The sequence below is a fragment of the Folsomia candida genome, unplaced genomic scaffold (genome assembly GCF_002217175.1).
Source record: "Folsomia candida strain VU population unplaced genomic scaffold, ASM221717v1 Fcan01_Sc001, whole genome shotgun sequence".
NCBI lineage: Eukaryota > Metazoa > Arthropoda > Collembola > Entomobryomorpha > Isotomidae > Folsomia > Folsomia candida.
In genome coordinates this window covers 5,255,406-5,307,858 of record NW_019091193.1, presented here as the reverse complement: position 1 = coordinate 5,307,858, position 52,453 = coordinate 5,255,406, and the positions used below count along the sequence as shown (strand labels likewise).

The window sequence follows — 52,453 nt, the reverse complement described above, 5'->3', positions numbered from 1 at the left end:
GGAAATTTTGATTAAACATTCTTACCCGTTATTTTTCTGCAGTAAAAAATGTTTATCAAAGAACTTCGTACCCGACTAGGTATATGGTATCAAAAAAAATTTTTCATTTAGAAAATTTAAGGACTTTTATCTATTTTTTAAACAAACAGTCGTATTTACTTATGAAATTGCATTGCATTTTCACATATTTACCGGAAGGTCGTTGGCGCACCCACATCCGGCGGCCTGACCAAATAGCTGACCAACTCACCGCGATACATTTCCGATATAATCAAGGAGTAAAACAACCATGGGGATAAGGCGTAACGGAAAAATTCCTCGTTTAATGGCAGGCGTTCCAGACACTGGTCTAACAAGGGTCGAATCACTAGTTCCACCGAGGTGTAGAAAGATATCAGTTTACCGCAAGTTCTCATTTGTACTGCAGCTTGTACAATTTGGTAGAGAAATATTGTGAGTCCGATTGCAAAGGATAACGTCCAAATCAAAACCTTGACCCCGATGGGGCCCAGAATACCGCGAAAGTCCAATCCCTGTCTGTCTACCGGGATGAGAAAACCTATCTCTTTTGTGTTACCGGTCGGAAATAGGTCCGAGGGGGTGAAAGTTTTCGACAACTCGTCAAAATTAAAGGAGGATGTTTTGTACGAGGAGAAAATATAACCTGACAGATTTAATCGATTTATAAATTCACAGACAAGGAGAACATCGGTCCGAATTTTCCACGGGGTTAGATATTTGCTATCTTGGCAAAGAGGTTTCTTATCGCTACTAATAGGCAAATGAACGCCACGCAGAGATAAACATGATCGGGCAAAGTTTTTCATGCGTTTGTCAATGTTCAAGTCAAAATTCGTAACGTCAAACTTGGCCCATTTCAATTTAATGCCAGTTGGCATGTTTTTCTTAGCGTCGACGAGGGTCACGGATTTGTACGGGAGTAACACGTGCAATAAATTGGTTTTAATGTTGAGTAAGAATGCGAATCTGGGTATGAAATTTGGCATTTCTGCGTTAAACGGATGTGAGAAATTTATGTCACTGTGCGATAAAATTAAGACGATGTCTTGGGAAATGTGTAGCTCATTAGTTGACAAGTATTGCAGAAAATAATTCTTGAAAGTTGGGGATATTAGTATCAGTTTTGTGTGTATGTTAAACAACTTCTGTACGTGTCTCCGTCTCAGGGGGGATTCGTTGTTGGTGTCGCTGTTCCTTGTAGTTAATTTGACGCAAGGAGTATAGTCGTACTTCCAGTTTACAATATCGTTGATATTAAACTCATCATGTAAGAGGGTAAAATTTAATACAACTTCAATGGTGCTAATGGGTGGCAGCACTTTTTGTAATTGTCCCAAGTTTCTGCTTAGTGTGGCCTCGTGTGTCCACTTAAATTTCAAACTTAAGCAGATACAAATTAGTGGGGTAATTTTCAACATTGCGCAATTGTTTTAGGCAGCAGATGCACAGGGTGAAGAACGGTAACAAAATTTCTTAATCCACTTGTGACCGTACACACTTCCGTAAAATTCTGTTACATATTTACTATGTACTACAGTCAATTGTACCTACTTCAAGGACCTCATTCGTTTAAGATGGTTGTAATTTCGAGTATACACGCGTAGACGGAAAGTACAATCAATTTGTGCATATGTTGGATAATCTTCGGCATTTATAAAACCACCCCCACCCCCACCCAAATCCACCCCCACCCCCACCCCCACCCCCAGATAGAACCTAGGTAGCTAGGGTAGCTAGATAGAACCTAGGTAGCTAGGCTAGATAGAACCTAGGTAGCTAGGGTAGCTAACCTAGGTAGCTAGGCTAGATAGAACCTAGGTAGCTAGGCTAGATAGAACCTAGGTAGCTAGGCTAGATAGAACCTAGGTAGCTAGGCTAGATAGAACCTAGGTAGCTAGGCTAGATAGAACCTAGGTAGAAATTCTAGCTAGCTAACCTAGGTAGCTCTGCTAGCTAGCAAGGCTACCTAGGTTAGCTAGCTAGAAGTGCTACCTAGGTTCTATCTAGCCTAGCTAGCTAGGTTAGCTACCCTAGCTACCTAGGTTCTATCTAGCCTAGCTACCTAGGTTCTATCTAGCTACCCTAGCTACCTAGGTTCTATCTAGCCTAGCTAGCTAGATTTGCTAGCTCAGCCTTCCAGGCTTTTCGCGTACCTAGTTGATCTAACCTAATCTGCTCGCTTCGCTCGCTAATTACGAACGATATCCGAATATGAAATAGAATCTCACTTTGCCCCAAGGTATCTCACGTTGCCCCATAAAAATTGTGGGGGTGGATGGGGGTGGGGGTGGGGGTGGATGAGGGTGGCGGTGGATGGGGGTGGGGGTGGGGGTGGATTTGGGTGGGGGTGGGGGTGGTTTTATAAATGCCGATAATCTTTTGAATTGACGAGACAGATTATTGGGTCCAAAGTAGAACTAGATTATATGTATGTACTTGAAGCAGGGCATTGTCCGTGAAGGACGTCTTACATGTTATCGCTCACAAAATTGTCCATTGTTCAATTACGGAATACATAACTTGTGTACATGGAATTGCACAAGTTCATTCTTTAATACAAAATGCCATGTATGAATATGTAAAGTAATATTTCCGTGTTGAATAACTTTTAGGATACAAAGAAAGCCCAGTAAGTAATTGATTGTTCTGAATTTTGCAAATTAATTCAAAATTTATATAATGACAACACGCACATGATATTTTTAGAAAGTAGATTATTGCATTATTGCATATAAATAATTATATGTATTTTAATATGTATTTTACTGTGAATGTATATTACAAAGTGAGAAATGGCACATGGTGTAAATGCAAATAATGAATGTCAAAATTTAGTAATTGCATGCACAAGGAAAACTTACCACCGGTTTAAGGAATGAAATAAATTTGTTATCACGGACTCATGAGTTGCAATTTTTAGGTGTACATACCTACGTATGCAAGTAAATTGCCCACATAAATTGTCAATTTTTTTTTAAATTTTGTATTTTGATTGTCGATGGGCGTAAGCACGACAACAATGGCGTAGCTCCTCTGTTCCTCAAGTTGAACATGTCAATATAGGTCTAAATTGCAACGCTATGCTAAATTTGAGACAAGTATAGAATGTTTTTCGTCCACAAATAGATTAGATTTTCGTCCACAAATATAACCAGCAAATGGGCATGATCATATTTAGCAAAATTATTTGACAAACTGCTTTCTAAATGCAAGAGGATGCAAGACGAATATTCTAATATTTCTTTAGTTTTTCCGTGAAGTATCTGGTTTCTCTTATGCCTAATTTGGATGAGAGAGACCTTATTAACGTGCAAAATGACAAATACATATGTGAAACTTTCTTGGTGATCTTGAGGTCATTATCAAATTACATAGCGTCGTTGAATATGCATTTAGGCACATCTCCACATATATGTCCGAATGCAATTTTGATTTGTACTCTGTCTGTATCATAAAAGCTTTCATATATAATCAGTATATACTGATTTGATTCGTATGTACCAATTATATTTGGTATAAATATATATTTATACATACGAATCAAACTGAACACACAAACAAGTATAATGCTCAAAGACATTGATTACAAATTTTGTTTGAGTAATTTGAGCAAATATTTCGTACTGCTACATTCATCATGATCCTGAAATAAAATAAATTTCCAGCAGACTTTCCCTCCTTCTTTTTAACAAAGTAATGATGATATATTTTTGTCAAGCAAACAACCGGCAGTTGTAAGCTTTGTATACATAAGGCACAAAGCCAGCCTGATGGTAGATTTCTGCAAGAAGTTTGTCTGGATGAGATTAACCTTTGATCGATTCAATTCCAAGGAACGGAGATTACACTTTGTATTATTATTTCGCTTCCTTTGTGCAATTTGTCTGATCCCATAAATTTCGACAGATCTTCTTGCCCTTTGAAAAACAAGGTCGCGTTCACTCCGCTAAGCTCACACATTTCGACCATTTCATAACAATAATCTTTATTCAAGTGACAAAGTGATTGTGTTCCTATGTATTTCTACCACGAAATGATACACTACACACAGTATGCATAAATCAGGTAAGAGTTCGTAACATACGTATTCATGTATCATTCAGCATGTCGGAGCAAATTTAATTCACTTTTATTTGCAAAAAATGTTGGCTGGTTTAACTTTTCTAAATCTGAATCTAATCTCTACATTATTCTGAAAATGTCATTACACTCTAGATTCCTGACATTTGCGGTGGATGCTTTTACTTTTGTTATCTCAAGTGAGTGGATAAATATGCATGTACATTTTTGTATAATCTTATTTCAAATATAATGTAATGGAATTTAAGATGGAAATTGTATGTGTTCTGGCGAAATGTAAAGCGCATTTTGGCCCACACAAACACACATATGTCGAAGTATGTGTGTTCGTAGTGCACAATAATGTCGAGACCACTCATCGGCTTGGAGAAAGATTAACCCACGGATGAACGGGCTTGATGAGCAGGGTGGGCTGAAAATGTATGTGGGACGATGAGATGCTGCCTCCGGAAAGGACGTGCAGATCTGGCAAACAGAAATTCATTCACTTTCTCCGACTTTCTCCGTCTTTGTCTCAGTTTCCCTTCAACACTGGTTGAGAGAAGATGCAGGAAAAGTGTTCCCGTCAATAAACGCATTCATCCATTCTTATTTCAAAATACTATCAGTCAAGAAAGTTGAAAGTTTGAAAGTTAATTTCTAAATTGAAACTAAAATCTTGTAAAGTTAAAGTAAAGTTATAAAAGGATATACCGCTTCAATTAAAATAAGTCTTTTAAAAAGATTATTACCAAAGAAGAATAAGCACTAGGGGAAAGCATTGGTACAAAAAAAAGACATTGACGTTGGTCAAAATCTTTAATCGAAATCTGGTTTGCTTTTCCATATAAAATCGTAGCCGTTACATGTACAGTTTAAAGTCAAAAGTGTATACTCGTTGAAAATTTTTGTTACCAACATATTTCGTGACTTATGTTCTTTTTTTAAATTTTGGCCACATTAAGAACAGGATTGTTTGTACAGACATGTTCCAGTTCGCGTAATCTAAGACACGAGGGAATTCTAGACAGTTTGGAAAATCGAATAAATTTTAAGGATGTACAAACACTATGTTTGCGGATTGTTAATGCTTTGAAGATTGACAAAAAATGGTTGATTCTGCAACCCTTCCATTGAAATCTGATGATGTGCCTCAACCTCCCGTTTTTCGACATCTCCACACAGATTATATTTCCGAGAGGTTTCAGCAAAGTGGGCACATTTCACAGGATAATTGGTTTAGTGACTATATGAGAACCACACTGCACCACAATTTCAACGACAGTGAGGATTATTTGAACTTTCTCGAGGCATTCTTGACTCTGAAGAATGCCACGAATTCTGAAGGGATCGGGATTGAATACCCGGATTTTACGCAGGTAAAGTTTTTAATGAACAAATTCCTCTAAAAGTTTATGTAGGCTGATACCTCCTTCAATCTTGGATTGAGAGACTGTAGACTATTTTCTAAGTATATACGCATATCCACTTTGAAATCACAGACAGAACTACACAACTTTTGAATACTGTTTAAGCACAATGAGACAAGTAAAATATAAAGTTATTCGGTCTTTCCGTTTGTGAAAAATTTGGCCAAATTCCAAATGAATGAACCGTCTTTTACAGTCTAATGCGATATGAAAGATTCATGACATATTTCTTTTAACAAATGACATGTGTATCATCCCATTTTTTCTCGGGAAGTTCATATCGCTCTGCAATACGAAAAATTTCCTGGGATACGATTCAAATAACTAAAAGATGAGCAATCCAATGTACGCGAAAAGGTTCCTCGCTTTTGAAGTGGATCATTCCTTTGTTGTAGATTCACGCTGTGCGGGCAACTTTCATCATTTCGTTCGCCGCCGTTTGCCTTATCGCCATCATAGGAAACCTGTTCGTCTGTCTCACTGTCTACAAGAACAAGGCGATGCACACTCCAGTCAACTACTACATTGTCAATTTGAGCGTGTGCGATTTTCTGGTGGGTGCGGTCGTCCTGCCGGTGAAGGCAAGTGAAAGCTTTCTCCATATGTACGAATTTTGAGGGCTTTTTATATTTTACGTGACATTGACGTACATTGGTGCATATTGCATAGTAGCGTATAAGCCCGTCTCCCGCCGGGCGAGATTGGATTTAGGTTTTAAAATTCCACCCAATTAAATGTTTTGTACACTATTATTAGCTGAAACTCCATGCCGACGGAAGTGAAACGAATTTGTTACGAATGGACAGTGGAAAGTTGACGAAAGAAAAAATAATAATCTCAATTAACAATTCTCATGCCTTAATTGCTATTTGTCACATTCAGTTTGGCGACCCACTTGTCTCACTCATTTCTGCCAGTCCAAACTGCTACTGGCACATCGCCATTGGCATTGTTTTGAAACTGGCACCCACCTGGCTAAATTGATCTGAAATCCAAGCTGCCTCCGGCATTTCTATTTATGATTGGCAGTGAATTGTGAATTGGCAGGTCTGCCATACTATTTAGTACCTGCATTGACACAGCCTCACTTGCTTCATCAGACGACGTCGATCATTTTTTAGATGGAGCATGTACCATGGACAAATTTATTGGAAGCTATGAGGCAGAGTACCAAACTTTTTGCCAGTGGCAATGGTAGTGCCCCTGGCAATCTTTGCTGGCAGACCCAGGTCGACTGCCACAGTTTTTGCCAGTGGCAATGGCAGTGCCCCTGGCAATCTTTGTTGGCAGATCACACAGGTCGACTGCCACAGTTTTTGCCAGTGGCAATGGCAGTGCCAGTGGCAATGCAATCTTTACTGGCAGACCCAGGTCTCCTGCCACACTTTTTGCCAGTGGCAATGGCAGTGCCAGTGGCAATCTTTACTGGCAGACCCAGGTCTCCTGCCACACTTTTTGCCAGTGGCAATGGCAGTCCCAATGGCAATCTTTACTGGCAGACCCAGGTCTCCTGCCACACTTTTTGCCAGTGGCAATGGCAGTCCCAATGGCAATCTTTACTGGCAGACCCAGGTCGACTGCCACACTTTGTGACAGTGGCAATAATAAAGTCTAAGCTGGTCTGCAGAAGCAGAATGGAGTTAGATACTATTAGGCCTCCACACCCGATAAGCTCTAACATTCAGCCAAGTCTCGGTAACCACCATCAGGCAGCAAACCCTCGATAACCATTATCGGATAGCAAAGCTTCGATAACCACCATCAGGCAGCAAAGCCTCGATAACCACTATTAGGCCTCCACACACCGATAACCACCATCAGGCAGCAAAGTATTGATAACCATCAGGCAGCAAAGTATTGATAACCATCAGGCAGCAAAGTATTGATAACCATCAGGCAGCAAAGTATTGATAACCATCAGGCAGCAAAGTATTGATAACCATCAGGCAGCAAAGTATTGATAACCATCAGGCAGCAAAGTATTGATAACCATCAGGCAGCAAAGTATTGATAACCATCAGGCAGCAAAGTATTGATAACCATCAGGCTGGAAAGCCTCAATAACCACCATCAGGCCGCCACACGCCGATAACCACCATCAGGCCGCCGTCCCCCGATAACCACCATCAGGCAGCAAAGTCTTGGTAACCATCAGGCTGCAAAGCCTCGATAACCACCATCACGCAGCAAAGCCATCAAAGCCTCGATAACCCCCATCTGGCCGCCACACCCCGATAACCACCATCAGGCAGCAAAGCTCCGATAACCCCCCACCAGGCAATAACCACCCGATAACCCCACTTTCTCTGCTTTCACTTCCGTTGCGAACAAATTCCTTTCACTTCCGTTGCCAACAGACATTCTCGCTTATAATATAGATTGCATATTTTTTTGCGGGTTTCTCATAATTTGCATAAAATATGGTAACCATATCTGCTTCAAATCTACAGTTATTCGAACTGACGGCGGATGCAGAGCTCAACGTGATGTCGGATTCGTTATGCACAATCATCCGCTTCTTGGAATCAATCGTAGTTTTCGCGTGTGTTTTTACCCTGGTGGGAATCTGCTTTGAAAGGTGAGTTACACAAAGTTTTTATGCTATGCGGAAATTCATGGAGAAATATGCAAGTCTAATTAACAAATTGGAAGAATCCGGGTATGAAATGTAGTAAGTAACTATTTATAAATTCCTAAACTTTTCTCCGACACCTAAAAGTTTTAACTATGTGTGTACAGCTATGTACATATGTGAGAGGGAAACTGGGAATAGTTTCACCTACTTACTAATAACAGGAAGCGGAGAAAGTTTCGTTATGGAATTCATGTAAAATGTCATCGAGTTTTTCAGCTGACAAGCATTTGAATAATTTCCAAATTGGAAATTTGAATTTAAAAGCCACCACGTCATTGTCCATATTACATATTCTCCTGCGTCTTATGAAATGATAAAATTAATTCTCTCAGAATTCTGACAGTCAAGTATCTAAATTGTGAACGACTAATCCATTTCAGATACAATGCCATCGTGAACCCAGTTCAGTCAAGGATTAACATGACAAATTGCAGAATCCGTCGTGTTTTGACACTTGTGTGGATAGTTTCGATTCTACTTTCGTCGCCAAATTTGTACCCTGCCACCGCCGTGTTTCACTCCCTTTACTCGGATTTCGGAGAATTCACCCGTGTCACTTGCTTCGACGGGTAGGGTAATTCTTGTTCATTTATTTAATCTCGTGGTTATGGATGCGGGGAGGAATTGTCATAGAATATTTGCTTACATATTTACTTATTTTAGTTAGCATTGTGAGGATTTAGATGCAGGCAGACATACATATTACTTTCCACTACATATTTGTTATGTTGCTCTCCTTTACACAATTGAAGTCTCATGCGTGATCTGAGAAAGAAAGGAGAGATAATATATATGTACGTATATACATATGCACTAAAATATATGTAGATACGTATGCAGGTCGTACTTCACATTTGATTTGCTCGAATCTTATGATTAGATCGAGACTACTTAATTTTCGCAATTTCGTCAAGGTCTCCTCTTTTATGCTCCCTTTGATGTTGCATTTGCCAATTACGTGAGACATGTCACATCGCTTTGATGATATCTTATTCAAAGTTAATGCAAGGTATATGGGGGCAGGTTCCTCTCCCTGTGATTATGAACAAGTGAGGAAGTGCTGACTGATGTGACATACTTTATTGGAGATGAAGTGCAAGACTCTGCCCTTCATCTTAGGTATATATCAGTGAAGGGGATGGACCATAAATGTTGCAGTGTCGGTGAAATCTCCAATTTAAAAGGATTAAAGGGGTGCACAAATTTGGCTGTCGTCTACAATTTTGGTTTGAAACTTGGCACGTAGTAAGTTTGGAGGGGAGTTCGGTTATTAAGTAGCTTCAGCTACTTTATGTGAAGACTTTGTCTGTCTGTCTGTCTGTCTGTCTGTCCGCCTGTCTGTCAGCAGGATAACGGGAGAACGGATAAAGATAATCGAAATCGGTTTTCGCCATCATACATAATACCCCAGGGGGAGGATCCTATCAACTTTTGGGTGCAACCGGACCACACCCCCGGTCGCCAGGGGGTGTGGTCGGGGCAAAATGAGATTTTTAGTGCAATTGAATCTATGGATGAAATGGAGTGAAATTTTGAGTTCCCCCGTTGTGCCACACCCCCCGGGCGCCAGGGGGTGTGGTCGGGGCAAAATGAGATTTTTGAAAAAATTGAATGCATAGATGAAATACAGTAGAATAAAGTGCTCCAGAGTTGTGCCACACCCCCTCGTCACTAGGGGGTGTGGTCGGGGCAAAATGAGATTTTTGAAAAAATTGAATGTATAGATGAAATACAGTAAAATCAAGTGTTCCCGCGATGTCGTGGGAGTGCTTGGAGTGAAGTAGTCTGAAGCTACTTCCGTATGCGCGTTTGCGACGGTTTATTTTGTTTTGGGGTTTTAATTAAACCCGAAGTTGATACGTATTGACCAGATGGAGAAAGTAATTTCGTACGTGTGTAATCTGTACTACTGAAATGTCACGAGCTTATTTGTTACGTACGTAGTTTGGTTTTTAAAGTCGCATTATATAACAGGATTACATAAGTAAATAGATGTGCGTAGCACTGTAGCAGTTATATGTTTTCCACAATTTTAGCGATTTTTGCTTCAACATTGTAAGATTTTAATAACGCATCTGCAATACTTCTTGCCTAATATGTAGAATTGACATTTTTCTAAATTGTCAGATTTTAAGCTCTTTGAGACTAATTTTGTCTGCTGCATGTGATGTGACATCAAAATTTTACAAATCTTTAAAGGAAGTGTTCCAGCATTGCCTTTTGCCGTTGTACAGATAAGTATTAAATAATATAGTTTGTCAATACACGGTAATTTGCTCTAATTTAAATTTGCAAACAACAGCCTCATAGTTTTGCAGTAAAACGTAACACGCTATGTTTAGCAGACACTTTCAGTAGTCTAATTTTCATCACGTCTGGGTCTGATTAGAAGACAGAGTCCTTCACTGTTACTTCCACCCAACGAGGCGACAAAGTTCAGACGAGTTCAAAATCTTATGTAAATACAAGAAACATTTGCAACAATGCAACCTGATGGCGTTCGTTAAGACAGGCACCTTCAGAGAAACACGTAACGAGTTGCTGGCAAAGAGACAAGATGTTTAATTAAGTTTGAGATGAAAAGCAGTGTCATACATACGTGCAGCAACTTCCTTGCAACCGTTTTTCCGCCTGTCACATCATTCATTTCTTTGTAAACAATAATTATGAATATCAGCTATGTAAATGCACGTATTTAAACACGCCTCGTGAACGCTTAGTTTGTCGCAACAGTCGTGGAACACAATTTCTTGTAGTCAGTGGCGGCGGAAGTTGGGGGACATATGTATGGGAACATTAGCATTGTGGGATTGGACGAGGAGGGACTTATTAAATTAACATGGCAAGATGCGATTTTTCTAAATGTCTGGGGGGGCAATATCCCCCTGCTTCCGCCCCCAATGCGCGCAGTGTATTACAAAATGATTGAAAATGCAAGGTTCAACTGGACAATATGATGGGGAAACTTTAGTGAAAATCTACATGCCCAACAACCCTGGACGACTTTCACTTTTCAAGTGTTAAACAAACCAAACACCATTCCACTCCATACTTTCCCCTACTTACCACTTTCACATTTATTGTGAAATACATACATGCATAAGTCAGGCTTCTGAAGAGATTCTATGTCTATTTACTTATGTTCAGCCACTCACTTGTACACTTTGGTATATCTTTTATAAACTTGCGTAACGTTATTTGCATACATACTTACATAATCCACTCTTCTATGCACATGCATTTTGACATCCAAAAATAAAATGAATAAGTATCTATGTACCACATTCGATACAAAATAAAAACGATTTTAATTCTATGATATTAAATCTGGAAACTTATTTCAGATTTTCTGATACATTTCGGTTCGTGTATTTCCTGACCCTCTTCCTCCTCGTGTTTTTTCTTCCCTTGGGATTCATCACAACGACGTGCTTCTCCATCGCGAGAGAATTGTTTAAAGAGATTCCTGCCCAGCAAAGTCGAGATTCGAGATCAATCCATTTGGAACAAGGGCGGAGAAAGGTAAGCAAATTCAAATTAAAGTTATTAACTAATTTGACCAATTATTATTTAGCGTGTATCGATTCTTAAAATTAGCAAACATTTTAACTTTAAAGGTTGCCAAAATGGTGCTTGTCATCGTACTTTCTTTTCTCCTATGTTGGTCGCCTTATTTCTCCGTGACCCTGGTGACCCAACTGCAGTCGGAGAACTTTCTCCACGGTGGGCAATACTTTTTCACCATGCTGCTCATCAACCTTTTCGCCTTTGCCAACTCCTGCATCAACCCGTTCATCTACTTCGCCATGAGTACGAGATTCCGACGGGTAATTCTTTAAAATAACTTAATTATGCTAATTCAGCCTTTTCAAAGTAAATTTTACAAATACTGCTGAATTTCGAATCGATACGTTCACTTTGTCCAATTAAATGAGAAACTTAATTAATTTTAGGGTTTCCTGAGCATCATGTGTTCTTCCTGCAGGACTACAACTAGTCAGCAGAGGTTGGGAAGCCATGCCATGCCATCATCCAACCAGACAACTAATGGCGTGATGACTCGTCAGACTACTTTCTCCCTTCGCATCCTAAGCACACAGAGGGAAAGCATGCGACGTGAAAATGTTTCGAGAAGAGAAAGTCGGGCAGGAGTTGGGGTCGGGAAAACAATAATCATTTCACAGCCTGCTTGTGCTGAGTGAGATACTTGGATCATGATGGTCATACTAATGTGCCCGACTGACCGGAATGTGGGCACAAGTAGGGAGAAAGTTTGTCTTTTTTGGTGACTTGTGTCGACAAATTGTGGTGCCGGGAGTGGAGTGAAGGCATTGTCTGGAAAATGCTAAAGGGGCTTTGTGGAGGACATGTGGGTCTCATTATCCGTGTGGACACTGGACGTGACTCTCAACTTTTCTTGCCATATGTGAGATGAAATGTATATCATTTGTAAAGCCGAGTCTGATAAGGTGCATGACTAGAAAGCAAAGTAAAATATGTTTTGTAGATACAAAATTGAGCTCAAGGTATTGCGAATCTATGGCGTTTATTGAAATAAAGTTGTGCTTCACACACGTCATTCAATGTAATGGAGAAAGTTTGAAAATAAGTTATCTTTCGCGTGCATCTCATAATTATTATGTGAGAGAGAAAACAACCAATTTTGTACACACGTCGTGTACATGAAAACAAATTGATGTACAAATCTAGGTATTTGAATAAACCTAGCATCAAAGTTAATTAAGATCCTGATTTGTCGTTTGTCCAAGCCTATGTATTTATGTGTATGCTCTTGAATAAAAGTACTTACCAAACCATGAGTTTATTTTGTTCATTTCAGCTTTGTATATATTTATGTAGGATAATGTCAGTAATGATCACATTGCGAATAAATTCCGTGCATTCTGCCTTAAAATATTTAGGAACCAAGTAATTAGAAAAACGTGCCAGTTTACACAATTAAGAAATGATCCATCTAAAACATTTGATTTATTAAGTGCATCTAAAACACTTCATGACATCGACAAAAAATATGTTAATAATGTTTCAATATGTGCATGACCCCCCCTTTAGTACAGACACCACGAGTAATCTCCTGGACGACACCTTAAATTTAACCACTAATTATTTTTAAATTTAATTAATATCCATATTAAAGACAATAAATACATACCACCCATTTGTGCGATATCCTTTGTCTCGACAGCATTCTCGGACAGCCTCGTTGAACCGGTTGTTGGGATCCTTACACGATTTGTCGCATGCTTGAAGATAAACCCCTGCAAAATTTGATGGCTTTTAAATATCTAGTTACTATTGATGAAATGAAACCAATATTTGAGTTTTAGTGCAAAAACTTACCATGGGCAACAGCAAGGACTCCCATGACGATTAGAAAAGTCAATATTATTTTCATTCTTAGTTTACCTTGTTTCGTTTGTTGTTGGAAAAGTAAAATTTATTCAGCAATGTTTTTCACACCTTAAATGAACTTGTTGCTTTTAAGAAGATTATGGAGCAACTGTGCACAGGGCATGGTTTTCAGTGATGTTACAGATGTAAATACATATAAAAGTAGCTTGTGTAAACTACCTAGTTGAGGGAACCATAACAGTTGTAAACCTTATAGGAAATCATATCCGTGAAGTAAAGAAAAACTTTTATGAGAGAATCGTGAGAAAATGACGAGTAAGATAAAAGGCGGACGACTCCAGTGTTTTTTGTTTGCGTTTCCTCTCGTAATTAACGATGCATGGTGAGGAAATTTGTAGCGTGAAGTTGTGTACTTAAGTATTTGTACTTACGATGTTATGTATGTATGTATGAACAAGAGAGGAAATTTCCAGTCGAGTGCGTCTCACCCTATGAATCTTGCTTAAAAAATCAAATGTTTAGAGGTGATCATCATCGCTTTTTGGGAACTTTGAGTTATATCAAATTACTAATTGAGTAACATTTCGTGTTTAATAATACTCTATCCAAAGGTTGAATAACACGAATGTCTGAACTTTGGCGTAGGGTTGCCGGTGAGATACGTACAGATATTTACTCAAATTTGGGTTGCGTACAACTCATCTTCCAAGTTGATGAGATGAGAAGCTCATCTCATCTCATATTTTCTAATTTGAGAAAATCTTGAGCGAAGAGTAATCTTGCCTTACTATGAACTAAATTGGTTAAAAATTGGAGTAATTCTCATGGAACTCAAGATATAGTGGGCTCAAAATATATCTAATTCCAGGCTTAGGCATGAATGAATACGTACCTAAAGAAGTATACATACCTATACAGCATATTTATAGTTAGTACATCGCTGGACCAAATTGAGTATGTAAACAAATAACCTTACCTAGCCAGAATATGTATATGCATATTTATGTACCTACTATTATACTCGCATTAAATGTTTTTTCACTACCTTTTGTTGAGATTGAACGAGTATGTTGATTATGCCTCTGCACATAAATATGTACATTTTTACATACATATTTATGTATGTACATTCGCTAACTCTGGATTGTTTGCAAAAATATTTACTAGAATGAAAATGTATCACGCTTAATTTAAAAAAATTGATTAGTTTTCAATAAATCGTAGAGTTTTAATTTCGATACGACAATTTATACAACAAAATGAGAGCTATTGTTTGCATCGGGGCCAAGATTATATGAATAATGTGTTGTCATGTCTTTGTCCTGTTCATAAATTCATTTTTTGAGACATGTCATAATAGTCATGAGATAATCAGGGGATTCTTCCATAAGCTGTATCCATAGTCTGTGATTTGTTCATGATTTCGTCATGATTTGATGGTTTATCGCATCCACACTCCATAACTTTCCAAAAATTATTTATTTCCGATTTTCTGATTGGTCGATATTTTAATTTGGTGATTAACATGCTGAAATTATGACCCGGTGAAAGCATCACCAAATCATGAACAAATCACGGACTATGGATGCAGCTATAATATGGAGGAGAATGTCATAAGAAAAGTGTTGTCAATGCTTCCCTTATTGCTGCAATCTCCTTTATATTATGAACGAATCCATGTAAGTACGTATATTTATATGTATAGATATGTGTAGATATGTGCAACTATTGTCGTATAAGATGCAAATTGAGGCAAATGAGAAGCATGGTATCAGACGGGAACATCGAGAGTAGATATTAGAAAGTAGATATTATTATAGGAAGGGAAAGTGAATTTTTGCACTTCGCCGTTGGATCTCTCCTTGCAAAAGAATCATTTGAACTTATATATGCATCCGAACATAAATCCAAGACTTATTAATATTGTAATCTAATACTTGAGCATTTTATTCGGACATAAATATCTCCAGTGCTCAAGGTTTGGAGATGTATGCGAATGCATATTCAGCAACGATAAATCAAGGGTGGTCATTCATACAAATGAGTGTGGTCAAAAGCGGGTTTTGAAATAATGCATACGAGTCGTTGTTCACTTACTAATTATTACTTAATTTTTATGCTTCTTGAATAATGTTGTGACCCTTAAAGGAGGTGTTTGGGATTTAAGCCTACGGGCAACGCCACAAATGTCAAACACTGAATTTTTCATACACCGTACTGCCATTAAATTTAAGATGGATAAATGATGAAGTCATCGTTGTCACAATTATGATTTATTAACTGAGATAAGCCGCAAAATATTCTCAACGGTTGCAATCAAACAAATTGAGTGTTATATTTGCATAATATGTAAATCAAATAGACATTGTTTTTAGACAAACAAGAGCATTCCTCTCTCTGACGTGAGCATGTTCCCAGAAATTTGATTGATTTGTCCATTCAACAAGTTAATGATTACTCAGCCAAAATTTCACTATTCAAAATTATTATATCCAAGTTTACAATTGCAAATTAATCATGGAATTTAGCTGTGCTTAATTACCAATTAATATTTAGGGTGTCGTAATGTTAGAGACATTATTAATCTATACTATGGAGAGAGAAAGAGACATCATGCAGGTTCATAGGCCTTTACCCTGCCTAAAAACTGCAATCACAGTTCACACCTACTTTTTCAGTAATCCCAAAACCGAGAATTTGTTTGACTCACTTTTTCTAATACTATTAAAATAATTGTGCCATTTAATGAAAAAAATCTCATCACGCATTCGTAGAGATCGATTTTCTATTTTTATTTATTATATACATTAAATACAAATAAATCAGTCAACATTTTTACTTAATCGCTTATGGCCTCGTCCCACAATCCACATTATTCCTATAATCGCACATATCCCCCGGAATACTATAGTACAACGGAATTGGGCACTGATTCCGGTACGCGATGCCTCCCACGCACGTGAAAAAGGCCGTGCAATCATCTGGATCTGCATGATTACCGTCCGGCGCATCAACCGGGCACTCGAAACCTCCTGGTCTTCGGGTCGTCGTCGTCGTTGTCGACACACTCGGTCCAGTATGAAAGGTCGGTTCCACTTCCGGCGTGGTTGGTCCGGTATATTCAGTCGTCGTTCTCACCGTGGTCGTCTGTGTGGGGCGTGTCGTCGGGTTGGACCCACTCCCATCGGGCCTTTCCCTGTGGTCACAGTCTGTCATCTCGGGGAAATTGCAGCCATTGTATCTTCTATCGAAAAGGTAGTCTCCTTGACAGTGAATCAGTTGAACGTCGCCCGCATAGCAGTTCCAGTAGTATTCGCAACGTTCTTCATGTGCAAAGACGCCATCGCCCTCGGGACACGTGTAGTCAATTGGTGGTGCAGGTGTTGTACTCGTGGTGACGTTGGACGTCGTCGTGGGGACCGTGGTGGCGGGAGGATTTTGCGTGGAGGGCACATCCGTAGGTCTTGGCCTCTCGTAACAGTGGGTGTACTGAGCATAGTTGCATCCGTAGTATTCTAAATCGAAAAGCATTCTCTCCGTGCAGGTCCACAGGGTGGCTTCGCCTGCCCAACATTCGATGAATTGGCGACAATCATCGGGGTCAGGGAAGGCGCCTTCACAAGGACCGTCCCAGTCGGGCAGGGGTCCAATCGGTTCCTGGCCCAGTTGGCGGACCTATTTAAGAGAAAGTATGAAATTTTAGACCAATCTTTACAGAAATTTATACGATTTTTGTGCGAGTTGTTACCTGTCTTCTCAAATTTCCTGCATCGCATAACAAAGGACTGACTAATAGTACCACGGCAAGTAACGATTTCGAAATCATGGCGACTGTTTATTCGCTATTCTGTTGACCAAGTAATAATTTGAGTATGAATCTTCTCCAGTCAACTTATCACTCGTCAATGAGATTCGACATTGAGCTGCGACCTATTATAGTGCTCCGATATCACCCCCCATTTGATTGATTTAGCATTGTTGTCAATATCGGTGACATGTCATGCCTACGTGGTGGCGGTGTGTGGACAAATCAATCAAATTTGTGGGAACATGCTTACGTCATGTTTTGTTTGTTTAAAAACAACGTCAAATTGATTTCCATATTATGTGGAAAACTCGATATGCACATATGTATTTGTTATAACTCTTGGGAATATTTTGGGCTTATCTCCAGTTAATTAATCATAATCCTGACAACAATCCGTTCTATTTAGGTTGAATCTCAGTTATGTATCTCCTTGTGTACGTATGAAGCTTGGGAATTCAACATTCATTTTCGCGGAGTGCTGATAGCGCACAATTGCTGTATTGGCGTGACATAATTCATTCCACTTGAAACGATGTATCCAATTTTTTTTTGGTGTCATTGTCGTCATGCAAGGTCGATTTTAATTGAAAATCAACTGATCATTGACGTCCGTGGCAGCTAATTTTTGAAATCATATTACATTCTGCATCCATATGTATGTACATACACAAGATCGATTTCTATTCACTGCACAATTTTGCAGCCTTATCATTGTATTATTATTGGTCCTTCTTATCAAAATGCGTCAATGAAAATGCATCCAGATTATGCTTGTTTCTAATTTTAACCAATTTCAAGTGCACACGGACATGCAAGATATGTATTCCTACGTATTTGCACGTTCGGGTGACGCAAGACGTGAAGTTTCCAGCTTTCCAGTAAAGTCCCCAGTTTCTCTAGCTTCTTTTCTGCACTATTTATTATGAGTTACTGCATGACGCCATAATTAAAATGAAAGTAAAACACAAACTTTTTAGTTCAAAACTCGCCATTTCTTCGTTTTCTCACGAATTAGGCAATGCTACAATGTTTTGCTTGAATTTGGGCAAGAATAAATAAATGTTCCCTTGTCATATAAATAAATACTTAAGGAGAAAAGAGGTCATAAATCTCTCCATTCACACCCACACTACTCACACACATTTTCTTGACTCCTCAATCTACATACGTGATCTTGTCACCTGGTCTCCCTACTTATTGCGCTGTAGCGTCCTCCTTCCATAAATCCCTCGTCCACACCCATCTCACACTCTGAAACTGTCACCGTGATGCTAATTTCTTTCAGGTGACACCACCACCACGACTACTTTATCCTCCCTCTTATGGAAAGCTAAGCATTGCAAAAGTTAAGTCTTGTAATAATGAACATGACCAACACAACACGACGGAATTTTGCAAACTAGCCCAATAAATCATACACATCTTGTTCTTCTGCCTGATTAGACGCAGTGGCACCATGCGAGACGAGACCACCTGGCCTGGCACCACCTCCTGTATTTACTACCGTTCAAAACCTTTATTGCAATTTACCACATGAACTGAGGGAGCTGCGAGATACAAATTTGTACTTGGTCAACCAACCAGACACCCACCGGTGGCAAGTTTGCGGGATAATTTACTACTACAGGTGATGAGTTGACCATGACAATACTTTACTTATGCATCAGATTACGAAGACGACGACGACGAAGAAGGAGCAGCACTTGATGGTATTGGAGGGCTCGTAACTAATCGTTTCGCCATGTGAAGCTAACTTAAGGTGTGGATGGAATGAATGAATGAATGAGATTATGTTGTGATTGAGCAAATTAAATAAATCTCGAGAAAACCCAAACTAACTCCGCGATGTAGCCATATTGTAATCTAATAAGCTAATGAACTACTTAAATCTTCTTCTTCTTATTACTCATCGCAACTTTTGGAATGTGTGGATTGTAAGTCCATTCCCAATTTCAGTATAAAAGCAGGAGACACAATTTGGAGACGGATACATAAAAGTAAAGTTTAACGCCATACATGGAACTATTTTTAACGACTTGGTTGCGAATATCTGGAGTAAATATGAGAATCTACGTAAAATTTGTGATGGTGGGGATTCTGCTGAAAGTTGCGTTGTTGGAGAAAGTGGATTGTTCGCAGCATAATATTCCGTTTGCTGGTGAGTAGTTTTCGAATGGGTTTGGTAAAAAAAAAGAATCTGAAATAATATTTCCCTGTAGATGAGAGTTTTAGGAGGCTGCAATCTGGAGAGAATTCGGAGGAAGTGGTGAATCAGTGTTGTAAAAGAGAACCACATTTTGTTACGGTCGGATATGGTAGGAAATTGAGATGGATTTCTGTAAAGGTGTGTTTTTCTAATGGTGATAAATTGGCTTAGGCGGAGATGGAACCCAGCTTCGAGTTGATGTCGGAACTTGTCGACAAGTTTGCGACAAGACGCCACCACGACCGTTGAAAAGGGACCAGTTTGATAGATATTTGAAGAAATATCCGAATATGGATCCGGTTCAGGTGGGTACAAGTCAGTTTGTCGCATATTGCCTCAAAGTTAAGTCGGGTTTTTGGCAGTCTCAAACTGCCTCAAAAATTATCTTTATGTAAAAATGTCGATTTGGTAATTAATGTGTATTGCGTGTGGAGTGCTATTAATTATTCTGGCAATAATAATCAGTCACGATGTAGACCGACTACCGGTTTTTGGTCAAAGTATGCGAACCAAGATAAGTATGGCATTAATGTCATCGTGGGAACAACAAGTCTTGGCTATGGATCCTGCTTCAGGTTGAGAGTTGGCTGAATCTGTGAAATGTGAAGGATAAAGTTTTTTGAGTGAAATGGATTGGCATTGCTTAATCGGACCACCAAAAGTCCGTAACTTTGTGGGCTGACTTTTTTTCTTGTTAACAACTTAATCAACAAACAGCATTGGCAATTATTTTCCCAATTTGGTTTGCATTGAATTAAGTAAATAAATCTGGACAGTTTGTTGGAGTGAAGAGAAGATCCGGGTTCACTTTTACGGGACACGACCAATCAAATCAACTCTTTTGGTTGGAATTTGTGACAAATAAACAAAATAACAAAGCATAAAAATCCATTACTATCTGGGAAAATGTTGTAGAAAATCGTCAATACTAATACAAAATCCTTGATTCTATGGATCCGGTTCGTTTCTATTAGCGAATTTTTTTGCAAAGAATGCAAAAATGGAATAATATGGAGAATGAGGGAAAACTGAGATTTTGTAATATTTCTACACAAAATTTCTAAATATTTGCATTGTAGGCTCAAATATATCAAATGTATGAATATGTTCTTGAAAATGAGGGGAATGGGGAAGTTGAGACTTTGCATTAATTTTCCAACTTTTGCACGTCATTTTCTACCATTAGCCTGATTGATTTATCGTGCATGATGCAGATTATTTTAGTAGAATGAGACAAAACTTAAACATTTATCAATTTCATCCGACTTTATCCAAGCTTTTAAAAAAATGAAAAACTTCCCACACGCATATTGCAGATATTTCTCGCCCTCCAGTCTCGCATTGCCTCCACCAACTCAACTTCTATCTCGTCGCCCGAGGAGAATCATGACGACGTGGATGTCGACTCTGACGAAATTATTCTTCCAACTCCAACCTTATCCAGATTGTCCAGCGCCACAACTTCGACCGCATCTTGCCTTTCTGACGCCACCGTGTGCCGCCCCACCTTGACCCGTCGAGAACGGCACTTCGGTTTGGGTGGGGTCTACCATGAAGTGGAAGTTATTGAGACATGCGACTGTGTCCCGCTCTCTGGAGGGGACGGCTGCGAAAAACTGTCGCGACCAATTCGTCTCCATAGCGACACACCGTTCGAGACTGTTGTCGACATGGGAGAATGTGTGGGACGTTGCGACCAGGGAAGTGGGTCACCATCGTCATGCCGTCCTGTGAGGAATAAAACTAAGAGTGTCGAGGGTCCAAATGGCGTTGAATGCATGCAGGTACATAAATATTCGTAGGAATTTTATAAGGTTAACAATTAATCTTAACTTTATCGACAAGTTAACAATTAATCTTAACCTTATCGACAGGTTATCGAGGAGTGTGCCTGCACCGGTGGGTGCTACCGAGTCAAAGAGTTTTTCAAAGTTTTTGATTATTCTCACATCCATTCGCTTCGAAACAGTAGTGGAACATCGTCCCCGGCATCGTTATTAGATGAAGACAATCTAATTCCCAGTCTTAGCTCGAACTCGGTCACAACGTCACCACCCCCACTTTCCTCTACGAGAGGAGGAGGAGGAGAACCATTGACAAAGGTGGGTCGGTTTTCTACGCAGTTTTTGTAAATAAAAATTTTCTTTAAAAACTTAAATTTCTCTCGTAACGTTTCCACAGTTGATTGATATTGGGCGTTGCGAGGGCAGCTGTTTTATCGGGAAACAGGGTCAGGTCGCCGTGACCTCGAAATGTCTGCTTTGGTAAAAATGCAATTATTAAATGTCATACCTTGGTTTGGTTTACTTAACGGTGGCCCATTTATTTTATGTTCATTTTTAACTCACAGGTCGTCCAGTGGGAGCCGGTGTTTGTCCTCGTTGTACGGGGGCCAGTCTTCCTGTGCCCCCACGAAACTGCACACGCACTCCTACACGGACAAAAAGGGGCATAACCACTCCCTCTATGCCGTCTTGTCGTGTGGGTGTCAGTGAAAAAAACTGTCATGTAATAAAAATCCATTTCAAAAAAACTGCATAATTTTTAATAAAAAACATTTTCAAAAAATCAAAGAAAACTTTGAGATATGAATTTAGCCATGACGCATCTCTGGATTATGCGAAATGTTAGCGTCGACAGGAATAAATTGGGCAGTAAATTTGACTGTTATGCTGGCTGATAGTCGTGCTAGTTGTCACAACCCAATTAATGGGGCATGATGCAGAATGAGATAAGCAGATGAGGCAATTCGCATGCTAATGTGTGTCGTGATTAATGATGTTTAGGGGAAGCAAGCATTCAATACATCACAACACCCACCGGTGGTCCACGGGTAACGTTTCAAATACATGAACATGTTTCTCACCTCTACTGTTATCACTTATCCGGGATGGACTCCTGCCAACCAACCGTAGGAAGATTGGTTAATTCGCAGAGTTTTCGTTTTTCTAAGGCGAGGTAAAAAATTTATCAGTATCATAACGAAATGAAAGATTTTATGAATATTTATTATTGTATGAATATTTTAAACAACAGAACCAAAAATAAGATCGATTTATCCCAAAATGAGGGACTTTTTAGATACATCAAAATTCTTATATCAAGTTTCAACACCAATTTCCAAGAATGAAAATGTGCACTCTACACCAAACCTTAGATCTTTTATTTTTCGAATTATTAACTTGTTGCACACATATTCCCCTCACTTGGTTATACATACGCTATACAAACAAGTACCTACATGGATATACGTACAAAAGTACGTGCATGCTTGAATAGCACATCATCACATCGTAAAGTATGTTAAAAAATTGAATTCTACTAAAAATGTATCAAACTCTGTCCACCTAATCCAATGAAATGGAACACTTACCGCGTGTGTGTATATGTACATATACACATATTTGTGTCTACGCTGACCGTGTGTAGGCTTAATAATAAATATTATAGCATGCACGCTAGCCATGATGTGAGATATGCATTTCAGTATGAATTTGTGTTACGTAATAAATATTCCAAGCATCCTGGTTGATCAACGAAACGGTTTTTAATCCACGAGCAAAGAAGCATTTCGGTCCAATTGTGTCCTGTCTGTTCTCTGAGATTGTTGAAATTCCGTATATTTTAGTGAGAAATGTTATCTCCAAAACTGTACTGCATTTTCGCCTTGCTTTTAATACCAATTTTCTTGGGAAAGCCTTCTTCCGCAGATTTTACTAGTACATCTCAAAATAATACGGAAAGTTATGGGGAAGAAAGCAATGAAAGGAATAGTAGCAAATTAAACAATTTCATAGAGAAAAGTGATAATGATACGATACCGGAAGTGCTGGTGAGTCCGTTGGATGACGAGGAAAGTGCACGTGCTGAAGAGGAAGAGCTCGAGGATGAAATTGCTCATGCAGAAGAGGAAATGAGGGAAATTCTGAGGGCAGAAAATGCAATTGACGAAGAAAAAGTTATCCTGGAAACGCCGACTCAACGTAATGCAAAAGTGAAGGCGGCTGCTGTGCAAAATCTAATGCAGGTAACAAATTGCATGGAAAAATACTCGAAAGAATTTGCACAGATCCTTAATTATTGTAAACTTTAAAAATTTGCATTTGGAAATGTGGCTTATTTTTTTATTTTTTCGTGTAGATATTTGGCCTAACAGAATCCCAAGTTCGATCTGAATCTCACGGACCACCTCCAGAATTCATGATCGAGCTGTACAACACAATAACAGACTCGAGTGGGGTTACCCGCGCCAAGAATCCATATGGGGCTCATGTAGTGCGGTCATTTTTAGAGAAGGACGCCTCACTAAACGACTACTTTTTCTTCAACATGTCCTCGACCGCGTTGGAGGCGACGGAAAGCGTTTTGGAGGCCGAGCTGCATCTTTTCCGGATGGACACACCCCGTGCCCAACTTCACCCCTCGCTCTATTTGAACCCATTTTATGTCCTGTCCCTCTACCAGGTCACGGATCTGAGCAAGCTGCACATCCCAGACTTGCACAAATTGTTGGCGGTTCAATATGTCCCTGCGTTGGGGTCTGGGTGGCAAGTGTTTAATGTGAAAAAGGTGAGTTAACGTAGATACTTAAATTTTAAGAGGAATGTGAAACTTTAGAGATTAGATAAGATTTTCTAAATGTGCGAGAATGGCAGCCAGCCTCTTAATTCATTGTAGGATTTAGATATTGTTGTTGTTTTGTGTTGCAAAAAAAGTACGTGGAACCGAATTTTATTAAAGTAATGATAGACGCAATCCACATAAACGCTCTAAAATTTAGAACATAAACTTGGTAACCTTGTCTAAGAAACATAGGAATAAGTCTGTTAAGTTTATTTCTAATTCAAAGGAAAAATACTAAGCAAAAATGAGATTATAAAGGCTGGCGAGTTTACCTTGTAAAGTTAACGTGAATATCGGAACATACATATTTATACAAGTATTAAGTCAACCTGTAATTCTGGTATTAATTTGCCATCAATATATTATCCAGCCCGTGGTGGAATGGTTATCTTCGCACTCCGAGAACTACGGCCTGCTCGTGTCCGCTGAAAGTGTTCAGGGTGACCGTGTCCCGATCCGATTTGCTCGAAGGGGAGAAACCGTGGAGAGCAAGCAACCCCTCCTTGTCCTCTTCAACCATGACACGCACATGGCCACCCTCGACCCCCCACCAACCCAACAGACGGCACGGAAACGAGTCCCGAAGCCAAAAATTTCCAACGGACTCAACTCAAACAATCTGGACGATAAGGAGAATGAACAAGGCATGGATACCACGTATGAGACAACGACACCACTCTCGAGTAAGTACCTATACAGAAGAATGTATCTACATAAATATGTTAACTGCATGAAAAATGGAATTCGCACAAAGTTTAGAAACTATATTTACATAAATATGTCAATTCTGCACAACTATGTAGGTTCATAAGTTGAGAATAATGTAGATAAGAACGTACATATTTCAGTAAAGGATTTCTGAGTCATTTAAAAGTTTGAAGGCGAAGTAGATTAACATATGTAGTTTACAAATATTTGCACGAAATGAGCATATTCATTTTAGGATATTGGGATTTTTTTAAATTTTGCACAATAATTTCAAAAAAATTCAAAAGTGTGATTGTGCAAAATTGGCGTGATTATCTCTAATGACTTTGTGACTTCTTGCTTACCTATTATTAGCATTAAAATTATTCCACTATTTGTCAGGTTTAGAAAATCCGCGCTTCCACCACTCTCTCCTTTTCCAGGACTCAATCCGCCATCCCAACTCCGTGAGTCGATTTCGATCCAGACGGTCACGAAATGACACTGATTCCACCTCCAACGGAACAGCACATCTTCTTTCCTCGAGCAATCTAACCGAATGCGGGCGGCACGATTTGTTCGTGTCATTCGAGTCTATTGGGTGGTCGTCATGGATAATTTCGCCGAAAGGGTACAACGCCCACTATTGTGCTGGACCTTGTGTCTTCCCCCTCGGGTCGGACGCCTCGCCCACGAACCACGCCACGGTGCAAAGCATAATTAACGAGCTAAATCTCCATCCCGGGCTGGCAAGGCCGTGCTGCGTCCCCACGACTCTCCTCCCAATCTCACTCCTCTACTATGACGACAATGATAACGTCGTGCTGAAACAGTATGTCGACATGGTGGCGGAAAATTGTGGCTGTCACTGAAATATGTACGTATATAAACGGACTTTGTTAATAAATAAGTGAAAACATTTAAACCTCTGTAATTTTTTCCAAGCTTGTGGCATCAACTGATGAGACGTGCGTAAAGTTTGAATTTGAAGTTATGCAAAGTATGAATTTTAAGACATAAAATTCTGATTTTACATAGGTACTTATGCATTCAAAAATAATGTGATCACTCAACTTCATAAAATAAGTAAAAAATCAGGTTAACCATTCACCATTTAATAAAATTTGTAGTATTAATCTTGTAAGAACCTCTACTTCCTCATATATCGACTTCGAATAAGGGTCAAGGTCATGGTCTTATTTAAGCAGAAGCTTTGCATTACCAGAGGGGTCCTCCGATCTACGAAATTTGACCCAAATTGAATCTTTAATGGACTCAAGGCGCACATCTCTCTCTTCAGCAGGGGACTCTTCCCCAACACCATTACTCTCTCGGACAGAGATTCCATCAACTTTTCGGACTTGGTACGGACCAGGGCAGCCACGCTAAAGGCCAAAATGTTGGCCACTGTAGCATCCAAGGCGATTAAAGGGAACACAAGAAATCCAGGCATGGCGATGTCACTGTGCAAATTTACTGTGACGAATGTTGCCACGATTTCGATGCCCGGAATGCCTAAAACGAGGACGAGGAAAAGTCGGTTCATCGCGTTGCATGATTTTTCCAAGATTTGTATAGAGTGGAAGAAATTGATGCATTTCTGGATATCGGAGCTGTTCCCAATTTTTCTAATCTCACTAAAATAAGTCAATGATAGTTATTGCATTAAAGTGAAAATGCTTAACTCTAAGATATTTCTAATGTGTACATGTTTATAATCTATTTGTATTTTCTCTATACGAGTACTTACGGGATACAAATATATACTTACCTCGCCAATACCTGAATATAACTCAGAATGCAAGTCACAAACACAAAACCTATGTATATGACCCATGTAGCACCCGATACGAGTGTATTGAATCCCACCCAAGTTTCAAACACATGGATAACCAATTGTACGCCTTGAATTTGCCATGAAGCATTCGTCTGAAGGATTGCACATGTCGATGTCATTGATAAAATGAAGGGTGGCATGCATGGTGCAAATGCTAATAAAATAAATTCCAGCATTGGGACGCAGATGATGGAGAATTCAGAAAGAATGACGACAATTTTGAATGCTTTGGCCAGCAAAGAAATCCCTCGAGATGGTAAATCTGCAACAGACAATTAAGAAGTTTTACAATAAACTTATGTTTAATCGGCTGTCTAAAGTGTGAACTTTGTACTGTAGTTTGTACACCCAGATTCACAGTCAGTTAAGATTCTTAACTTAAGAATTGCAATAATTTCAAATGAAATGTAGGGAGATAAAAAATACTGCACCTTTGATCACTTTTTCTTCAAAATGGAGGAAGGAATTGATAATTTGAGCTGGAATTATGTCCAGTCGGTAATTCCACCCTGACACTGCGGCGATTGTATAAATAAGGGAAAACGTTAATCCTTGAAACCTCCCGATTAACGTCAGTGGCCCCACGAAGACATTTATGAATATTGCCGCAGCGTAAAGCGCTGAGATTACGCACTGGAACTTGAACATATATAAGTCTTTCGATGACCTACTTTTTATTAATTTCTGGGACTTTATGTCATACACAAATGGTAAGCATTTAAAAAACTGGTAGACTTTAATGTGCATTTTGAACAATGGGAGGAATTGTATTCGGAACATTTCTTGGGAATATTTTACGGAATTTTGCTTAATATAATAATATGATACGTCATTGCCACAAGGAAAATAACTCATAAGTCACATTAATAATGCTTCCTTGGGATTAAAAGATAATTATCGTGGCTAAAGTATGAATATTTTATTGTGTCATGGAATGAACGTATCATTACTCCGAATCTAAATAAGTTATGAGTTAAGGTCCACCAATTTCGAATATGAAATTAAATCAACATTGTTGATGTTACATGCTTATCAAATCATTCCCACTTGGCGTTTGGCGTGTGCGACTAAATCTTCCAATACAAATCATGGTACATAAATGAAGTTATCAAACTTGTACCTATTACTTGTACCATACTTGTATGTAATTTCGTGAATGCGTATAAAACGGGAATTTTCAATGCAGTAGGGTCGTATCAATTTCGGATGTTCGTGAGGACATTACAATAAACTTAATATTGTTTATAAACTATAAAATGTCAAGATTTATAATATTAAGTATTTTTATTTATATAAGTTTGAAATTTGCAGATTTGCATACATAAGTACTTAGAATGCTAGAAAGAAGGTGATTGCTTCCGCATGTGTCGACTTCGGATAAGCGTCAGGGTCATAGTTCTGTTTAAGCAGAAGCTCTGCATTACCAATGGAGTACTCCGATCCACGAAATTCGACCCGAATTGAATCTTCAAGGGCTGCAAGGCTCTCATTTCTCTCTTCACCAGCGACCTATTCCCCAACCACATTACTCTCTCGGAAAGAGATTTCATCAACTTTTCAGACTTGGTATGAACTAGCGCAGCCACGCTAAAGCCCAAAATGTTGACCGTTGTAGCATCCAATGCAGCTAAAGGAAATACAAGAAATCCAGGCATAACGATGTCATTATGCAAATTTATTGTAACGAACAGTGCCACAATTTCGATGCCTGGAGTGCCCAAAACCATGACGAGGAAAAGTCGGTTCATCGCGTTGCATGATTTTTCCAGGATCTTAATAGACTGAAAGAGGTGGATGCACTTCCGGATGTCAGGTACGTTCCCAATTTTTGTGATCTCTCTAAAATATTTAACTCAATAATAGTAATTGTGTTAAAGGTAAGAAATTTCACCGTAAAATGTCTATATCATATCTATCATGTTATATCATATTATGTTATATCTATCTCAAATGTAAATGTCAAATCAGCTAGCAATCAGAGGTCAACGCCGCCGCACGTCGGTAGCATTTTAAGCACAGCCTCCGCCGAAAAATCTGATTTTCTATTCCTAAATATTGAAGGGCCGTCGAAAAACCATTCAAAATTGGGGCTGCCTCCACCGCCGCCGCCAAATTTGTCGGCGTTGTCCTCTGCTACCAATATTCCGTGAGATTTGTTCATAAAGGTGCAATGTACTTACGACAAATTTAGATATTCCATTTAAAGGTAGGCTTACCTCTCCAGCACTTGGATATAACTCAAAATACAAGTTACACAAACAAAACCGATGTATATGATCCATGCACAGCCCGAAGCGAGGACAAGCAACCCCACCCACGCTTCAAACAAATGGATAACCAATTGTACGCCTTGAATCTGCAATGATGCATTCGTCTGAAGGGTTGTACAGGTCGACATCATTGACAAAATGAAGGGTGGCATGCATGGAGCCAATGCCAGCAGCATAAATTTGAGAATGGGGATGATGATTACGGACAGGTCACAAAGAGCGACGACAATTTTCATTACTTTAGTTAGCAGGGAAGTCAAATCTGGAAAAAACAATTAAGAAGTTTTAAAGTGGAGCAGAATTGTGGTACATTATTGCTTATTTATGTACGCCGTCAATTAAGACACACCATTTAATAGTGTCTCAAATAGCATTACAAAAAAGTACTGCACCTTTCATCACTTTTTCTTCAAAATGGAGGAAGGAATTGATAATTTGTGCAGGCAATATGTCAACATCGTAATTCCAACCAGACGATGAGGCGATCGCATAAGTAAAGAAAAACGTTAGGCCTTGAAATCTTCCGGTTAACGTCAATGGCCCCACGCAGACATTTATGAATATTGCCGCAGCGTAAAGAACGGAGATGATGCACTGGAATTTGAAAATCTGCAAGTGCTTTGATGATCTACTTTTGATTAATTTCCAGGACTTTGTGTCATACTCAAACGGTATACATTTAAAAAATTGGCAGGCTTTAATGTACACTTTAAGCGATGGGAGGAATTGTGTTTGGAACATTTTTTGCAGAGTGTTATTAGTATGCCAACGAAATTTTGCGAAGTAGACTCGTCAATGTTGGGAAGAAAACAACTCCAGAGTCACATTATCCACGCTTCCTTTAGATTTCAAGATAATTATCTAGGCTAAAGTATGAATAGTTTATTGTTTTATTTAAGAAAATTATCACGGTCCGAATCTAAATGAGTTACGAGCTGAGGTCTACCAATTTCGAATAGGATTTTGATTCTATTGCTTATAAAGTAATTTCCAGTGGGAGTTGGGCATGTGCGACTGTATATTGCAATGCAAATCATAATACACAAATCAATCTAGGCAACCTTTGTGAATGCGTATTAAGCGTGAGTTGAAGTGAATGTGGGGTGGTATCAAACTCGGATGCATGCACCTTTCGTGAGTGCATTATAATAAACGTCAATTGTTGCTAATCTGTCAAAATTTATAATCCTGCGTATTATGTAAGTACGTAACGTGTCCTTAGAGTTGCATATGTAAGTCTAATGCTACAGATAAGTAGCTACTTTCGTATATGCCGACGTCGGATAAGAGTCAGTGTCATAGCTCTGTTTAAGCAGAAGCTCTGCATTACTAATGGAGTCCTCCATTAGAGTCCTTGATCAATTTTGTGAATGCGTATAAAATGTGCGTTTAAGTGCATTGGGCTGGGGTCGTATCAAGTACCCTTCGTGAATAAATAAAACACTCAAAACTCTTGTTAAACTTTCAATATCAAAGTTCATATATATTTGTAATATTGAGTATTTTAATGTTGAAATTGTCCTCAGAGTTATATATTTGCATACATAATTATAATGCTACCGTTAAGTTACTACTTTCGCACATGTCGACTTCGGATAAGCGTCAGGGTCATAGTTCTATTTAAACAGAAGCTCTGCATTACTAATGGAGTCCCCCGATCCACGAAATTCGACCCAAAATGAATCTTCAAGGGCTGCAAGGCCCTCAGCTCTCTCTTCAACAGCGATCTCTTCTCCAACCACATCACTTTCTCGGAAATGCGTTCAATTAAATTTTCAGACCTAGTGTGGACCAAGCCAGCCACGCCGAAGGACAAAATATTCACCAATACAGCATCAAAAGCGAGTAAAGGGAACACAAGAAATCCAGGCATAATGAATAATAATGATCTCGTTATGCAAATTTACTGCAACGAACAGTGTCACGATTTCGATGCCCGGAATGCCCAAAACGAGGCCGAGGAAAAGCAGGCTCATCGCGTTGCATGATTTCTCCAAGATTTTGATAGAATGGAAGAAGTGGACGCATTTCCGGATATCGGCGCTGTTCCCAATTTTCGTAATCTCACTAAAATAATTTAATAGTTATAAAATACATAGTTGATATTTGTAATTAAGTGTGCATACATATGTATATTTATATATCATCGATTTTCTCTGTTGGACAAGTACGTTATTGATCCAAATACTTACCTATCTAATACCCGAATATAACTCAGAATGCAAGTCACACACACAATACCGATGTATATGATCCAGGTACAACCTGAAGCGAGGGCCCTCGAGGGTAAGTAACCCTACCCACGCTTCAAACAGATGGATAACCAATTGCATTCCTTGAATCTGCCATGATGCATTCGTCTGAAGGGTTGTACAGTTCGACATCATTGATAACATGAAGGGTGGTATGCATGGTGCAAATGATAACAAAATAAATTCAAGGATTGGGACCGTTACGACGGAGAATTCACAAAGAACGACGACAATTTTCAATGCTTTGGTTAGAAAGGAAATCCCTTGCGACGGTAATTCTGTAACATACAATTAAAAAGTTTAATGCTAAAATTATATTTAATTGGCTATCTAAAGTATGAACTGTACCCACGGTTAATTAAGAAATGAGAAAAAATACTGCACCTTTTATCACTTTTTCTTCAAACTGGAGGAAGAAGTTGATAACTTGAGCTGGAATTATGTCCATTCGGTAGTTCCACCCTGACACTGCGGCGATTGCATAAATAAGGGAAAACGTTAGACCTTGAAATCTTCCGGTTAACGTCAGTGGTCCCACGAAGACGTTTACAAACATTGTCACAGCGTAAAGCGCTGAGATTATGGATTGGAACTTGAAAAATTGCAGTTGCTCTGCTGACTCACTCTTTAATAATTTTCCAGACGTATCATAATACTCAAACGGAATGCATTTCAAAAACTGACCAACTTTGATGTGCATTTTAAAAATTTGGAGTACTTGTGCCTGGAACATTTCCTGCGAATTATGTTATGTTTACGGAATTCTGTTCAGTATTATGTATGCCACGTCATTGTTGCAAATAAAACAACTCAGAAGTCAAATTAATAACGCTTCCGTTGGATATAAAGATAATTATGGTGGCTAAAGTATGAATATTTTAGTGTTTTATGCAAGAAAGGTATCACGGCTCTTAATATTATTAGTTGAACTTCTACCAATTTTGAACATGTCGATGTTAATACTTATCAACAGTTTTCCAGTGGGCGTTGGGTATACGTATTAATATGCATATGCATGTTCGTGTAACTGTATTTACAAATATTTTCTAATGGTTTGATCACACTAGTCATGCTTGGAAATTTGTTAATTATTTGTATGTATTAGATGAACGGGTTAAAATGCTATCGAGTCATATTGTGTCAATTTCGGATGTGTTTCCTATGGAAATTCTTTTAATTATTATTTAAGATTTTGGTAAACTTTCAAATGTCAAAATTATTTTTCTGTTAAATAAAAAAATCATAGGTCTATGGAAGTATACTTGTATATATATATATGTATGTATATATGTATTAAGTAAATTTGGGTTCGTATTTGGCTAACACATGTGCAATTTAATTAAAAATTCATTAAAGAATTAAGCAATCACCTCCATTCATCGATTGAATATTGTCTTTAATAATGAATGAAATTCCCAGTGGGCGTTGACTTTGTGGGTTAACATAATTTTAATCCACAATTCATTCATGTGGAACTGTCAACTGTGTAACTCAATATAAGTAAGCACATAAATACGTAAACTTATCAGAGTTAGATAGATATTTCCAAGGAATATTGGTAAAAGAGAGAAATCAGTTTCTGAGTTTCGCACAAATATACGTACCAAAATTTCATTGTGAAGAAGGTTAAGTAAATTAGTGAATATTCAATTTTTAATAGGGTAAACGACTTAATAATCTTAAAAGTTCGTAACAATCTTGTGATTAGAAACACGTCTTGGCAGATTATGTACATATTCCAAGTTCATTTCTTACCCAGCAAAATCAATGTCAATATCAAACAATTTACAACGAAATTACCACTTATGCAATTGATTGCTCCAGGTCACTTTCCCACGTCTGGAAACTACAATTAAAGTCGAATGTCCGTAAATAAGAAATATAATTGCTTAGGATGTTGTTATATTGTTATCAATCGCAATGGCTGGTTATTCTTTGAATGGAGTTTGATACAGGAGAATGAAGCATGGAATTCTTCGCTCTATTAATTCTTCATGAAAACCCAGCATCGTTCAGATTACCGGATGAAGCCAAAGCCTTATTAGTTTCAAGTTACGGAACGAAGGAGAACCATTGTCTGTCTAAATATATATCTTAATTGGTCCTTAGAAAATCAGCGAGCTGTTCAGATTCCCAGTGTTCAGCTTTCACGCAGCATCTAACAGAAATCTATGTCGTTTGAAGAGGGTACTAATTTGCCTGATGCTTTCTCAATAGGTATGCACTTTCAGAAATATTTGGATTTTGAAAACGCGTGTACCCCGTTGTTTTAAAATGTTCATTTTGGTTTGCACATTTACTCAGGATCAGATTCTCAATGACCTTTCAAATGTATTTACTGATATTTTACACATTGCCACATAAAGAGAATTCTGTCTGGTTTTCTGCTGTCTCATTTTGATCATTCATTTGCGTTAGGAATCTTTAGTTGAATGCACAAAATAGAAGACTTAACACGTAGAGTAAAGAACATTTCCAATAAAGATTTGTTAAAATTAAATACTTTAACCAGCTCGATCCTTTTCGATTGGTTCGATTTTGTCCAAATTTATTGTCAACTGTCACCGGAGAGCAATTATTTTGTCTACATCGATAATTCACACCGCCTCTGACCCAAATTAGTATGGTCAACGTGTTACTGGTGATTTGTCACATTAACACGTCTGCCACTAAAGGATTACCAAGCATTCGCTCCATCACGAACCCCAGACTTATGTACTTTCTGCTCTACAAATATTTGTAACCCAGCACATCCACAACTTTGCCTTGTGAATGTACTCTTTAGAGGGAAGCATGTCTCACGGAGATAATTGTTTCCGTTTGCGAAACATTACTCTTTGTCCCGTTTTATCGGCGACTGCACAAGGGAAATAATACTGAGGAACTTCTGTCGCCATCCGACTAAATATACGTAATGTAAGAATGTCTCAAGTTGAGACTTTTAACTCCTGCGAACGATGCCTAATAATTCTTGCAATTATCAAAGTTTCAAATTACTGTAAATGCAATTTTAGATGGCAAATAGTCTCTGTCAAGTTTCTTGGTTTTAGGGGCTCGTCTTGGTTGAGAACATATATATGTGTATGTATATATGCACATATCTATGTATGTGAATCGAACAATGTGCGAACACATGAAATAAAAATATTGTCGGCATTTAAGACTTGAATGACGTAGATGCCAACTATGTACATAATTTAATATGTAATTAACAAAATCCCTTCTTGAAGCTTTATATCATCAAACGGTGTATGGTCTAAATTTAGCATCGTGATAGAATGAGGAATTGTAGGGGAAAGTGATGTGAAAACACTGCGGTTTGTTAGTTTGTTTAGCTCGTGAAAAGTGAAAGAGGAGGCATTAATCACTCTCGCAGATTCTTCCACCGCTGCACCAACCACTTGTTCAGATCTAGAAATTCCAAGTCGACATTTGTGGTATAAGTCTGACACGTGTGTACATAGTTCCCGAATAATATTTGCTTGAACGTCCCTGCAAAAAAGCCCATGTCATGGATAAAAATTAAATAAATAACTTCATAAATTGTGTTATCTGCTTCCAGCAACTCTTCGCATCCTAAAATTAGCACATTCCTTAATGTCTGTTTTATTACATACTTATAGGTATGCATGTACATATGTACATTCGTTTCATACTATTTTTACGCACAGACACACTAAAAATCTCAAAATAAGTAGGATCGAGGAGTAAAGTGCACAGTAAAATAAACCACATTTCGGAACTTTAAAATTAATTTTGATTTCCTCAGTTTGGTCTTACGATGTCAAAACTTCTACTTCATCAATTGTCTGAGAAAACTAATCTTTCATGGCTAACACTTTAATGAATATTAACGACGTGTCAGGCCTTAACTTGTTTATTTTCCAACATTTCAAAAGGGCTGCGAGTGTCTAGTCTTAAATAGTATTTTGGACCCCTGCCTGACATACAAAATTTATTTATTACTCTATCTTTCCTAGTATGTATAAATTATAAATATCCAATCATCAAATATATTTTTTCACTAAAACTTTCGTAGCAACGTTTTCATATTTAGCAGCATTGCTGCTAAATAAACTCTTTGGGACCAATTTCTATTTTAGGTACTTACATATTTACTTGCATAAATGTTTGTGACAAACGTCAGTACACATGCATTTCAAATTTCCTGAAAAATTTCATAACAAAAATAACTGCACCGGGAGGTACTGTTTATTGTTGCTTCAATAAGTTCAAAAATATGAGTTACAAAATAGGCTACAGCACTAGAGTCTAGAAAATTGTGTAAATGTTGAAACAAAGTTTCTTGTTGACAAAAGTCCCCTCACGGCGACAATTTCATCAACTCCAATTTGATTACTTGGGTACACAACAATATTAAAGCTTGTTATTTCGCAGTGTTTTCAAAGACATCACAAGAAGCTTAAAACAAAGATAACTCCGGACTTCCTTGAATAAATTGCCTGCGCTTTTGTTTGTAACCTCTTTGTCAAATTGCGCATCGATCTGGGAGCTTACATATCTATGTATCTATGTATGTAACTGCAGAGAAAGTAACATTCATCTAATGTGGATATTTTAGAACATTAAGGAATCCATTAATGAAATTTTGCTAATTAGTTATGTTTGAATAGCAACACATATATTTTTATTCAAATTTGTGTAAACTATGTTTGTGTGTCTTTATTAGGCATTTTCAAAACAAATACTCCCACACATGTTTATGCGTGTATGTAGGAGTCAGAAAATAAATACTGGAAAATAGGGTGAAAACTTAGTTTATGAAAAATACATATAATTACCTACGTGTATGCACATATCATATCCGGGGCACGACATGCATACATTATTTTGTACGGAAGCAAGACAAAATACATAGTCGATAATAGGTAGTAACGCTATGATTTGACAGAAGGACACTGGCGAAATCTCCAAAATCCGAGCAGTGAGAGTTAACCCGTGTCAGGTTATATCAAAATTTAGCTAGGAAAGTAGAATTGGAGCTATATCTAAGCAAATATCGAAACACGACGTATGTATTAATTTTTGAATAAATTAAATAATTGATTGCATATCTTGTTTCGTATACGAATGAGCATATATGTTCATGTTTTATTCTCTAAATTTAATTCTTTGTTCACTTTACATGATTTTGATTTTACAACGTGTAAGTACTTGTCGAATGTTGACAAAGTTATTTTAATTTTCAGTATGTGTATATATTATTATGCACTGTACACATGTAGTATGTATGTAAGTAATCTCAACTTGTGAATTTACTAATCATATACAACCTGAATTTAATTGGAGTGAACATCATGTGCTTAGAAACTTTTCCTAGTCCATATTTAAGCATGTAAAATTTCACTCTTGTTTCTTTTCCGGAGAAATTAATGAAAGTTAACTTTGGAACTTGTAGCAAACTTTTGGGAAAGTGGGATTTCCTTTAATTGGGTAGCTTTAATTCACCAAAACAATTTACATATCTTCTAAGTCTAAAATAAACGGTGTCGTATTTCATTGACCTTTTGAAGAAGATTAGTATATGTGATATGTACAGTCAAGAGCAAAACTTTACGACATATGGAAGAGACTTTTGGGACATGTTATTCAAATGGGGAATTAAAGGCCGTAAAGTTTTGCACCGCGTACCTTTCCGAATAATTTTTTTAACGCTGTGATATAATTTTTATTGAATAAAGCGTGCAAAAGTAGGGGGTGACGTGGTAAATTATTTTTGTCGCCGAATTTTTTTCAAGGAACTACAAGGAATTGAAAGAATTAATTTTGGAAGAGACTTTTGGGACAACACATTGTGCTTATGGCTGTCCCAAAAGTCTCTTCCAAAATTAATTCTTTCAATTCCTTGTAGTTCCTTGAAAAAAATTCGGCGACAAAAATAATTTACCACGTCACCCCCTACTTTTGCACGCTTTATTCAATAAAAATTATATCACAGCGTTAAAAAAATTATTCGGAAAGGTACGCGGTGCAAAACTTTACGGCCTTTAATTCCCCATTTGAATAACATGTCCCAAAAGTCTCTTCCATATGTCGTAAAGTTTTGCTCTTGACTGTACATAACCAGTTCAACACTTCACATTAGGTAAGATCGCTTTACGGATACCAGGTTTTTAGGAAAAATATATCTTCTTGTAGCCAAGACCTGTACAACCACCACAAATAGAAAATTATAACTACTAGCATAGCATTCGGATTTTGACTGGGTAATTTTTGATTACGTAAATAAGTAGTTTGATAAAATCACTGCCGGAGTGATTGCATATCTAAACTTGGAATTAATCCGTTTGAGTTCAGATATTATTCAACATAATTCCAATATTATATTAGTCTTAGCATTAATTACTCGGGTCGAACGCACTTGCGTAATGAAAGTAAATATGAAACTATGCACGTGGCCTGTATTCTACAACTAATTACTCAAATCCGAACCACAATTTAAAAGACACGTATTGATTAATGTACTTAAGCTTGTAGTTTTAATGCTGAATAATAAAATATAGATTTTTTTAAAATGTATAGCACTTGAAAAATTTGGCATTGTTAATTATAATTTAGGATTAATGTTTTGACCGTTCTAACATTTAAGTCATAGATACATTTGTACTACCGATGTACGTATTACATACATTATTGGGTTCATGACAGTGTTGGTAGTTGATAATTAATTACTAAAATAATTTGCACCCATTTTCCTCGTCTGGTGCCTGCACTGCATTTTTGTATTGCATAACATCATTCATGCATTTAATGCAATCTAATCACGAAGAATTGCTATAGTAGTCAAATGTTATATAAGTGGCAAAAACTTAACATTCGTACTCTCGTTGAATCAGTTCCAGCCAACACGGTAGTAATAATTAAAATAATCATTGCGTTGTAGTCAATATTGAGAGTTATGCAGATTGCATTGCATAATAAACCTGCAGATTCAACACGAGTTGTTTTTTTTTGCATTCCACTTTTTACGATTGGACTTCGAGAAAAAATACTGACTTATTATGATTCGTAAATATGTTGTTATTCAGTGTGAAATGTGAAGCCCTGAGTCATCAATTTTATTTGTCTTTTCATGCACGTGGCGTTTTTCTTAGCAAAACCAAAATTAAACGTGGGGTAAAGGTCGTGAAAAAAAGACGCCGGAACATCTACAATCTATTAAATATCCGCCTACATATGTACGAAGTTAATAAAAAACATCACCCTAAAAAATGGTGGGGTTCGAAAAATTATTATTAACATTGAAATTAATTTCAGTTTTAAGTCATCGAAATACTAAAAATAAACGCACGTTTTAATTATGTACATATATATCTATTTATGATCACACACAAATTTTTACTTAAATATTTATGACATAACATGACCTGTTACCTACGCGTTCGTATCCAGCCGCGACTAATTGACTCATCACTCACCTAAGTTTTGTTTTATTGAGAAATTAATTTGCAAGCTTGGTTTTCCTCAAACAGATCAAAGATCCTTCCATAGTTAAATTTTGCTTGTCAATTGGCTTTGTAAATTCCGATACGATAATAAATGAAATGTTATTGCTCATTGTTCGCCTCAAAAAACAGTTGGAGTACCTTCATAAATTTGGCTCAAATTAGCATAACATCGCGTGTGTTTAGTCATTCTTCATTCTGTCCTAAGCTCTAAGCTCTATTCTAATCATTCAGAATCTGGTTCGACGGAAAATGTTTGAGCCTTTAGTAAATGAAGGGATATTTATTGCAGTGATTGCTGTCATCACATGGATTATTTGGGATTATTTGGATTCCAAAAATCAACCCCCAGGTACAGTCTCACGAAATTATTAAATATTTACTTTAACATACGTAATTTTCATCAATAAGTCTCATAGTTTAAGGGCCCGGGGGAAGATTTACTTGATTTTATGTTAGCAACAATAGTTGCCAGGGCCCCAAGATTATTATCGCTCTGTTAGGTTACGACCACAATTAATTGACACCGTTTCTATGGGACACTCACGTTCAAAAGCTTTGGTTTTGTCACTGCTTTTGAAAAAGTTTCCCTCAAGTCCCTCAAGTTTTTGAAAAAAGTTGTTTCTTTTGTTCCATGGATACTCAAAATGCAATTCCTGCCATTAATTTGGCAATTCTAAGCCAATTTGTCCTCACTTTACGACCAAATATCTCCACTGCACAAGAGGGCAGATCGTCAAAAAAAACTCAAGTAAAATCTAAAGATATGATTAACGCATTAAACATAATTTAAAAAATCTGCCCTCTTGTGCATTGCTGAATTTTATCGTCAAAGTTGACGTGATTTCTAAGCAACTTCCCCCAGGCCCTTAAAGTTTAAACTTTAAACAATATACAATTTCCTTAAATATTGATCAAACTTAATTAAATACGCAAGGTCCTTCAAGATTTCCATTTTTTGGAAATCTCTTCCAAGTCGCTATAGCCGATCCTATTCCGTATATCGGGTTATACAAGATATGCAAGCGGTATGGAAAACATGGCCTTACACGAATTCAGTTGGGGTTCATAAATGCAGGTAAGTATGTACATATTTATATTAGCAAAATTTATCTGAAAACATAAATAACATAAATACGTACGTGTACGTATTACAGTGTTCCTTAATGATGTCCAAACAATGAAAGACCTCATAAACCGGGAAGAAACCTTTAGTAGAGAATTCGCAGAGGAAATAAAAGCCAGGAATATGAACAAAAATCTGGGTTACTTTATATTTTAATTTTTAGTTTTAATTTTTTCATAAGTATATGAAAATCTTGGAGATTCATGAAACTCTACCTTTGATCACCACCACGATAGGAATACTGATCGGAGTTGGTCACCCATGGAAGGAAATGCGTCGGTTCACGCTTAAAACGCTGAAAAATTTTGGATTTTCGAAACGGTCCGTGATGGGGAATGTCATGAGTTCAGAAGCGAATCTAATTCAGGATGAACTTATTCAAATGTCGAAATCTTCCAAAGACGGAACGATTCGCATCGTGGGAGACTTTTTTGCTGTAAGCACATTGAATATAGTGCTGTGGATGGTCACAGGTAAGCACTGGGTCACTAATTTTGAGTCTTTAAAGTACAAAATTAAAATTAAAAACTAAACGAACAACAATTTGTATTACGTTCAAAGGCAAACGATGTGATCGGAATGATAAGAATTCTGTCGTCAATCGATTTCTTGTAGTTGGGAGAAAATTTTCACAATCTTTCTCCATGATTTCGGGCCTTTACAATTATTGGCCTTTCCTCAAAAATATTTGTCCACAACTGTGCGGGTTTACACAAGCTCAGCAGTTATCCACAGAAATGCAAGATATTGCTCGGGTACGGCAAATTAAGTATTTACTTACAATGCGATGACGCCAGTGGTCTCGCTCCGATTTTAATGATAATTATGTAGCCTTAGGTAAATAATTGAACACATGTTTCGGGATTTTTCATAATGCTCAGTTTAAACAAAGTTATGACAGTAGTACTGGCCGAAAATTCGCATTTTCTCCCTTAAAAACAAAAAAAGAAAAATTTCACGGGAAAAATGCGAATTTTCGGCCAGTACTACTGTCATAACTTTGTTTAAACTGAGCATTATGAAAAATCCCGAAACATGTGTTCATTTATTTACCTAAGGCTACATAATTATCATTAAAATCGGAGCGAGACCACTGGCGTCATCGCATTGTTAGTATGCAGCATAATTTATGCCAAACAGACAAAAGAATAAACTTATTTAATAATTCATATGACGTAAATTATAGGAAATGTTGTACGAAGCGAGAGCGTCTGGAAATTATAAAACGAGTCAGAACTGTTTTATTGACGAATTTCTTGCACAAATTGACGAAGAGGAGAAAAAGAGAGATGGAGAAGAAAGATTTTTCACAGGCATGAATATCTACATATATTACAAATAAAACATCCACTACAATTATTATAATTAACAATTCCAATGATATCAGACGACCAATTTATTATCATCATAATGGATTTGATCCAAGCCGGGTCGGACACTACATCTGGCAGTCTTGCGTTTGGAATTTTGCTGCTGGCTTCACATCCAACCGTGCAGGAAAAATTGGTCCAAGAAATTATCAGAGTTGTTGGGTTGCAAGGTGTCCCATGCTTGGAGGATAGAGATAAGTAATATGGCATGCATTTGAAGCCTCTCCAAAAAATGGGAAGTACCCTCCCAATATTTTAGAAGTACCCTCCATTGAACCCTACCTCCTAATGTTATTTTTGAATTAGGATTTTGGTGGCAAACTACCTCTTAAAATAATAGACGTATCTGCAACTTATAATTTTGGAATTTTATATAAAAAGCGTATCATTTATTTAAAATTAAAGTTAACGCGTCCATAAAAACATATATTTTTAAAAACTACATGGCAATCAAAGCTTTTGTGGACTTAAAGGTCCTCCACATACGCTTCCTCTCGATATAAAGTGTTACAGTTTTGGCTTCAGGACAAGATACAAAAATTGTTTTTAATTTCCCTAAGTACATCTTTGCAAATTTACAGTACCAGTTCTTAAAAAAACTGGTACACGTGCATGTCGACGTTTCCAATCATTGCAGTAAAATCGAACGAACCATAGGGTTACGATTTTCAGAAATTGTCTTAAAAACGTGAAATTCGACACCATGTCGAATTTTTAATCTAAAATTGTTAATCACTTCTCATGAATGAGTATGAAGTGAAAAGTGAGCAAAGTGCAACCAGTGACCCCAGAGGGTGACCTATACCTTTTAAAAGTTGCTACTTTCATCTTAAAGAAATTAGTAGGGTGGGTAAAAATTTAGAAGCGGACTCTGTACCTCACTCAGGCTAAATGAAGTCTCTACTGTAGGTTTACTATTTTGCGTTACTGGGTCTAAGTCGTCATCAGACCCAGAGTATGGATCATTATCAAAAGTTAATTTTCTAGTAATGTTAGCCATTTTTAATCGTAAGAAAGCAGAAGATGAAAATAGACTGCCAAATTTGGAGGCAGGAGTGGAGCATCCAAGGTTATTGAGTCAAAATGTAATAAGACCCATCACTGCTAAGGAATTTACATAGAATTACGATATGCAAAATTAGAGGCTCCTTCCATTTAACCGGAGGGAAAATTTTGAGCATTAAGAGGTTGTTTTCCACTTAGGTAACTTCTTAAATATTTGGAGGGTGATTCCCATTGTTTTGGAGAGACATTAAGTTACTTCCAAGTAATATGCATAAAGTCAATTTTTTCTCGATATATTTATTTAAATAGTCAGACACAATTTTGACAAAATAACTCATAAAATTCTTCCAGAATGCCGTACACCCAAGCGGTCATAGCAGAGACACTCAGATATGCCCGAACTGTGATGTTACTTCCGAGAAATGTACTAAAGGATTTTTGGTATCAAGGGTTCCACTTCAAAAAGGTCATAAATCTAATTAACAAAGATTAGTCATAAAGGAAATGTTTCCCATGTTCAGTGGGTGCGTTGTTGGTTATTTATATCTATTTACTACGAATTCTTCCAGGGCACAACCTTAATGATGTGTGCACACACGATTAATATGGACGAAGACGTTTGGGGCGATCCAGACAACTTTCGGCCAGAGAGATTCATCAAAGATGGATCCTTTAACAAAGAGTTTGCTGACGAAAACACGCTGCCATTTGGGACGGGTGAGTAATGAAATCTGGTCAACTGTGTATTTTTTAAGGATAACTGAGGATTTTTTGTTAAATTGAACTTTCCTTTTATTTCACTCTCAGGCAGACGGTCTTGCATTGGCGAAGGAATAGCTCGCGACGCATTATTCATTATGCTGACCACACTTATAAGAAACCTCGACTTTTCTCTGCCGGAAGGTCGTCCAAAACCGAGCCTAATTCCAGTGCTTGGATTCAGTGCGCTTGCTGCTCCATTTGACGTTGTTATAAACCCACGGAAGTGATTTTCAAGATTAGATCTTGAGACGAAAAATATAGATCAGAATGTTCAGGGATTATTTATTGTTTAATTTAAGCTTAAATTACCTTAATGCAAAAATACTAACCTCGAAATACTTCTAATGAGTTGATAAGTTGAATGAGTTTTTTTTTTAAATATGCAAACCTACCTATAATGCAATTAATTCATATACAAACATATGCGTGAAATATGTGTGTGTACATGCATGCTTATGCACATGGTGAGGTCTTGATGGTTTGAGTAAAATTATTGCTGTTCTTCCCGAGTAAAATTGGCATATTTTATTCGAAACTTCAAAATCTTGGAATCATTAAATATGAACGAAAAGTATGAAAATTAAATATCTATGCATGTACATATGTAGATTACCGTTGTTTCTGTTTTGACAAAATTAAGTTTTCAATAATTCACATTAAATAAAACGATAGTATTAGATACACAAAATGTACATGTTCATAAATAATTGGATATTCTTTTTTATGCACAACTACCACATTAATTAATCCATTATCCCAATCAATTATCTCTAATTCTGATTTATGTGAATATACATTTGGTTAAATTTTGCATGCTGTATGTATTCGTGAATGCATATGTACTATATGTAGCTTTGCATAAGAGTAAATACATTTTTTTGAGAGATTAGTTCACCAGTTTTTACATATCATAATTCGTATAAATAATTGCATAACTGGAATCAGGTTTACAGATACATATGTGACGTCACCGGCATTTAACTGGGAACCAAGATGATCAATTAAGTAATGGCTGCAATCACCTGCGGAAATCAAGTGCACATTATCGGTTAAAGTTAACCCTGCGTCCTTACTAAACATTTACAAACGAACTGATGCGAAAATTCGAATATTTAAGTCTTTTGATTGAGAGGTACTAGGGCATATTGAGTCATTGCAAAATCTTTGCCTATCGAAACGAAATAATTTGCTTTGATTTGAAAATGTATATTTTCTTGACGTGAATATGTATATATCTGTGTTGTATTTTTTGCATACATATGTATTACTCATGGGGTAAAATCATAAGCACAAACCTGATCACGTGCTATAACATATTCAAAGGGCATTAAAATCTACTATCAAGTACTATTAACCTCCCTATCTCCCCTCGTATATTAGCAGTTAGAATAATTAGAAATTCAAATCAAAATCTAATAAATATTAGTAATGCATCTAGCTAAAACTATATTAGTAGTTTGATAAAAAAGGTAGTAAAGCTGAAAGACCCACGCATTTATGTACAGTCAAGAGCAAAACTTTACGACATATGGAAGAGACTTTTGGGACATGTTATTCAAATGGGGAATTAAAGGCCGTAAAGTTTTGCACCGCGTACCTTTCCGAATAATTTTTTTAACGCTGTGATATAATTTTTATTGAATAAAGCGTGCAAAAGTAGGGGGTGACGTGGTAAATTATTTTTGTCGCCGAATTTTTTTCAAGGAACTACAAGGAATTGAAAGAATTAATTTTGGAAGAGACTTTTGGGACAGCCATAAGCACAATGTGTTGTCCCAAAAGTCTCTTCCAAAATTAATTCTTTCAATTCCTTGTAGTTCCTTGAAAAAAATTCGGCGACAAAAATAATTTACCACGTCACCCCCTACTTTTGCACGCTTTATTCAATAAAAATTATATCACAGCGTTAAAAAAATTATTCGGAAAGGTACGCGGTGCAAAACTTTACGGCCTTTAATTCCCCATTTGAATAACATGTCCCAAAAGTCTCTTCCATATGTCGTAAAGTTTTGCTCTTGACTGTATGTACCGCATCGCTAGATTTGATGTGGTTCTGCAAATGTTAATTTTTAATTTTATCTATTCCAGCCAATTCCACTTTACGGCACAAGGTTTTTTTTACCTAGATTCGAAGTATTGTTTAGGGTTCATGAGAATATGTACAATTATCTAGTCAGTTTATTTCTTAGATGGAAGCCTATCGAAACCCATTTTTCAAGACTTCATTGGGAAACGTGCATAAGTACTCATTGTTGAATAAGTGTGTGTATGTATGTGAGGAGGTATGACTGAACTTGGCGATGATTTCATCCTAAGTACGAAAAACATTGGGACCATGTAATACAATGCGTCATAATTACTAGTGTATCTGTACTGTGAGGACGAGTCTCGTCTTCAACAAATCTCCATCATGAATTGTAAAAGATCACCATGCATTCTCTAACTATGTATGTACATATCTACATACATACATACATGCACACCTAAAAATGCAATGCAATGCATGTGTGGACATGTATGTATATGTATATACATAAATATGTGTCTGCAGCAAGCCGAAATTGAGATCACGCACTACACTTTAAGTACAAGATTTCGCCGAAATAGATAAATTAATGAAACGATTACTTTCTATGCAAATCTTGGGTACATGAATGAATCACCTTCTACAAGATGACTTAAAAAACCTAGTAAAACTTTTCGCAAGTCGCAACACTTACATTTGCCAGCTGAGATTTTGTACACATTTTTCTACTTCATCAGAAAAATCTTACTTGTGCAAAGTTGAACTACATAATTAGTTACAAATTTTCCTAAGTTTTTTGAAGGTATAAGAATAATTCAATCAAAATGATGTCCACCATGCACCCATCTTCATCTTCACTCATAAGTGAGGAAAGTATCCTGCAAACCTTGCAGACCGCTTTGGATCAGGTATTTCATTATTCTTCAATGAAATATCTACACATCTGTAATTGAATTACGGAAGTATACTCAAATTTGTAACAATTTTGACTCCAGGCTCCACAAGAATTTAAAGAGGCCGCACCTACCCTCGTCGCTAACCTTACAGCACTTGCAAATACTGGAATCGTCGCCTTGAAAACATTACCATTCGTCGCAATTCTGAAGCATTGCGAAGATTCGAGTCAAGTTATGTCTATCTCCAATGCTACCGAGGTTGTCAGGAGCACTCAGCACGTGTCCGTGATATCAAACAATCAAGAAGCTATCTGCATAGCACTGACAAGCAACACCGTCGCCCCGAAGGAAATCACGGACGGTATCCGCCACAAGTTGGGCGGAATGGGAAATGGAATGTTGGCTTGCTCCCTTGTATTCGGTGTGGTCCAAGTCGCCATTACGTCATATTCATTGTGGAATATTTGGCAAGCTATTAAAAACGCTAGAAATGTGGGTAGGCGGTGTCCTCAGAAAATGCAAGAAATTCAGAATATGCTCGACAGAATTCCTCCCATGTTCCAACACCTGAATGAAATTATTGTCAAACTGAGAAGGGAAGGTTTGACCCAACGCGAGATCACTTTCATTCACGCAGATTTTGACGGAATTCACGGTGCCATTAACGACGACTTGACAGAAATTCTGACAGAAATTAGCGACCTTGAAGTCATCATCGGGACGAGTCACATTAAACTAGCTCAATGTCGCAAACAAGTCGTTATTAATGGAATTGGTGGTGCTTCCAGTGGTATTTCTGGGTTTGCTAATGTTGGTCTACTTGCTACATTTAGTAATCCAGTATTATTAGGAATTACTGGAGTACTAGCAGGAATTAATATTTTGCTGGCAGTTGCGTGTGCAACCAGGTATTTCTGTTCGGAAAAGGAGTTGGAGCTGTTGGCGAATAAGTTGGAAGAGGTCAAGGCTTTTCGAAGAGATATTGCAAATTGGCAGCGTGACCTGAGAACTAAGCGACTCGAAGTTTTGAGTGAGATTCGTAAAGCTACTGCTGCTATTCCTGAATAAAATTAGCACATTTTATTCGAAATCTTGGGACCCACTAAATGTGTACAGAATGTATGAAAGTTATACATACATATATGCACGTACATACCACGCATATATATAACTATTGTACTACTATACTATTTGTAGATCAACGTTGTTTTTGTTTTTACACATTCCAGTTTTTAATAATGTCCGCTAATATTCATAGTCTGAAAAAAATCTGAGAGGTTTCCTGGCAGATTATTTCATAATATTTTCAAAAACAAAATAACGTCTGAGAAAATTTTCCAAGGAATTGAGACTATTAATATCGGCTGAACAGTAATGTTCTGTATTACACAATAGGTATATGCAAATTGTACATAAATAATTATTTAATTTTTTGCGCACAACTATCAATTAATCCATTATCCCAATCAATTATGTATGTAAATTCATACATATGGTATCTATTTTACAGACGAGTAAAAAATATTTTTTAAGAGATTCTCGGCAATTCGCCCGTTTTTAAGAATATTAATACATACGTATTTAATTCATATAAATAATTTCATATTTGAGATCACGTTTATGAGATGTCACCGGCATTCAACTGAACTATGATGATCAAATACGTTGTAATGGCAGCAATTATCTGCAGAAATCAAGTGCACATTATTATTAAAGTTAATCCAACGCTCTCATTATTTACGTACTGATGTTAAGAGGCGAATATTTAAATCGAAAACTGTATTCCCGATTTTGATTGGGTCGAGAGGTACAAATTGACCCACTGCAACATCGTGACCCATCTAAACAAAAATAATGTGCTTGTATATTTGTATATTTTCTTGACATGAATATGTATGCATGGGTGGAATTTTTTGCACATAACTTACTCGCTGTAGTTTTATTTTTTGAATAGTTGACTTATTTAAAGGGCTGGTAGCTCCATGATTAAAATTAAACCATACTGATTTCATCAATCTGCAAAAGGTGTTACTTTGTTCATGCAACTCACTGGCACTATTTACCAACCAGTAAAAATACAACGTAAATACTGTTAGCTGTGAAATCGTGCAGAATAATAGAGGATAATTTAACAGTATGAAAAAATTAAGGATAAAATATGAGCAAAATAGAATGTAAACGAACGTGTGCATTACGTATATGTTTAATATCGTGCCATTAATTGAACAAAATCCGTGTACACTTTCTTCCAAATGGAAATATAGTGCAATTAGAGGTTCCAGTTTTAAGCAATTCTCATTACTAAAACTGCGTATATTTTGAATTTCCTCCACTAAACGTGACATGCTAAAAGCGTAAGTTGTAACAATGTAGATATGACCGTGTAACGCAAATGCGATGCAAATTCCGCTAAATAGTGTCAACACAGTTTGGAAAATATCAAGAACTGAGCGTTGATTATCAGCAGCAGTTGAGGTCGAGACTGCCCAGGACGCGGCGCAGGTTATACACATTTGGGCTAGAAAGTGGAAAACGAATTTGTATCGGACCACTTTACAGTGACGGGTTTCATAAAGATTGAAATCCTGTAAAATTTCTTGACATTTGGAAATTAGGTCAGAATAAGAATCCCAGAATGAAACAAACTTTTCTCGCCATGAATATAACAAATTGATTCTGGTTAAGGTTGGGCAGAGAATTAGTGACGTATTCCAAATTATGTTGATTATAATGTAAGTCCGAGGACCTGACCCGTTTCGATTGCGGGATGGCCTTGTGTATCGCTCCGGATCAAGAAAAAATCCAAATAAGACGTGTGAAATAGTGGTGAAGAGTAACGTGATGATCCAAATTGTTGAAGGGCACAAGAACCAGGGATTTTTTACTATCTCAATCGTTGACGAATTTTTTAATCGGTAGGTTTTTATCGATAGGGGGAAGAAGCCGCAGAATTGTAAGACTCTAAAAGGTAGTTTAGCCCCAAAGGGCGACCTATGTTGTAAAATTGTACGAGGACACATTTTTGTATTCATGATCTGACCAGTGGTTTTATGGAGAAAGTGGCGATGTTTAAGAAATATTAGCTAAAATAATTATACTGACCAGGTGGACGAGGGTGGGGCTGTATTTATTATGTAACCTCCAGGATAAAGGACATATATATATGTGCAAATATTTGATAAAATTGCAAAGTGCATATTTACATAGAGGAAGGGTAGCATTTGCGATAATGAAATACCGACGATGAATTAAATTTAAGTGATGAACATTTTACATGCATATTCGTACATAATACAGATAGTTGGTCCTGGTCGTACCTTGACATGGGTGGCAATTCAGTTATACATGTTATAATGATACATTTAGTCGAAATTTTGTAAATTGAGCAATTAGCATAAATCTTATGACAATTTTAGCAGTAGCACAACTTTGCTAATTCAAAAGGTAGCACATAGTTGTAATTGTACACAAATCAGACATTCAGGTGGTACATACATAAATATTCTAATAGTTTGTTCACTTACGCAATGGTATTAGTCTCAAATAATTAAAGCCTCACTATCTTCAACATGCGTTTTTTAGACAACTCGTACACAACACACATATGTAGCACGGCAATCTATGTATTATTAATAAAACCATAAATAATTGCAGATACCAGGCACAAATCGTGCGAAATATTAAATTGCCCTTTCATGTTAGGTACATAAGTACATTTGTATCTACCTCACCTCGTAAGCTCTTCATTCGAACGAAACGATAGCATTAATAATGTAGTCCAAACAGGATTTAAAATATGTGACCGTTGTTGACGTCGTGACAAAGTACAACCGTCCAATCTTAACTTTAAGTACGGGACAAGAGACTAAAATCTTCCTCAGTGCTTTATGCCTTGTTTGACTCCATGAAGTTAGCAAACTTGCAGAAATATCGTACATCCTGGCCGACATTTGCAGCAGCCCGTACGAACATGTCACGCAATCAATAACACCAAAAGGATATGTCAGAATGCCAGGAAATTCCTCCACAATTTTCCCATTCATCGAGCGAATTAGCACAAATCCGCATGGGATAAGGGCTGTCCAATTGATCACTTTGACCACGGCGACAGCCATTGGAGCCATGGCATCATTAAAAAGGGTGGTCAAGATTTGCAGGCGGCGGTACACTTTTATCGCGTTGTGGGCATAGCGAAGTTCTTTTTTCGTCATGTCAGAATCGTTCAGTTTGCTAGGAGGAGAATTAGAAATTTTAGATTGGGGTACTTTGAGACGCTTAATGCACTTACTGAGCTTCTTGTAGCCAGAACTCGACACTGTTTGCATGTGCTACAGTAATCCATGCGATGAGAAGGTAGACTGACAAGATCTGACCGACCATGAGGTACTCCTACAATTTTAGGGAGAAATTTTAAATGAAAATCGGCAATTTTGTTAAGTAGTAAATTTTGCACACCTGAATTGCACCCGGAATGAGCCACCACCATCCATGATCAGGAGAATAAATGTAGCTGTACAGGTACCATGGAGAATTGGGGAATGTGAGAAATAAGCTTATCGAGATGAACGTTTGCGTTATGTTGGTCGGAATTGAGACGTTGAGAAGAATTTGACCACCCTCTTTATGTCCCTCCGTCGTGATTAAGTATTCATCTATGTACATAAAGGGTTGTAATTTTTATGCTAAAATCACGATTGCTTTGTGATTTCACCGTTATGAATCCCTTCAATTGATCAATTTTTGTTACTTGTTTCGATTTATTTCGAGCGGATCATGATAAAATCACGAAATATTGATAACCATGAATTATAGTGACTAACCGACAAGTTGTCTGTTCAATTCCAGCAACGTATTGAGATAGTGAAGGATTGCATCTTTGTAGTAGTACATGGTCACATTCAGCCAGATCGAGTAGCAATACCTGTCAGGACGATATTGTACATATTTATATGTATTACATTATATAGCATTACATTCTGAATTATCTCTCTGCTATTTATTAACACCCATAATTTAATGTAACTTACCACAGAACCGAGAATGAGGACATAAAAACGGGTCGCCAACTCCCATTTTCATCCGTGTTAATTCGAGAGAAGAAAGAATAAAATTGAAAACCAGTGATGCACGTGTTCTGAATTGTGGTACCTGTCGCCCAAATTAATTAATTATTTTTATATTTAGCTATGAGTTATACTTATGAGTATTTATGTATCAGTAAGTAAATAAATGTCGTACAAGTCCAGACCACTCTCCAGACGCTCTCTAAGAATGGGCTCCACTTGTCGACATGTTGCGTTTTTGTGTTGTACCGCCAAGGAAAGGCAAAGCTGGTGATACCAAGGGCGAAAACGTGGCGAAGTCTGTAATTTGAATGACAAATATCAACGGATTGCATCAGTTGAACTAACTATGCTTGTCATTTGGGGCAATTCAGGAACTTTCTATTTTTGTTTACAAACTTACAAAAACGGCAAAAGACATGTTCTCAGTTGGTACGTTACAGACAGCGACATTATCAAGTGATTGTCATATGAATTGTATAATTTACTGAAGTATTTCAGAAGTTTAAATACGCTTACGGTTTGTACGGTGTAAATTTGCTAATTCTTAAAATAAAAATCTGAATAGTGAAATTTAAAAATTGGGTAAAATACAGTATTCATGTGCTCTCCCTTTTTCATACGATATATTGTATCAGAAAATAATTCACTGGTCAAATTTAGTAAATTTATGGGTAATGAATAAAATTTTGGTTTTTCTTCAATGATGCTCACCGTGCAATACTATTACTGCTCAACAGAACGGGACGATTGTGGTCTTTGACCGGATTAGTTGAGCTCCCAGAATTTCCTCTGTACGGGGAGCCCCATCCGTCCTCGAGGTCAATATCTGATCCGCCTCTTGAAGAATATCTCGGATCTCTCGTAATCCTTGGATTCCTCGCAAACCGGGAGTCCTCCAATTCGTTGACATACGTTTCACTTTCTCTCCTCCCATTCTTCTGGTAACGAGGTGGCGTGCGTCTTCCAAATTCGGCACTCCCATCAAACTGGTTTCCGTACTTTTGCTGATGAGATTTATGAGATGGTTCGAGAGCGTACAGGTCAAAGACGTCTGCATCTGGGTCGTAGAGAACCACGTCGGAATTGGAAACCTATATATTTAGTCATACCCATTTATGTATTCAATTCCACCAAATTAATGCATAATAAAAAAAACATTAAAGATACATAATTATTGCTCTCAAAATTGCGATTAAAACCGCAACGATGATAATACGTAGTAATTGCCAACCTTAGCAAGATTTCGCTTCTTGCGCTTCTTTAATCCTCCAGCAGCCTGCATGTCTGCGTAAGTTCTGGTATCATTGGACTGACCAGAGGTGCATGTATGTCATTGGCATCATTTTCCTATTTAAATAAAATAATCGAGGCTTACTATGTGTGCGCAGAAAAAATTTTCGCCATAGCACAGTTTGGCAACATACATATGTACTACATAGCAAAACATCAGCACTAACTAACCAAACACTTAGTCGGAAGCGATAACATGAATACAAGATTTACAAATAGGTACTCTGGTTGTGGAATGTTCTGCA

The 52,453-nt window shown here is 37.5% G+C and overlaps 9 protein-coding genes and 1 long non-coding RNA gene across 11 annotated transcripts; 6 read left to right on the top strand and 4 right to left on the bottom strand.

Moving 5' to 3' along the window:
* The first annotated feature begins 4,340 nt into the window (after positions 1–4,340).
* On the top strand, positions 4,341–6,494 carry LOC118436009. The gene is made up of 3 exons (XM_035852744.1): positions 4,341–5,459; positions 5,906–6,091; positions 6,267–6,494. The coding sequence occupies exons 1-3, from the start codon at positions 5,190–5,192 to the stop codon at positions 6,492–6,494; spliced, it is 684 nt and encodes a 227-aa protein (XP_035708637.1). The 5' UTR covers positions 4,341–5,189.
* Positions 6,495–7,930: 1,436 nt separating this feature from the next.
* LOC118436000 (QRFP-like peptide receptor) lies at positions 7,931–12,965 on the top strand. Its single transcript, XM_035852692.1, has 5 exons — positions 7,931–8,088; positions 8,526–8,714; positions 11,490–11,667; positions 11,763–11,972; positions 12,099–12,965. The coding sequence occupies exons 1-5, from the start codon at positions 7,931–7,933 to the stop codon at positions 12,345–12,347; spliced, it is 984 nt and encodes a 327-aa protein (XP_035708585.1). The 3' UTR covers positions 12,348–12,965.
* Positions 12,966–13,112: 147 nt separating this feature from the next.
* On the bottom strand, positions 13,113–13,685 carry LOC110842152. Its single transcript, XR_002547307.2, has 3 exons — positions 13,507–13,685; positions 13,319–13,424; positions 13,113–13,251 (listed from the first exon to the last, which is right to left on the bottom strand). It is a non-coding gene; the product is annotated as an uncharacterized LOC110842152 (long non-coding RNA).
* A 2,604-nt stretch (positions 13,686–16,289) lies between these two features.
* LOC110861384 (probable endochitinase) lies at positions 16,290–17,431 on the bottom strand. Its single transcript, XM_022110492.2, has 2 exons — positions 17,267–17,431; positions 16,290–17,193 (listed from the first exon to the last, which is right to left on the bottom strand). Exons 1-2 carry the CDS (start codon positions 17,342–17,344, stop codon positions 16,366–16,368), a joined length of 906 nt encoding a protein of 301 aa, XP_021966184.1. The 5' UTR covers positions 17,345–17,431; the 3' UTR covers positions 16,290–16,365.
* Positions 17,432–19,241: 1,810 nt separating this feature from the next.
* On the top strand, positions 19,242–22,096 carry LOC110856548. The gene is made up of 7 exons (XM_022105067.2): positions 19,242–19,484; positions 19,546–19,641; positions 19,704–19,837; positions 20,849–21,316; positions 21,407–21,634; positions 21,714–21,796; positions 21,883–22,096. The coding sequence occupies exons 1-7, from the start codon at positions 19,343–19,345 to the stop codon at positions 22,025–22,027; spliced, it is 1,296 nt and encodes a 431-aa protein (XP_021960759.2). The 5' UTR covers positions 19,242–19,342; the 3' UTR covers positions 22,028–22,096.
* Positions 22,097–23,093: 997 nt separating this feature from the next.
* Positions 23,094–25,767, top strand: LOC110863288 (bone morphogenetic protein 8B). Its single transcript, XM_022112555.2, has 4 exons — positions 23,094–23,559; positions 23,673–24,101; positions 24,526–24,838; positions 25,245–25,767. The coding sequence occupies exons 1-4, from the start codon at positions 23,167–23,169 to the stop codon at positions 25,712–25,714; spliced, it is 1,605 nt and encodes a 534-aa protein (XP_021968247.1). The 5' UTR covers positions 23,094–23,166; the 3' UTR covers positions 25,715–25,767.
* Positions 25,768–30,474: 4,707 nt separating this feature from the next.
* LOC118433849 lies at positions 30,475–32,397 on the bottom strand. 2 transcript variants are annotated; one of them, XR_004833614.1, is made up of 3 exons: positions 31,586–32,397; positions 31,142–31,479; positions 30,475–31,016 (listed from the first exon to the last, which is right to left on the bottom strand). XR_004833614.1 is itself a non-coding variant. In XM_035846206.1 (2 exons), the coding sequence occupies exons 1-2, from the start codon at positions 31,932–31,934 to the stop codon at positions 31,142–31,144; spliced, it is 687 nt and encodes a 228-aa protein (XP_035702099.1). In that variant the 5' UTR covers positions 31,935–32,397; the 3' UTR covers positions 30,475–31,141. The 2 variants fall into 2 exon arrangements, 1 of the variants encoding a protein (XP_035702099.1); XM_035846206.1 differs by having other exon boundaries at positions 30,475–31,479.
* Positions 32,398–38,378: 5,981 nt separating this feature from the next.
* On the top strand, positions 38,379–43,622 carry LOC110841912 (farnesoate epoxidase-like). Its single transcript, XM_022087612.2, has 10 exons — positions 38,379–39,019; positions 39,605–39,745; positions 39,825–39,932; positions 40,030–40,266; positions 40,355–40,548; positions 40,980–41,106; positions 41,181–41,361; positions 42,520–42,634; positions 42,738–42,885; positions 42,976–43,622. Exons 1-10 carry the CDS (start codon positions 38,920–38,922, stop codon positions 43,155–43,157), a joined length of 1,533 nt encoding a protein of 510 aa, XP_021943304.2. The 5' UTR covers positions 38,379–38,919; the 3' UTR covers positions 43,158–43,622.
* A 2,020-nt stretch (positions 43,623–45,642) lies between these two features.
* LOC118439537 lies at positions 45,643–47,406 on the top strand. Its single transcript, XM_035860932.1, has 2 exons — positions 45,643–45,864; positions 45,952–47,406. The coding sequence occupies exons 1-2, from the start codon at positions 45,781–45,783 to the stop codon at positions 46,918–46,920; spliced, it is 1,053 nt and encodes a 350-aa protein (XP_035716825.1). The 5' UTR covers positions 45,643–45,780; the 3' UTR covers positions 46,921–47,406.
* A 1,537-nt stretch (positions 47,407–48,943) lies between these two features.
* LOC118433867 lies at positions 48,944–50,765 on the bottom strand. The gene is made up of 4 exons (XM_035846271.1): positions 50,673–50,765; positions 50,308–50,504; positions 50,141–50,241; positions 48,944–50,082 (listed from the first exon to the last, which is right to left on the bottom strand). Exons 1-4 carry the CDS (start codon positions 50,740–50,742, stop codon positions 49,596–49,598), a joined length of 855 nt encoding a protein of 284 aa, XP_035702164.1. The 5' UTR covers positions 50,743–50,765; the 3' UTR covers positions 48,944–49,595.
* Between the last annotated feature and the right edge of the window lie 1,688 nt (positions 50,766–52,453).

Excerpts from the sequence above, each read along its gene's own strand:
- LOC118436009 (XM_035852744.1), top strand. The coding sequence starts at position 5,190 with ATGGTTGATTCTGCAACCCTTCCATTGAAATCTGATGATGTGCCTCAA. Across the intron at positions 5,460-5,905 it reads AATACCCGGATTTTACGCAG|ATTCACGCTGTGCGGGCAAC; the intron begins GTAAAGTTTTTA and ends CCTTTGTTGTAG. Across the intron at positions 6,092-6,266 it reads CGGTCGTCCTGCCGGTGAAG|CTGAAACTCCATGCCGACGG; the intron begins GCAAGTGAAAGC and ends CACTATTATTAG.
- LOC118436000 (XM_035852692.1), top strand. The coding sequence starts at position 7,931 with ATGGTAACCATATCTGCTTCAAATCTACAGTTATTCGAACTGACGGCG. Across the intron at positions 8,715-11,489 it reads CGTGTCACTTGCTTCGACGG|ATTTTCTGATACATTTCGGT; the intron begins GTAGGGTAATTC and ends AACTTATTTCAG. Across the intron at positions 11,973-12,098 it reads TGAGTACGAGATTCCGACGG|GGTTTCCTGAGCATCATGTG; the intron begins GTAATTCTTTAA and ends AATTAATTTTAG.
- LOC110861384 (XM_022110492.2), bottom strand. The coding sequence starts at position 17,344 with ATGATTTCGAAATCGTTACTTGCCGTGGTACTATTAGTCAGTCCTTTG. Across the intron at positions 17,194-17,266 it reads CAGGAAATTTGAGAAGACAG|GTCCGCCAACTGGGCCAGGA; the intron begins GTAACAACTCGC and ends TCTCTTAAATAG.
- LOC110856548 (XM_022105067.2), top strand. The coding sequence starts at position 19,343 with ATGGAACTATTTTTAACGACTTGGTTGCGAATATCTGGAGTAAATATG. Across the intron at positions 19,485-19,545 it reads GCATAATATTCCGTTTGCTG|ATGAGAGTTTTAGGAGGCTG; the intron begins GTGAGTAGTTTT and ends ATTTCCCTGTAG. Across the intron at positions 19,838-20,848 it reads CGAATATGGATCCGGTTCAG|ATATTTCTCGCCCTCCAGTC; the intron begins GTGGGTACAAGT and ends CGCATATTGCAG.
- LOC110863288 (XM_022112555.2), top strand. The coding sequence starts at position 23,167 with ATGTTATCTCCAAAACTGTACTGCATTTTCGCCTTGCTTTTAATACCA. Across the intron at positions 23,560-23,672 it reads CTGTGCAAAATCTAATGCAG|ATATTTGGCCTAACAGAATC; the intron begins GTAACAAATTGC and ends TTTTTCGTGTAG. Across the intron at positions 24,839-25,244 it reads GACAACGACACCACTCTCGA|GTTTAGAAAATCCGCGCTTC; the intron begins GTAAGTACCTAT and ends ACTATTTGTCAG.
- LOC118433849 (XM_035846206.1), bottom strand. The coding sequence starts at position 31,934 with ATGTTCCAGGCACAAGTACTCCAAATTTTTAAAATGCACATCAAAGTT. Across the intron at positions 31,480-31,585 it reads TGAAGAAAAAGTGATAAAAG|AATTACCGTCGCAAGGGATT; the intron begins GTGCAGTATTTT and ends TGTATGTTACAG.
- LOC110841912 (XM_022087612.2), top strand. The coding sequence starts at position 38,920 with ATGTTTGAGCCTTTAGTAAATGAAGGGATATTTATTGCAGTGATTGCT. Across the intron at positions 39,746-39,824 it reads GTTGGGGTTCATAAATGCAG|TGTTCCTTAATGATGTCCAA; the intron begins GTAAGTATGTAC and ends TACGTATTACAG. Across the intron at positions 42,635-42,737 it reads AAGGGTTCCACTTCAAAAAG|GGCACAACCTTAATGATGTG; the intron begins GTCATAAATCTA and ends GAATTCTTCCAG.
- LOC118439537 (XM_035860932.1), top strand. The coding sequence starts at position 45,781 with ATGATGTCCACCATGCACCCATCTTCATCTTCACTCATAAGTGAGGAA. Across the intron at positions 45,865-45,951 it reads TGCAGACCGCTTTGGATCAG|GCTCCACAAGAATTTAAAGA; the intron begins GTATTTCATTAT and ends TTTTGACTCCAG.
- LOC118433867 (XM_035846271.1), bottom strand. The coding sequence starts at position 50,742 with ATGTACTACTACAAAGATGCAATCCTTCACTATCTCAATACGTTGCTG. Across the intron at positions 50,505-50,672 it reads ATTGAACAGACAACTTGTCG|ATGAATACTTAATCACGACG; the intron begins GTTAGTCACTAT and ends TTATGTACATAG. Across the intron at positions 50,083-50,140 it reads TTCTGGCTACAAGAAGCTCA|CAAACTGAACGATTCTGACA; the intron begins GTAAGTGCATTA and ends TTCTCCTCCTAG.